Consider the following 72,089-nt stretch of genomic DNA (forward strand, 5'->3'; position numbering starts at 1 on the left):
AATTATATAAATATTGTCTTATGTGATTATTTTTTTTACCGCATATTTTTTTTCTACTTTTTTATCTCACAAATCTGGAAATTTCGTGTATATTCCCCTTAAGTACGTCCATTAGACACTTGTAGTTAGTGTCTATTTACATATTGGCTGCTTTACTCCCTTCCCTTTCTCTTTTTGCTAGTCTGTTTGCTACTGGCCATTGTTATTGATTCCGTTCCGTTCTGGCCGGAACGGCCAGAATTTTTCGTACCGGTATGCAAACCGGTACCGGAATACCCCACGTTCCACCTCGGGTCAAATTCCGGGTCATTCTGGTCATTCCGGTCAATTCCAGCCAATTTCGGCCGAGATGCAAATTTCGGCCGGTACCGGATTTGGCCTATTATTAACCAAAAAAAAAAAAAAAAGAGTAAAGGTCCAATGGGTGCTGATAGTTCTTGGGAGTTCTTTTGATGATGAATTTGATCCTTCTCTCATGGATGATGATGAGAAGGAGGAGTAAATCTTGTATTTTTTTATATTTAGTTATTGTCTTGTAAATCTTCTTATTGTGTGATGTTAAATTGATGTTTAGGACTTAAGAGTTAAGACTAAATGATTTGTATTATTTGATATTTAGTTATTTATTTATTAGAATTGACAATTTTATGTTCAACAAGAATATATATAAATTATTTTTTAAGAACCCTGAAACACCCTGAAACGGTACGCCGAAATCGGGCGGTACAGAAATATTCTATTCTACTAGACAAACCGAAACGGGGTCCGAAACGGTATTAATAACAATGCTACTGACTGCCTCGCGGTAGGTATGATGTTGACGGACAGGTCGTCTTTGTCATGCCATAACTACTATGCCTTCTTCCTTGCGATTCCTCGCTATCACATGCTGCCATGCTGGTCCGCTGGTGATGTCATATGTCACATGAATCACTCCATTTTCCAACCCTAATAATACGCTAACACTAGAACAACACATCTTTTGTGTGTGGTGTGAAAGAACTATATTCCACGGTCTAATAGTGCCCCACTTAAAAAAAAAAAAAAAAAAAAAAAAAAAAAAGCTACAAGCTCCCCGCTTGCTTTTCTTTTAATCTCCAATGGTAGCAACCTTGTTGATCATCAAGATGTTGAAATAATCTCTACCTTAAAAACCCTAAGTTTATGTGAAGGAAAACTCCTCAAGGATCTCATAAGAGATTCACATAAACAGCAAATATGAGCAACAAAGACTTAGAGAGGTTTGGGTACAAAACCCTAAAAATAAAAAGAGGCACAAGAGGCACTCTAATCTCTCTCTCAGAAGTCCCAAAAACGTTCTAGGGTTTTCCTTATATATAGAAGTGTTTTACTTGAACCCCAAGACGTTTAAATAGAGTTTGGGCTGAACTGGAACTATGCAGAAAAATAAATCTGTACGTGGTTCGATCGATCGAGTCTTATTTTCGATCAATCGAGCCTTACAGATTTAGTCCAATAAATCTGCACTCACTCGATTCCAGTTTTACAAATAGACATACTTTGAGCAAGCCTAAACAAGACTAAACAACCTGTTTTGATCATGGTTTGCCAACAATACAAATTAGAGTTCTAAATACATAAATTCCTAAATCTTTAGAACCTAACAGTAGTTATTAATTTTGGATAGTTGATGTCATATTATCACATTGTTTAGCATTTGGAATGATTTACTAGTTTATGTGGTCTTTTTTTTTTTTTTTTTTTAAATTTATAAAAAAGGATCAATTCACAGTTAGACAATTTGACCCTTACTTCATGTCGGGTCTAGATCAACTCGCTTTGCTCCTAGTAAAATATTCTAAGGTATTTTTCTTTGGGTTAATGTATTGGGTCCAATTTTTGCCAAGTCTAGTGATATTTCACAAAAATTAGGGAAACAATCTCCTCCAATTGAATCATCAAATTCTTTCCAATTTTTAGCTAGATGTGTAACAAATGACATTTATTTATTTATTTCAAATACCACATGTCTTACATCTACATAAAAATAAGAGAATTAATTGGAGGATTCAATTGGAGGGGATTTAATCCTTATTAGTCCAACTTATCCCGAGTAGCATATCACTTACTCAAGCAAATTTTGTCATGTGGACCGCTATCTTTAGAGCATAAGAAATACTCATTACTGAAAATATGGACTTAATTATTGAAGCCCATCCTTCAAGGCAAATTTTTTTAAGATGGGAGAACTAAGCATCAACACGAAGGGCTAACTGCAAGAAGCTAGAGGAAATAAGCAAAAGAGAAAATGCAGGGAAAATGAGTGTGAGTAGACCTGGCAAATTAGACCTAAACCTATTAATATCACGCACAAAAAAATAATGGTAAGGATAACAACCCATTTTCTTCTTATAAGTTTATGATGAGAGCATTGCATTGAAACAAGTATTTGTCATGTGGACCGCTATCTTTAGAGCATAAGAAATACTCATTACTGAAAATATGGACTTAATTATTGAAGCCCATCCTTCAAGGCAAATTTTTTTAAGATGGGAGAACTAAGCATCAACACGAAGGGCTAACTGCAAGAAGCTAGAGGAAATAAGCAAAAGAGAAAATGCAGGGAAAATGAGTGTGAGTAGACCTGGCAAATTAGACCTAAACCTATTAATATCACGCACAAAAAAATAATGGTAAGGATAACAACCCATTTTCTTCTTATAAGTTTATGATGAGAGCATTGCATTGAAACAAGTTAAGATAGTAGATCTACTTTAATTATGAATTCCTTATAGAAAATGACATCTTTTCATTTTAATAATCGAGAGAAATTTTTGTTGAAAACAAGCTGCCAAAACAACAACACATAATACAACAAGCAGATATGATAGCAAACACAAAACAAAACACTTGCTCACTAGGCTAAATAGAGGACCTACAAGACCTAAGAAAGTCTATAGATAGTCCCCATTAACAAATAAATTTCTTTGCAAGGGAATTGCATGACCCTTTCAATGCAAGGGAAGACCATTTGCACTCAGTTCTCATTTTCAACTTCTTAATGGAAGTAACAACACTATTCAAAACTAGGACAACCTTGAAGCAGCACAGCATTCCTGAATTCCAGATTTCAAAAACAGTAGCCCCGAAGCCAAGTTTACAAATTACAGCCTTTAAGCTCTGCCCTCTCCAACTGTTAACAGTAATAATCAAGTCTTCAGAAACGTGTTGTGCATCATTCATAATAAAAGTTCCAGCATGTGTTCTTAGTATTGCTTTGCATAAAATAATAAAAACAAGAGGATAAAAATATGTTTTAATTTTCCTTGTAATTTGAGTTATCTTTTGACATTCAATGTAATCTCCATTTTTTTTTAATAAAGTTATTTACAAGGTTTTATTATAATTAATTTAGTAATGACTCCATGTAAGACTTTAGATTAGGGGGAACAATATCGACAATTGAATCTTCACCTTAAAATTTTCTTGATTCTTTTTCTTTACCCACTAAAAAGGAGAATCTAACCAATCATCTCGGTATTTTCACGTTGGGTGATATGCCTCTTCCCATATGTGGCTGGATGTATAATGTATTTTTGTGATGGTGGCAATACAAATTTCCAATTAGAGATGGTGAAAGGAGGCACCTACAAATTGGTTATGAAATTATAGTTATTAAAACGTAAATCATATGAATTTATTTATTTTTATATCATGGATTACACAACAAAAAAGATTGTTATTTGTGACAAAACTTTTTCGATGACTACAAAAAGCCGTCGAAAAAAGTAGGCTTTTCGACGGCAAGTCTCTTTCGTCGACAATTACTTGTCGAATATTAAAACATTTGTGACGGCAAAATGAGTTCGTCGAAACTGCCTATTATTTTTGTCGAAAATATGATTTATTTTGGAGGGAAATGTTCCCGCCTTACTTTTTACGACGGCATAAAAATGTTCATCGCTAATAAAGTATTATTTATGACAACTAAATAAAAACCGTCAGAATTACTAACACTTGTGACGGCTTTTATGCATCGAAATACAATTTTTTTTTTTTTTTTTTATGGTGTTATTATTTGTGACAAACATTCTTCCATTGTAAATATGAAAGAGGGTATTATTTACGATGACGGAAGAAAAACTTTTGGAACTATTAACACTTGTGTCGGCTTTTGTGCGTCGAAAATATAGAAAAAATATATTTTTATGGTGTTCTTATTTGTAACAAACATTCTTCTGTCGTAAATATAAAAGAGGGTATTATTTACGGAGACTGAAAAAAAAACCGTCGGAACTATTAACACTTGTGTGACGGCTTTTGTGCGTCAAAAATACAAAATATATATTTTTTATGGTGCTATTATTTGTGACCAACATTCTTCCATTGTAAATATAAAAGAGGGTATTAGCGGTAGCCATGAAGCCATCAAAAATGGTAAAATATTTTGGAGGGAAAATTCCCTCCTTACTTTTCACATTTGTGACGACATTTATCCATCGCAATTTTTTTTTTTCCTAATTGGATTTGTATTTGCGACGAACATGCTAACCGTCGTAAATAGTTAATTTGCTTGAAAAGAAAGAATGTATTAGTGATGGAATTGGATCCCTCCACTGTTCACTCTTTCTTTCTCTTTCTGCCAATGGACCTAATCCAATCGACAATGGTCATTTTTTTTTTGGGGGGGGGGGGGGGGGGGGGGAAATCCTTATATTTTGATTTATTTTGTTCATGTAGTGGATTAGTATATGAATTTGTTGGTTTATTTCCTTCATCTAAATTTTGGGATTGGCTTAGATATATCCCTTTCATAATATATAATCTCATATTGTAGCCAAAGTTCTTGACAGTTTGGTACTAGTAAATAGTGACATAATACAACAAGCAGATATGATAGCAAACACAAAACAAAACACTTGCTCACTAGGCTAAATAGAGGACCTACAAGACCTAAGAAAGTCTATAGATAGTCCCCATTAACAAATAAATTTCTTTGCAAGGGAATTGCATGACCCTTTCAATGCAAGGGAAGACCATTTGCACTCAGTTCTCATTTTCAACTTCTTAATGGAAGTAACAACACTATTCAAAACTAGGACAACCTTGAAGCAGCACAGCATTCCTGAATTCCAGATTTCAAAAACAGTAGCCCCCAAGCCAAGTTTACAAATTACAGCCTTTAAGCTCTGCCCTCTCCAACTGTTAACAGTAATAATCAAGTCTTCAGAAACGTGTTGTGCATCATTCATAATAAAAGTTCCAGCATGTGTTCTTAGTATTGCTTTGCATAAAATAATAAAAACAAGAGGATAAAAATATGTTTTAATTTTCCTTGTAATTTGAGTTATCTTTTGACATTCAATGTAATCTCCATTTTTTTTTTAATAAAGTTATTTACAAGGTTTTATTATAATTAATTTAGTAATGACTCCATGTAAGACTTTAGATTAGGGGGAACAATATCGACAATTGAATCTTCACCTTAAAATTTTCTTGATTCTTTTTCTTTACCCACTAAAAAGGAGAATCTAACCAATCATCTCGGTATTTTCACGTTGGGTGATATGCCTCTTCCCATATGTGGCTGGATGTATAATGTATTTTTGTGATGGTGGCAATACAAATTTCCAATTAGAGATGGTGAAAGGAGGCACCTACAAATTGGTTATAAAATTATAGTTATTAAAACGTAAATCATATGAATTTATTTATTTTTATATCATGGATTACACAACAAAAAAGATTGTTATTTGTGACAAAACTTTTTCGATGACTACAAAAAGCCGTCGAAAAAAGTAGGCTTTTCGACAGCAAGTCTCTTTCGTCGACAATTACTCGTCGAATATTAAAACATTTGTGACGGCAAAATGAGTTCGTCGAAACTGCCTATTATTTTTGTCGAAAATATGATTTATTTTGGAGGGAAATGTTCCCGCCTTACTTTTTACGACGGCATAAAAATGTTCATCGCTAATAAAGTATTATTTACGACAACTAAATAAAAACCGTCAAAATTACTAACACTTGTGACGGCTTTTATGCATCGAAATACAATTTTTTTTTTTTTTTATGATGTTATTATTTGTGACAAACATTCTTCCATTGTAAATATGAAAGAGGGTATTATTTACGATGACGGAAGAAAAACCTTTGGAACTATTAACACTTGTGTCGGCTTTTGTGCGTCGAAAATATAGAAAAAATATATTTTTATAGTGTTCTTATTTGCAACAAACATTCTTCTGTCGTAAATATAAAAGAGGGTATTATTTACGGAGACTGAAAAAAAAACCGTCGGAACTATTAACACTTGTGACGGCTTTTGTGCGTCAAAAATACAAAATATATATTTTTTATGGTGCTATTATTTGTGACAAACATTCTTCCATCGTAAATATAAAAGAGGGTATTAGCGGTAGCCATGAAGCCATCAAAAATGGTAAAATATTTTGGAGGGAAAATTCCCTCACTTTTCACATTTGTGACGACATTTATCCATCGCAATTTTTTTTTTTCCTAATTGGATTTGTATTTGCGACAAACATGCTAACCGTCGTAAATAGTTAATTTGCTTGAAAAGAAAGAATGTATTAGTGATGGAATTGGATCCCTCCACTGTTCACTCTTTCTTTCTCTTTCTGCCAATCACAATCAAATCCAAAAGGTCAGTTTTCTTAAATCCTTATATTTTGATTTATTTTGTTCATGTAGTGGATTAGTATATGAATTTGTTGGTTTATTTCCTTCATCTAAATTTTGGGATTGGCTTAGATATATCCCTTTCATAATATATAATCTCATATTGTAGCCAAAGTTCTTGACAGTTTGGTACTAGTAAATAGTGAAATGTTTGTGTGTATTGGTGGCCCCAGCCAATCTATTGATTAGTCTCAATTATATGCAAGCACCTACTACACATGTTTTTTTTCCCCAGTATAATCAACATTATTTTTTTTTTTCTATTTTATTGAGGTTTTTAAATAAGTGACAAATTTGCTCATTATAGATTAATTGCTATTCTTGGTGCACATATAATTTTATGTGGCTTGTTGTGGTGATGGATATATTGTTAAGAGTGATGGGGATGTACTATTAATGTGGTTATTGGTGGCAGATGTATTCTTGGAAGTTCTTATTCACAAGAGAACTACAAGGTTCTTATCAGTAGTAAGGATTTATGATAAATGCGATGTTTGTGTTGGTAGTAAGGATTTATTTTTGATGTTTTGTCATTTATCATGGTGATTGTGTTAATAATTCTTTATTATTTACTGAAAATATTAAATTTTGTGTAGTTATAATTTATGTATATTTATTCAGTTTAATTTGAAATATTGCAGAACAATGTTAGGGAGGAGATCATAGTGTGAATAATAACAAAAGATGACTTTAAGGAGGAAGGTGACTCTCAGATTGAGGAAACTTACTCAAACGATGACTGGTCTTCCAATACTTATGCTTTCAAGTTTCGTGAAGGATATAATCTATATATATATATATATATAACCGAAGCTTTTAGAGCTTCCACAATTTTTCACGTCAGCATTTTTTTTTTTCTATTTTTTAAATTTCGATTTTTTTCGCAGTCTTTTATGCGACTGACTCTCTCTAGCCTATATGCATTCTTAAAACCCAAAACCCTAACCTTTGAGCTCTCTCTCTCTCTGCTTTGTCTTGGGTCCTGCCGTTTCCCCTTTCTCTCTGTATTCCTCAAACCTCTCCCTTACAAGTTCACTCATTCGCTCTTGCTTTGCTCGCTCTTCGCCGATTTCATTGTACTTTCAGGTAATCTGTAGATTTTGTACGAGTTCACATTGGATCTGAAATTTTCTGCTTTTTTTCATTAAAAAATATTCTACAGAATCTACAGGTAATCTGTAGATTCTGTACGATTTCACATTGGATCTGAAATTTTCTGCTTTTTTTCATTAAAAAATATACAGATTGCATCAGAAGTTGAAATTTCACATACAGTAGGTTTTGATAGATTAGTGGTTGATTAGAGTTTAAATTTCGTGTTTTTGATGACCAAGTTTATGGATACCCAGATTTGTTTTTGTTTTTTATGGATGACCAAGTTTGTGACTTTTTAGGGATATTTCTGGGTTTTGCATGTTGGTTTGTATTACTTGATGGATGCAATTAGGCTGAGATAGAGAGGTTTTACTGTTGACAGCTTAGGTGACATGGGGGAGGCATTGCTTACTTGAGTGGCAGTGCTTCTGCTCTATCCCTGTGTAGATACTATTTCATGTGATGGAGATCAATAATGATTATTCTAATGAAGCCACAAATGTCATTGCAGAAAATTTTATTAATTTTGAATAATACAGCTTTTCAAGTAGTCATGGGTTATGCACCTGGCTTCATTTTGATCCAGGGGTTTCGATTCAAGAGTACATGTGTTTGTAATTTGTTAAGTTAATAATTCTTTGGTAGAAAATGTTATCTTGAGTTATAACATGTGAAAAAGAAAAACCACTGTACTTCACTGCATTCAAAACTGAATCAATATATTTCAGAAAACTTGCAGATACAAAGGCATCATGTCTGTGTTCGAGTCAATTGGAAACAACACTCAGAAAAAGCTTATAAAAATAGATATCAGTTCAGACTGAGAGGATAGAAGCTCGAGTGTCAGAGGTTTTCCAAAAATTCTCTGAATCACTTATATACATATCATTGATTTGTTTGCATTAAGTTTGATTTGGCTGGTCATTGTATGCAATAAATAATTATGACTAAATTTTCAGGTTTTTAGGGGCCATGGATTGGAATATAACCTTTCAGGACTCTCGAAAGCATAAAAACAGTTGTAAACATATGGATAACTTTATATAGGTGAGGAAGCTATGAAGCGACCCTAATCTATTTGAGATTCCACTAACATTATCTTAAATGCACACAGGGGAAATACTCTAGACAGCCACAGGCTTATGCATTTCGCTGGGCAACAGGGTCTTAATAAGCAACATAATCTTATGGAGGTGATCTCTCTTGGCTACTTCACTCAGGCAAAATTTATTGGTGACAAGTAAGTTGGGCTGTAACGTTTGATCTTTATATTTTCTAAATGTTTAGGTTGTTTGCATAAATTTTATTTTCCTGTAAACAATTCTTAAAATTATTTTTCTTATAGATTGATGTTTTGTTTAACATGAATACCATGTAGACTACACCCCTCCTCCTAAAAAAAATAAAAATAAATTCTTTCAAAGATCATGAGTTATTAGAGACTAAACAACTGGATAGATCTCCATTTTGACTGTAGCTCCCCATGTTCAACTCACTTATCAAAATAAAATTGTAGGAAATTTATCGCTTTCTAGAACCAAAATTTTTGCAATTATTGACCATTCTACTTTAGTTTGACATGGCACTGGCAGTCAACTAAAACTGCTGGTCCCCAACAGTTTGTGCAAAGAGTCACTTCTTTGCATAAAATATAGATTAAAGCTTCTTAGATTGTGGAAGAATCTATTGCAGAGAGATAATTAGAGTCAAAGCAATTATGTTGCTGCTGCAATTCTTATAATTCTTTTGAATAAGAGTACGAAATTGAAACTTTCAAAGTTTTTTGCCTATTTGTTGTTGGTGCTTCTAACTGAGCCATGGGTTTGAATTTTTTATGATTCATATGTTAGAAATTGAGATTGGTATTGATGGTGAGATAGGTTTATATAGTAGAAAGGAGATTAATTGAATCATAATGGTCTCTAAGGTTATCAATTCGAAAGTTTAAGGGATATTGATAAGTGGGTTTGATTTTTTAATGATTTTGAACATAATGGTTTCTTCTATTAATGTTTCTTGAATGTTGGCTGAAAATTGGATTCCTATGGCTAGTATTGCTTGAAATATACAATTGTGATTGATTGCTGCTCATTCTCTCTCAATGCGCGCTATAGTCCGCCCCTCAATCTTTGCCTTTTCCTTTTATCAACGCCACCACCAAGGTTTGCTACTTTCCTCTATTTTTTTTTTTTTTAAATTTTTCTAGCCTACTTATGTATAAAATATATGATAGTTGGCCATCACGAAACCTTCTTGAAGGTTGTCCAAAAAGGGTTTCACTATTGGGTCTATGAATCTCTGTCAAAACTATTGAAACAAGATGGAATTTTTCAATCAAATATTATTGGCCTTCTCTTTAAATATTGTTGCAGCAAAGGACTTAGCACACATGCTATTGATACAGTCAACTTCCAAGGAATGATTTATAATTTATTGGTGAATCTGTCAAATATTTGCAAAATTTTCACAATCACTAAATCAGTTTTGCTTCCGACCATTATGTATAACATTTTATCCTTCAAAATAGTTAGCATTCATCATTAAGTTTACTTCCAATCAACAAAAAAGTTCGTACATACCTCATTATGAGACATCCACAGGAAACATGGATCAGTAGAACTCCCATTTATTGCTATGAACAAAATTTTTTTTTAGTAGAACATCTTTGTCCAAGTTTTACTTGAGTGTACAATTTGAAAAATATTACTTTTGTTAGGTGCCCAAAGAAGTCGTCTTTCCTGTGCAAATAGAAAATCTGAATGGAATAGAATTTGTTTTCCAAATACAACTAAATGACTATAATCTTAAGTATAGATGGGAATTTTACACTGTCAAGAAAGTTTTTGAATCTTTTGAAAATACTGACAAAGCAAATTTAGCTTGATAAAATGTCAGAAGTAAGTATTTTTTAATATAGCAAAATTACAAATTAGATATTTAATTTGTTTATGTTGTAATACATTTATCAACCTGTTTTACTATCAGGCTTACATCAATGATACTTCAAATGAATGTAGTAGCAACTTATCAAGTGAACAAGGTGGTGATTCTACAAAGTTTCTAAAAGTTGATGTTGAAAGCAATGTGCAACTCACACCAACATCTATACTCAAGGAAAACAAAAGTACATATTCAGTGACTATTACAAAGGAACGAAGGAAGAAGATACAAAAAACACTTTTAAATTTTCTTTTTCAATTTATTTGAAATATTGATTAAGTAGTTCTTTAAATTTGTGTTTCATACATTTTATGAATAATTGAGGATGTTAAAGATTTAATTCTTCATTTTATTTTAAACTTAAGTTTGATTTCTATTTTTCATTATATAATTTAATTTTTCATATCAAAGATAGGAAACTATAAGACTGGAATTCTAATGTACAATCAAAGAGGAAGATAAAAAGAATAGTTTATATCTTTATACACAATAGCCTTCTCATACATCGCATGAGTTAGCGACTAGTAGTTAAAATAATTGAAGCCTGGGCTCAGATGGGAATAATTGAAGCCTAGGCTCAGTATGTCAACTTTCAACGTTAGAATAATTGAAGCCTGAGCTCAGATGGGAAAGTTGTGGTGGGGGTTTTGAAAAATTGGTAAATATTAGTAGTATGGAGCACTAACTTTGGTCAAAGTCCATTATAGTTATTGATTTGGGTAAAGACTTTTTTGGGCAACAATTTTAAGTCAAGACTTACGACTTACGTTTATATTACTATAATGGATCTTATTAAGGGTATTTTTAAGGAATTTGTTAATGAACTATGTGATTTAGAAAATATTTTAGAAACTTTTTATGGGAAAGAAAAAAGTAATTAATTATTTTGATAGTTTTTTTTTTACATTTCTTATGAAAATGATATCAAAATTTTTCTAAAATTGACTATTAAAAAATTCACTAAATGCACCTCTTAACAAGACTCTAATAATAATTTTAAGAGGTCTAATGGCAAGAGTCTTAAAGTTTAATTAGTTAATGTTAAAAGGTTTATTTTGTTATGTACATTAAGGGTTCTAATTCTTTAACCCTCGACTAGCAAATTGTCATAAAAAATTTGCTGAAAAATAACAACCTTGTTTTATTTATGTTTTTTTTTTTTTTTTGGTTAAAATTATGCTTCTAACTGAGCCATGGGTTTGAATTTTTTATGATTCATATGTTAGAAATTGAGATTGGTATTGATGGTGAGATAGGTTTATATAGTAGAAAGGAGATTAATTGAATCATAATGGTCTCTAAGGTTATCAATTCGAAAGTTTAAGGGATATTGATAAGTGGGTTTGATTTTTTAATGATTAGAGTTTTGAACATAATGGTTTCTTCTATTAATGTTTCTTGAATGTTGGCTGAAAATTGGATTCCTATGGCTAGATTGCTTAATAAATATATTACGTGAAATTCATACAGATTGTCAGATTGATCGTTGCTCATTCTCTCTCAATCGCGCGCTATAGTCCGCCCCCTCAATCTTTGCCTTTTATCAACGCCACCACCAAGGTTTGCTACTTTCCTCTAATTTTTTTTTAAATTTTTCTAGCCTACTTATGCATAAAATATATGATAGTTGGCTATCACAAAACCTTCTTGAGGGTTGTCCAAAAAGGGTTTCACTATTGGGTCTATGAATCTCTATCAAAACTATTTTAAAAAGATGGAACTTTTCAATCAAATATTATTGGCCTTCTCTTTAAATATTGTTGCAGCAAAGGACTGAGCACACATGCTGCTTTCATGTATTATTTAAGAATATATTCATTATAAATTTTGAATATATTTAACAAATAACTAATTTATTCATCATTTACATAATCATGTTTAAAAAGCTAACTAAATAAATCAAACTAGCATGTGTTTATAATATACACATTCAAATTAATTAAACTCAAAAGTAATAACACATTACAAATGACCCAAAATAATAATTCATTTTTATTATATTCATCATTTTTCCTAATTAACTCTATCAAAGTCAATGTATCATCATGTTTATCATTTTGTAAACTTATTTCTTTATTGAAATTTTCTTCTTCATCATCAACATTAACTATCTCTTCTTCTTTTCTTTTCTTTTTTCTATTTTAATTTTTTAATTTTTTTAAATATTTCTTCTTGGCATTATAGTCTCTTAAACTTATAACAATAAGGACAAAAATAAAAAATAATTATATTTTCAGTTAATACCTGATTCACAGTATAGAAAAGAAATTTGTAAATATAAAAGTGCAGTGTAAGTGTGTAGTCCAATTGTTATAACAAATTGTTAGATTCAAATAATAGTACAAAATTTAACCACCAAAAAAAAAAAAAATCATTTTAAAGTATATCTTTATGTATCATATGACACGTACGATTTTATTATACGATATGCATATTGTAGTATCCCAGCCAATTTGCATGATTAATTATTATGGATTTACATACTTATCATTATTTTAATTTATTTTAAGTGCATAAGATTTTGATGTTATAGAAGATATAGGCTCTTTTGTTGTTGTAGGAAGAAGATTATAAAGGTTAGGGTGTATATGTAGATTTATTTCATTTGTTGGGCCTTTATAGAACATAGAACTTAATGGGGGTGGTAAGTATAAATTTTGAAAAATTGTAAGGGTGAGTCATCTACCCTTCTCCTTATAATGAGACATGCCCCAACCTTCTCTCTTATCTATGCTGCACCGTTTTCCTTTCTGTTTGTTTCTTTGTTCTCTTTCTTAGTTCTTGCACCAGCCATACTTCTCTCTCTCACCAACAACCTTCTCTCTATTTTACCTATATAGATATCTCTCTCAAAAGAACAAATCAGACACCTAATACTAAAGTTTTAGTTTCAAAATTTTTGGGTAAGTAAAAAAAATTATTTCTTTGTTATGGGTAACTTTAATGGTGTAATTGCTTGCTTTATGTTTCCCTTCTATATTCTCTAGTCTGATTATAGAAGCTGGATATTGTAGTATTATGTTAGCAATTTGAAAAGATTGAAAATATTAAATGACCTAGAAAACTGGATTGAAATAATTGCTTAGGGATTGTAAAGGTTGTTCTATATTTGAGTTTATTATGTAAAGGTTCTGTTTTAATATGAAATTTATTTATTAGTTGATTAAGTTTTCTTGTTGGCTTAAAAATATAAATTGAACAACATGTTGCTATAGAATTTTGTTCCTTGGTAAGGTAGAAGCTTCATAAATTCAAAACTTAGTCTATGGATTTTACTGCTTTAGCGAAATAATGATTTAATTAAATGCAAATTTTACAAGGGAAAATTGTTATTAATTAAGGAGTTAGCTAAGTGTGTCAAAGAAGGGGACTCACCTTTGGGACTTGTCTTTTGATACAGTATTGTTTGATATGAATAATGGATTCTCTTGATTATGTGATTTGTATATATATATATATATATATGTATGTATGTATGTATGTGTATTACTATGGGGAACCTCTTTGAAATGGGAATTAAGATTTTCTTATGTTTGAGAGTTAGATTGTCATTCATGTGTAAGTTTATATATTTAGGAAGAATTTTCAATAATAAGTTTTGGTCCTTTATTTATGTGACGAGAACGTGGATACTTGAGCTCCTCTTATTCAAATATCTCGCATCTTGTACTTTTAGATAAGGGATAAGGGATATGGGCGTTTGATAAACATAAGGTTTGTTTTAAAAAATTATTATGCATTAAAACCTTTTAATTAGAGATATTGCATATAATCATGGTTTAAGTAAAAATATATGTTCGTGAATTTTGAATCTTATATATACGATTTTTTTAGTATATTGATGCTATTATTTATACCACGAACATAATATTTAAGAATGAAGTGGATATATATGCTACTATTATGAATTTTTATGTAAAAGCATAATTGTTAAGAAAATATAGGTTTCGAGTTATGTCCATTATTATGATCTGAACTTAGCTATTAGGAGTTAAAATTACTGTCATTTCCATGAAAATATTGATTGATTAGCCATTAAAAGTGGTGAGAACTCTGCTATATCCAACTACCCGCCCTTGTTGGAAAATACCAACTTGTAAAGGATGTCAAACAATGCTCATGGTTGATAATTTGATCACACTGAAAAGGGTGTGATATTTTCTGAAATAATCTTGGGATTTCCTAGCACTGTCAAGAATGCTAGATACCTGGCACAGTATATTGGAAGCCTCCCAAAAGTTGTGACAAAGTTACAATTTGACTAACTAATATATTATTAATGAGCTATTAAGTGATTCAAAATTATAAGAAAAGTATGATGATAAGAAAAGTATGCTGAATGTAATATAGGTCTGTTAGAAAGTTTATGATAAAATGTTTCACAGCCTATTTAAAGATAAGGTTACGAAATTATATTAAAGTTCCTTATTATGTCCTTTTATTATTACATGAAAGGAAAAATGATATATTTTCATATGAAAGTTCATAAGTTATTTTAAGAATAGTATGAAGACTATTGAAAACTATTTATAAAAGCTGACATATCCATAAGATATTTAATTTACATGCATTTTTATTAAATGCTCGTGGAACTAAAAACCATATTGGGTTTCGCAACTCACCCTATTATTTTCAATGCACAAGTCCTTTCTTGGAAGTAGTGAGAGCATTAGAGTTGGCAAGGGATCTAAGGTTCATGTTTGTTAGAATGTATAGTTCTTTTGTTGTATAGAAGATATGGTTTTTTCTTTTTTGTTGTATAGGAGGAATCAAGATTTACTTGATCCTTTTGAGTGGAGATGTATTTTTGGAACCTTAGTTTGTTAAGTTTGTTTTGAATTTCAATTGTATGTCTTTGGGGTTAGGTTTGTAAATAAGAGTTTTTGCTAAACATTTAGTAATGTAATATTTACACAAATACCTTAAGTTTTAGCCAAGTTGTTAATCTTGCAAAGTTTGAAAGTAATGAAGTTTTAAAGTTTTATGAATTTTGTATATATATTATGGCTTTTATACAAGGGAAAAAAAATACGAGAAATGAATTTTAATAAGCACCTTCAGCTTTAGTTATTTAGTATTAGTATTGAGTTAAACTTGATATTAACATGCTGGTCATGCTCTAAAATCTGACGTATAGGTTTGGGTAGTGACAATTGTACTATTAGTGCATAGGTTATGATTTTATAGACTTTTAGATGGATATGAGTGTTCTTAGAAGTTAGAAAGGGTAGTCTGGGTAGATTAGTAAATGCATGTCTCTTAAAATACATTTAAATTTTTGTTATGTGAATTCTTTTGTGCTCTATGTTTGTATAATTGCAAGCCTAATTTATCACACATACATGTTAAGTTGTTATAATGTTCATAATTATGACTATAAAAAGATGGTATCTTAGTATATATGACATCATTTCTTAATAGGATGCAAGCTGCTGAGTATATATGATATCATTTCTTAATAGGATGCAAGCTAGCCTGAACTTGGCCCAAGCTAACGAAATAGCTGACCTAAAGGCAGCCCTTGAAGCCTGTGAAAAAAAGTGGTATGATGAGGGCTTCGTGGATGCCGAGAAATCTGCGGAGCCTGTCGTCCATCAGGCTAGGCTTCACGGGTACGGGGAGGGATGGCTGGCAACCCTTCAAGTGATGGGAGTGCCTGAAGATTTCCCACTAAGGAATCTAGAGCAAATCCCATACTCGGCTCCCCCTCCCTCTGTTCAAAGCCAAACTAATGCTGCCAATGATGAAGACACCACCAATATGAGGGAGTTGGTGCAGGCGATTGACTCTCATGTTGATCCTAAGGTCACCAGCAACCTTAATACCACCAAAGACGTACAATTTCAGCAGCCATCAATCGAGAACGTTCCAGAGCAGCAGGCCAATGACACAACTCAACTCCCGCCCACCAATCCCGCCATTTGATATTTGTGTTTTAGTTTGCTTTTATTTCTGATGAATATTTACTTTCCCTCTTACTTATTTGGTTTGCCCAAGTCACCGGGCTGTGGTGACGGAACAATGGTTTAATTCTTTACTCTCCTAGACTTTATTTCCCTATAGTCACCGGGTTGTGGTGACATAACACTGGCTTAATCTTTTGTTTGCTTGTTTTAATTATCACTGTTTGCTACTAGGTTATTCTCCATGTCATGCTTATTTGATTGTTTTTCTATTTTATATATATACACGTATTCCAAATAACCGAGTGGTTTAATCCCGGTTTGGTGATTGAAACTACTTTCTTATTTATCTCCAAAAAGGCAGGTAATTGCCGGTCATGCATGGTGGCTAGGACCAACTTGGTCGAGATCAGTTATATCTAGAAAGAATTGGCTCCTCGGTGAGAAGAACCAAATTTTGACATACGTTGATGCTTTAGAGAAATGTAGAGTAGTTACCTGTACCATGACTTAGGTTGTATCCAAGAAATCGATTCCATCACCTTGAATAACTTGACATGATCTCTGTGTGTTCGATGACTGGAACATGTTCTGCTCTTAGAGTAACCCGAAGTAAGGTTTCGTCCCGTTTGGTGATGGTGGTCTAAGCGGGAAGCAGGTTCCTTTCAGAATCTTGAGATTAGGTTTCCACCCACTCAGTGATGTAGATTGAACCGAGTACAGGTTTCTGTCTTTAGAATATCTTAATGTAGGGTTTCCATCTACTCGGTGATGAAGATCGAAGCGAGGACAGGTTTTTGTCCTTAGAATATTTTAGTGTAAGGTTTCCACTTGCTCGGCAATGAAGATGGAACTAAGAAGCAGGTTTCTGTCCTTAGAGTAGTTGGCCTTAGTCCTCTTTATGCGTGTTGACTAGGGCTAACGGGTCAGCAACATTGGAATTGTAAGTACAAATACATCTGCATGGATAAACATCACTTTTGCATTAATTAATAAAACATACACATTACATTCAATTCATATCCCCGCGTATGGATAGTCAGTGATAGAACTTCTTTAGATTATGGGCATTCCATGGTCGGGGAAGTGGCCTTTCATCCAAATCTTCTAAATAGTATGCCCATGTGCCCGTGATGGCGATGATTCTATATGGTCCGTCTCAAGTTGGCGCTAGCTTCCTCACATTGACGTCTCATGTATTCCCCACCACCTTCCAGAGTACCAGATCTCCATCTCCAAACTCCCTTTTCCTCACGTCTCTATTGTATCTTCGGGCAAGTTTTTAATGATATTCTGCCAGCCGTATAGTCGCTGATTCCCAATGTTCTTCCAACAAGTTCAACTACTTCAGCATTAACTTTGAATTCTCGACAGGTCTGAATCTTGAAACTTGGGCACTGGACAAGTTTACTTCTGCTAGTATGACTGCTTCCGCTCCATAGGTCAAAGAGAACGGGGTTTCTCCCGTAGATCTTCTTGTGGTTATTTAGTATGCCCATAGAACACTAGGCAACTCATCCGTCCACTTGCCCTTAGCACCTTTTAATCTCCTCTTTAACCCATTCATGATGGCCTTGTTGGTGGCCTCGTTGGTGGCCTCGGCTTGACCGTTGCTCAGCGGATATACTAGGGTAGAATATCGGTTTGTGATACTAAGGCTGCCGTAAAACTCGTGGAAAGCTTTGCTGTCAAACTACAACTCGTTATCTGACACTAAGGACTCTGGTATCTCGAATCTCGTCACTATATTCCTCCATACGAACTTCTTAACATCCACGTCCCGGATGTTTGCTAGCGCCTCCGCCTCTGTCCATTTGGTGAAGTAATCCACGGCCATAAGGACAAACCTTCAGTCCCTAATTGCCCGAAGGAATAGACCAACGATATCCAGCCCCCATTGCGTAAAGGGCTAAGGGCTACTAATGGGATTCAAGCTCCCTACCGGTTGGTGGATCATTGGGGCATGCTTCTGACATTGTTCACGTTTCCGAGCATACTCGCTAGCATCCTAAAGCATTTGTAGCCACCAAAATCTTTGAGTCATTGCCCGGTGTGCCAATGAACATCCCCCTACATGGCTGCCGCACACCTCTTCATGTAGCTCGGCTAAAAGCCCTTCAATCTTGCTAGGGTGTAAACACCGCAAGTAGGGCCCACCAAAAGATCTTCGATACAACTTACGATCAGCTAATAGCCAATACCGAGTTGTTGTCCGGTGAATTTTTTCTACTTCTTTCTCGTTAGAAGGCACACGATCTTCGGCCAAAAAGTTAATGATCAGATCTATCCAACATGGCTTAGCTGCGGTCACCTGTAAAACACTTATCATCGCATTGATACTTGGTTCTATTACTAACTCCACTTTTATTAATCGATATATCTCCTCGATTGAGGAAGACACCAACGTGGCCAAAGAATCAGCGTGCCAGTTCTACCCCCTAGCTACCTAAACCACTCTAACATTCGAAAAGCGGTCCATGGTTTATTTCACCAACCATAAGTACTCCACCATCTAAGGTTCCTTGGCCTCAAATCTTCCCTGCACTTGATTGACCACTAGCCGTGAGTTCGAGTAGACCACCACTTCCTTAGCACCAAGATCTAAAACCACTCTCAATTTGGCCAACAGGGTCTCATACTCGGCTTCGTTATTAGATGCTTTGAATCCCAACCTAAAGGAATACTCTAACTTTATTCCTTCTAGGGTGATAACTACAATCCCAGCCCCAACTCCGAATGCGCTGGAGGCACTGTTTACGAACACCTTCCACAGGAGTACCTCGACCGGACAAACCAACTCCTTTTCCACCCTCGAGGAAAACTCTACAATGAAATCAGCAAGGACTTGACCCTTCACCGAGCTTCTAGGCCTGTACATGATATCAAAAGATCCAAGCCGAGTTCCCCACTTAGCTATTCTTCCTATGAAATCAAATATTTTCAATAACAATTGTAGAGGATACTCGGTCAATACATAAATGGTATGAGCCTGAAAGTAGTGGGGCAACTTCCTAGTGGCATGCACTAGTGCTAATACTAACTTCTCTAAGGGTAAATACCTTGTCTCAGCATCAACTAGGGTCTTACTAATGTAGTATACTGGCTGTTGCATTCCCTAGTGACTAAGAAGCACAACACTCATGGCAGGTTTTGACACCGAAAGATACATGAATAAATCTTCTCCAGGTTCTAGGGTCGTCAACATGGGCACCCACACCAAATATTCTTTCAACTATCAGAAAGATTTTTCACATTCCTCACTCCACTAGAAATCTTTCCACTTCTTCAAAAGCTAGTAGAATGGATGGCAACGGTCTGCAAATTTGGAAATAAATCGGTTGAGGGTAGCTAACATACCTATCAGTACTTAGACTTCCTTTGGATTACTCGGTGGTTTAAGATGTTTTACTACTTGAATTTGATCAGGGTTGGTTTCTATTCCTCGGTTACTAATCAAATACCCTAGGAACTTGCCAACCACCAATCTGAAAGCACACTTCTTGGCATTAAGTCGCAGCTTGTTCTATCGAAGTACTTCGAACACTCTTTTGAGATAATCAATGTGTCGCACTTCCTGTCTGCTTTTCACTACCATGTCATCAATGTACACCTCAACTGTACGCCCTATCTTGTCCCTGAACATTCTCGTTATCATTCGTTGATACATAGACTTGGCATTCTTTAACCTAAACAACATCACGGTATAGTCATAGTTAGCATCAGGGATTATAAATGCTGTCTTCTCCTGGTCTTCAGCAGCTAGGACAATCTGGTGATAACCCTGAAAAGTGTCTAGAAAGCTCATTCACGCATGCCCATATGTGGCATCTACTAGCTAATCAATCTTCGGCATCAGGAATGGATCCTTTGGACATGCTCCGTTCAGGTTAGTAAAGTCAACACAGACCCTTCATTTACCGTTCTTCTTTTTTACCACCTCGGTATTTGCAAGCCACTCAGGGAAGAAAATCTCCTTTATAGCCCCGGCTACCTTCAACCTCTTAACCTCTTGTTTGATAGCATCAACGTGCTCCTTAGCCGATCTCTTCGACTTCTGCTTCTTGGGAGGGCATAGGGGATCCACGTTGAGCTTGTGAACTATGAACTCAGGGTCCACCTCGGGTACCTCATACGGGCTCCAAGTGAACACGTCTATGTTCTGTACAAGAAAGAGCAATATCTCTACCTTCTCTTTATCCTTCACGCTTCCTCCAAAAAAAGAACTCCTACCATTATCTGGTAATATCGTTACTCTCACCAAGTCCTCGGCAAAGCTAGCCCCTGCTCCCACTTGGGGTTTCTGTAATTGCTATGAGGAAGCCCTCTCAGTTGATTCCTTCTGTCTGATTCCTTAGCCAACTATGGCTACCATGCACTACGTGGCCACTTGTCGGCTCCCCCGCACCGTGGCAATGCCCCGCTCCATACAGAACTTGACTTTCACGTGCAGGGTGGATGGTACTGCCCCCATCGTGTGAATCCATGGCCTTCCTAGGATCATTGTGTAAGGGGAAAACAAGACAACCACTATAAACGTTACCATCACCTCTTTGCCTTCCATATTCATGAGAAGCGCGATTTGCCCTTCTAAGATCACCATCCAACCATCAAATCCCATCAGTGACATATCATACTTGAGGAGATCTTCCTTCTTCAAGCCAAGCCCCCTGTACAGGTCAGGATACATCACGTCAGCTCCACTCCCGTGATCTATCATTACCCTCTTCACTAAGAAACCATTTATTCGGGCTGTCACCACCAAAGCATCATCGTGTGGTTGAACCGTGCCCTCTAGATCATTGTCATTAAAGGCGATGGGCTCTCGGGTACACCTCAACTTCTTCTCAGGGGGTTGATCATCCATGCATCCTTCCATCAATACCATGGCTAGTACCTCCCTTCTGCTGGACACCTGAGTACCTCTTGGAGCTACGTGGATAACTTCTATCACTCCCAGTGGGGTTAGGAAAGGATTTCCACGAGGCCAGGTGCCCTACCCAGCTTCTTAATTCCTAGGATCCACCACGAACTCCTTCAGGTATCCCGCTTTTACCAACTGCTCTAGATGATATTTTATCACCCTACACTGTTTAGTGGTATGCCCCTTATCTTTATGGTAAGTACAATACAAGTTCTGATTCCTCCTAGATGGGTTTCCCCCCATCTTGTTTGGCCACCGAAAGTATGGCTCATTCTTAATCCAATCAATGATCCTATGCACCGGTTCCTTGAAGGCTATATTCACCTCTCCCATCTGTGGCCCTGGCTCTTGAATCCTCAAATCCTTCTGGGGCCTACACTATAAGCCCATATGCCGAGGATGATTTGTGATCGGGGCCTTGCCCTTGCTCCGTAGCCGATCATCTTCCAAACATTTATATTCTTCGATACGCCTCATCAACTACCTCATATCCTCGGGAGGCCTCCTCGTCAACAATTCCTGTAGGCCGAAAATCTTCGGGCAGCCCTATCCTGAAAGTACTCGCCGCGATTTTTTCATTACCTCCACCAATCTTGTTGTACAACTCCCAAGTCCAGTTAGCGTAGCTGTAGAGGGTTTCCCCTCCCCCATTTTCATTGACAGCAACGTATCCATGGGCTAAGGGACTCAACTGCAGGTTATGAACCATACACCGAACTCTTGAATCAATTCGGAGAAATTGTGAATTGAGCCCTTTCTTAATCCATTAAACCATCTCAAAGTAGTGGGGTTGAGGCTTGAGGGGAACACTTTACACATCAGTGCATCATTATAAGTGTGCAAAGATATCATTTAAATATAATGGCTTACATGTTCCACTAGGTCCGTCTTTCCATTGTAAGAATTGAACGAAGGTCTTGTAAATCTGCTCGGTATAGGTGCCCTTTCAATGTCCCTCGAGAATGGTGACTGGGCAGCTCGGCGTAATGCGCGGCTCATAGCGTCCATGGCCGCATTCTGAGGTTGTCTCTCCTTTAGGGAAATCGAATCTCGGTTTGCATATTTTCGTGAACAATCCCGGTGCCGATAAGACCCAGATTGATGGGACCCTACTCCACGGTGATCCCCGACACTAGCCGACCTTTCCCTTCGCTCATCGTGGTCCCTTCTCTGATACCTACCTCTTGTTTACAACTCTAAGTCCTTCACCAACCTATGAAGACGTTTAAGCACCTCATCCCTTTGATCGTGCTCTTCATCCCTTCTGTCTAAACGATTGCGCCCCGAAGTACCTGACATTGTTCGGTACGTTTGAAACGACCCTTCTTTGAGGCCATACTGCCTTTCCTCCTCGTGCTCCCTATCTTCGCGTCTTTTTTGCCTTCTTTCCTTCCAGGTGGATCCTTGTGAAGACCTCCCAGAACCACTTTCAGCATAACTCCCAAACAAACCTCTAGACATTTTCTCGTGCACACCTTGACAGAACCACAGCTTTGTAAGAGATCCCCACAGACGACGCCAATTGTGTGTACCCAAAATGTATGGTTGTGGGCAAGACCTCTGATGGTGTAAGAAAACGCCAAGCTGATTTCTCGTCCATATGGCCGTCCATAACAACGTACAAAGTGGAGAATGAGTGGCTGTTATGCTCGTCCCTCTCTTACTGTCCTCTTACACTCGTCCTTTATTCACTCGTCCAATGAAGGACGTATTAGCAACGAACCTCCTTAGTGATGGACGAGTGAGGTTCACCAAAAGTCATGACACTCTTCCAAAAGCCAAGAGTCATGTTGTTTGAATCAGAACACAAGTCCCGATGAGGTAACTCCCATGACAGTTATGGAAGTTACCATCTGAATCCTCCAAACTCTACGACGATAGGAGAAATAACTGTCAAGCTAACACTATATAAAGACCCTTCTACGCAGAGGTATGGACACTTTTTTGATTCTAGAGAAAAATTGGTGAAGTCTTTGAAGTGCTTTCTTTTCTACTTCAATCCACTAACTTTACCATCGGAGGATTCAAGACCGGCCTCCACCGGTCTTCTCTGATCTTCTTTGGTTTTTCAGGACTCACTCTTCAAGATCATCAACATTCGAAGACCTTTCAGCCCACTAATTTCTAAGCACTCATCAACCTCTACATGGGCTCACAATCTATTGTTTCGTGGGCTTTTGTGTTTCCTACTGTGGGTGGTCTTATGCTCGGCAGGCCCAAACACAACTCTATTTCCTCAAACCTTTCTCTCTCCCTCACAGGATCGCTCCTTTGCTCCCTTTGAGTGTTTGCTCTCTTTCCTTAGTCTTTTTTCCAGAATTGCCAACCCCCTTTCCTCATTCTCATCTCTTATTTATACCTCAAGATTAGTGGAAGAGTTATGATTGCTTTTGTGGTGAGTGGGAATGGAGGTCTAGTGTTATTATCCTTAAGTGGGTGTTTAGTTGGGAATGGGAGGCGGTAAGAGTGGCATTGGAACTAGTTGCCACATTAGATGATCTGTCCGGCAGCGATACTCCCCAGGCAATACCGAGCATCTGGCGACTCACCTTTCTGGGAAATTGTATTCCTCGACCAGGTAGGGTCTCACCTTTTCCATTCATGTCATAATGGCTTAATTACGGTTTTTGGGCTTTGGGTGGGCCTCAAGCCTTTCCTAGGGCCAAGTTCATAGGCCCAATAGTACATATAACCACGCACGTTGCACCAAGGCCTGAGGCCTAACAAGCCCAAGGCCTTGTACACGTGGTATCATTATGATGGGTTTTATGAACAATGGGCTTGAGGGGAAGCAGCACCTTGTACAATAAGCATAAGGTTTGTCTAGAAAAATTGTTATGCATTAAAACCTTTTAATTATGTACGTGAATTTTGAATCTTATATATATATATATATATATATATATATATATATATATATNTATGATTTTTTTTTTTTTTAGCATATTGATGTTATTACTCATACCATGAACATAGTATTTAAGAATGAAGTGGATATGCTACTATTATGAATATTTACGTAAAAGCATAATTATCAGGAAAATATAGTTTTCGGATTATGTCCGTTGTTATGATCTGAACTTAGCTAGTAGGGTTAAAGTACTAGCATTTCCATGGAAATATTGATTGATTGGCCAACTTTTGGAAAATATCAACTTGTGGAGGATGCCCACCAACACCTATAGTTGATGATTTGATCACCCTGAAAGGGGTGTGACATTTTTTGATATGACCTCGGAATTTCTTAGCATTGTGGGGAATACTGGATTGTGCTGGAAGCCTTCCAGAAGTTGTGATAGAGTTACAATTGGACTGAGTAATATATAATTAATAAGTTATTACGCAATTCAAAATTATAAGAAAATATTATGATAAGAAAAATATGCTGATTATATTATAAGTCTAATGGAAAGCTTGTGATAAAATATTTTATAGTCTATTTAAAGATAAGGTTATCGAATTATGTTAAAGTTTCTTATTATGTCCTTTTTATCATTACGTGAAAGGAAAAATGATGTATTTTTGTATGAAAGTTCATAAGTTATTTTAAGAATAGTATGAAGGCTATTTATTAAAGCTGGCATATCCATAACATATTTGATTTACATGCATTCTTATTAAATGCTCGTAGAACTTAAAACCTTACTGGGTTTTGCAGCTCACCATATTATTTTTCAGTGCACAGGCTCTTTCTTGGAAGCAGCAAGAGTATTCGAGGAGGTAAGGGATCTATGGTTCACGTTTGTTAGAATGTATGGTTCTTTTGTTGTATAGAAGTTGTAGTTTTTGGTTGTATAAGAATCAAGATGTACTTGATCCTTTTGAGCAAATTAAGACGTATTTTTGGAGCCTTAGTTTGTTAAGTTTGTTTTGAACCCTAGTTGTATGTCTTAGGGGTTAGGTTTGTAAATAAGAGTTTTTGCTAAACGTTTAGTTATGTAATATTTACATGAGTACCTCAAGTTTTAGCCAAGTTGTTAATCTTGCAAAGTTTGAAAGTAATGAAGTTTTAAATTTTTATGAATTTTGTATATTATGGCTTTTAAGCAAGGAAAAAAAAAATGACAATAAATGAATTTTGATAAGCACCTTCTGCTTTAGTTGGTTCATTTTAGTATTGAGTTAACCTTGATATTAATATGCTTGTCATGCTTTAAGAATCTGAAGTACAGGTTTGCATCGTGACACATACTATATCGTACAATTCATGTGCATTTCCATATGCTCTTATGGTATAAAACTTTTTACACATGATACACTATGATAGAATACGTATCGTATGATACTAGTAACAATGTTTGAAACAACATCTATGGATGGGTCTAGGATTTACAAAGTAGGCTTGGTTAAATTAAAACGTGTTAAATTGTGGAGGGTATGGTGGTTGGCGGTATTGTGCCACCTAAGCTGTTCAGATGACCATTTTATGCTAATTAAATATTTTCGTATTATAATTGAGTGACAAATAAATGACTCGTTAGACAAATTAGCATTTTCCTTGAGTTAGACGATTAAAATTAGTTTAAAAAAAAAAAAATGACACAATTAAATTTCCAAGAAGCAAAATAAAAGTTATCGTATAATTTGAGGACCAAAAAAGTGCCTTTTCTTTTGTCTTCTATAAAGTTGTTCTATAGTTATCAATTTTTCAGGCTTCGAATACTACTGATTAAAACTACCAAAATTTTCTTAAAGTTTTTAAAATAATTCCTGTTTATTTCAAATTATGTTAATAATATCTATTATAATTTTTTTTCCTTGGAGAAAAACTGTCTTACATAGTATTTACCACAAAACCTATAATAAATCCTGTTCTATTATATTATTAAAATACTTTCTCTAATTTATATATTGTTGTCAACTCATGCATTCATATGGACATTGTACTAATGCATTCGCGTAGTTTTTTTTTTAAATTCCTGTTTATTTCAAATTATTTTAATAATATATATTATAATATTTTTTTCTTGGAGAAAAACTCTGTCTTACATAGTATTTACCACAAAACCTATAATAAATCCTGTTCTATTATATTATTAAAATACTTTCTCTAATTTATATATTGTTGTCAGCTCATGCATTCGTATGGACATTGTACTAATGTATATTAGTAATCTCTACGCAAATCCTCTTGGGCAAATCCTCTTGTGGCGTAGTTCAAATCAAAAGTAAAGACACAAAAAACAAAAACAAAAAAATGAATATATTATGGTTCAAATCAGATGTATCCTTTTTTGGCTCCAAAAACTTTACTTGAAAAAAGAGATAATACAATTGAACAAAGTTTAAGTACAATACCTTAGATGCTGTTCCTTAGATTTTCCATTTAAGATTGAGCCATGTGGCTATTTAACTAAAAAATACACTTCAATCCCATTAGAAAAAATCCACATGGCAGAATTTTAAGAGGGAAACCTAAGGAACAACACCTAAGTACTGTACTTGAATCTTGTGCAATACAATTAATACAAGCTCGTTTGGTATGTATTAAACCATAGATCTCATTAATTTGCTGGGCAATCAGAAAGAAATAAATTAATATTACTATCTAAACTTGTAACAATGTTAAATAATAGATCTCATTAATAGATCTCATTAATTTGTAATAATGTTATAATAGGTTGGTAAAGAGAAATAAAACAGGAAAAATTAAAAGAGTTGTTGCACTAATTATTAATTTGTGACCAAGTAAGTAAAGAAATCCTGGATCTCCCCTGGTTTTTATCTCCCATCTTCTCCTTTCTTCTTCTAAAAGAATACTCCTTTGTTTTTTTTATGGGAAATATCGTAACTTTTATTTTATAAAGAAGAGAAATACAATGCATCTTAAATCAATACTAATTTAATAATGGGTAGATTTTCTTCTATTCATGTTACAAAATTATCAATTCCTTTGGTGTGTTCTGCCAAAAAAATGAGTTGGTTTATTTCCTTGCTGCTTCACGTGTTGTAGATGAGTATGTTTGAAGTCTTGGAGTCTGTGTTGAGTATCAGCAATGAGGTTGGCAATAGCAATCGGTGGGTGGTGGAGCCATTAAGCTCATCAGTGATAGTGCTAGAATTTGTTTCAAAGACAACATCCCCAATGCCGATATCGCAAGTAAAAGAGATAGCTTGGTCCATGGCCTTTACTTCAGCCTCTAAGGGTCCCAAGGGTAGCTAGAGATGCTTAATCAGGGTTGCAACCATTTCCCCCTCATTATTTCGAATCATTACTTCGAGGCCCACCGATTGGTCAAAGATGGCAGCATCAATGTTGGTCTTGTAGTACAGTGGGGTTGGGGGGACCTAGTGCATGTCTTAGGCTTGTCTGTGCTAAGGATTTCAAAGATAGGTTAGCTGGAATTCTTTTAAGGAAAAGGCAGGCTTTGAGGACAATCTCACAGCTAGGTTGTCTCAAGCTGCCACGTCGCGTCTTGCTTTGGTCATACCACATGCACCACGCAATAGTAACGACAAGTTCAAGCGATTCTTTCCCCACATGCTGGAAGAAGATTAGGTGCCAAAGTAAGTCCATGAAGTCTTTGTAGCACATGCCTTTATCGTCAAAAGGGATACTCGAAAGTGCCCAAGTTTCACAGGCTCTGGTATAGTCTTAGAAGAGGTGGCCACTAGTCTCCTTAGCCAAACTACGAGCTTCACACTTTGCATCCTCAAGAACTTAGCGATGGCAAAGGTTGAGCTTTATGGGAAGCATATCTTAGTAAGCTTTCCACATGAATGTTTTAATCTTTTTTGGGATATTGAGGCCCCATACGGTGTGCCAGAAGGAGCTCTTGTTTTGGCTGTTAAATGTGCTTCCTACGGTTGTAGCCAAGGTGAGGGATAAGGCTACTTTATAGGCACTGTTGACAGAGAAAGTGCCCTTAGGAGTGTATGCCCAAACCAAATGGTCCACGGGTCGGCGTCTACTCAGCTGGATACTGAGGATGGTGTCAGTGTCATTTGGGAGGAAAACACGGTGGATCAGCTTAGTCTTCCATTCCCTGATTTCCGTATTGATGAGTGCGTTGACTGTGGCATCTTTAGGTGAAATGCTTTGTGGGGATGTGACCCACAAAATGGAAAGCTTCGGCAGCCACTTATCATGCCAGATGCCTACCGTGGCTCCATTACCAATTTGCCATTGGTGGCCAGCTTGAACAACACCTTGGGCAACCATGATACACCCCCATGCAAAGGATGTTTTGTTCCTAGACCGGCATGAAAGAAGTCCCTGTGATGGAAATAGCGTGCTTTGAGGACCCGATAGACAAGTGATTGTGTGTTACATTGCAATCGCCAACCATGCTTAGCCAAGAGAGCCACATTAAAGGATTTCAAATCATGGAAACCCAACCCCCCATCCTTCTTTGGTACACAGACCTTGTCCCAAATTAGCCAAGTGATTTTGTTTCTACCATTTGTTTATACCCACTAAAAACTATAAACCATGCTAGTCATTTCATCACAAATGGTATCCGAAAATTTGAAACACTCATGGTGTAGGTGGGTATGGCTTCGGCAATCGATTTGATGAGACTCTCACTGCTTTCTTGTGAGAGAATATTTTCTTTTAGGCCAAAAATTTTGTTGTTGAATCATTATTTTAGGGCACAAAAGGTATTCTGGTTTGATTAACCCACTTGGGAAGGCAAGTCGAGATATGTTTCATGTTGTTGTATCACTTCCGCTCTAAAATAGTGCGTTATATCATCTTGAAGGTATTATGGTGTGTTGTGGCTGAAGAAGAGGGATGTATTTTCCCTATTAAGCTGTTGGTTAGAGGCTTGTTCATGAGTGTCCAGGATTTGTGCTAGCTAGCTACATTCCTCTCTAGTCGCCTGATAGAAAATGATATTGTCATCGGCAAAGAAGAGGTGTAAGATCTATGGGCCATGTAGGCAAGCAGCCACCCCTTAAAGTATTCTAGTTGATGTGGCTTGGCGAAGAAGAGCTGACAGTCCTTATGCAAAAAACAAAAACAAGAAGGGGGATATAGGGTCACCTTGCCGAAGGGCCTTTATGGGGTTGATGTAGCCCTAGGGCTTCCCATTATGTCTAATGGAATAAGTAATAGAACTGACACTTTGCATCATAAGGTTTACCCATTTTTTGCATAATGACCTATAAATAATCCCACTCAACCTAGTTTAAAGCCTTGCTCATGTCAAGCTTTAATGCCATCTCCCCTATCTTGCCCTTCTTCTTTTGGTTCAGGCAGTGCATGGTTTCAAAAGCCATAAGAACATTATTAGTAATGAGACAATTAGACATGGAAGCATTTTGGGTCTCACTAATAATGTTAGGAACAAAGCATTTCAACCTATTTGCCAAGACCTTGGATGCAAGCCTGGAAATGACATTACTAAGGCTAATGGGTCAATACTGTGTAATCTTGGTGGGGTTCTTTATTTTTAGGATAAGAATAATATGAGTTTCATTGAATTTAGGGGGAGTAATGCCCATGTTTAGATAGTTTAGCACTGCCTTAGTGACACACTCACCAGATAAAGACCAGAAATTAGGGCATACCGTTGAGGCTGAGAGATTTTTTTTGGGTGCATTTGCTTGAGTGTTCAGTGGACCTCATCAGCTTGAAAAATTTTTGTTAAGCATGCATTCATGGCCTCGGTAACCACTAGTTGAACAATAGCAATAAGGGTCGAAGTGAATCAAGAACAATCCCCTTCATAATGTCATCTTCCTGTGAGACTTCGTTTCCACATCAAGCTAGCAATTTATGTCTCTATGGGTCTTAAGGACTTTGGTTTCATGAAGCTGAAGGTCCCTTTCCAAATGTTGAAGTTTCCTTTCTAAGGTGCAAGTGGCTTTCAAACATGGCCAAATTTGATTTTGTTCTACGCCTTTATGGCTTGTTTGGAAGTTTAGAGAGGGAGGAGAGTAGAGGGGAGTAGAGGGAAGGGGAGTAGTGGGGAGGAGAGTAGAGGAGAATGATTCACCTCCACCTTATTTGGATGTTTTTAAAATTAGTAAGGGGGAAAGGAGTAACTAGCAATTCTCCTTGTGTAATTTTGTTAATATAATAAGGGTAAATTAGGTAATTTACTTGGTTAATAGTTTATGTACTCTACTCCCCCTCCAAATCTCTCCAATTTTGGGGAATTAAAATTGGGGGGTTAGAGGGAGTCCAAACCCCTCCAAACTCCTCCAAATCCTTCCCCCTCATTCTTTAAAAAACTTCCAAACAAGATAATTGCATTACTCTCCCTCCCTTTACTCTACTCCCCCTCCTTTTTTAAACATCCAAACATGCCATTAGTCTATCTCTACCACTGTTAAGGCAGTTTGTAATATGTGTACCATTGGGCTTATATAGTCCCCCAAGCCATGCATCTTGGACAAATTTTTCATAGCGTGGGTCCCAGGACCACGTGGCTTCAAAGTGAAAAGGTGGCAGGTATGTCGTCAATGAGGTCAAGAGGTGGGGAAGTGGATGGCTCGTAAAGTGGTCGGATGTGGACATGGCAACGTGGTGAACCTTAGTTCTAGGGAATTTTGGTCTCTATGTGGCAGTAGCAAGTGCATGGTCCAAACGAATGTGAGTACAGCCCTTGGTAGGATGGTTACAAGACCATGTAAAAGGATACCCGACATAACCAAGGTCAATTATGCCATAACTGTGAATAATTGCATGGAAACAGTCCATTTGTCAAGCTGGTCTTAAGCTCCCTCTAGCTTTCTCATGTTGGCTAATGATCTCATTGTAGTCTCCAATACAAAGCCATGGGAAAGTGTTTGTCCAGACGAAGGATATAAGCAAGGTCCATGTATCCTCTTGTCTGCTAGTGTTAGGGTGTTTGTAGAACCCGATGAGTCACCATTTTTTTTTTTGTGTTAGCACAAACCACAAGGGCATCAATAAACCGATGTAAAAAATTTATGACATGTACCTTGGTTGTATGTCCAATGCTGCTTTCAATTATTCAATTGCTCAGCGGTGAGCTTTGTCTCCATTAAAAAGACACAAATATGAGCTTCTTTATTCCATGCTCTCTTGAGAGCGTTAACTGTGCAAGGGTTCCCAAGCTCCTAACAGTTCTAGCTTAAGATACTCATTGTGTCCGGCAGCATTGCAAAGCAATTTTTGCAATGCCGCCAATCCTAAGTTTTCTGCCATAAGTTTGCTTAAAAGCTTCATCTCTGCATCCAGTCATAACTTTTATCGAGACTAGCTTTGTCTTCTGTCATAGTAGTCAAGCTCTTTTTTTTCTTTTCCTTTTTTATGCCTATGGATTTGTCACTAGCTTCATTGGTGTTCATTGCATGTTGGGTCAATTCAAGCCTTTTCCATGTATGTAGCTTTGGGCCTAAGGGTTTTTATGAGGTGATGTCTATGGAATGTTTAATGAGAATCTATGCCCCCGAAATGATTGGCTTTGTTGTGGAGAGAGATGGTAATGAGTTCTATGACCAATATTGTAGGATCTTCCTTTTTTGAGTTGGTTGACTTTAGTGGACATGGGATGGAGGAACTGTCAAATGTTTGTAGTATAGGAGGAAGGTTTTATGTACTTATGGGTGATGAGGATGTATTTGGAAAGTGGTTTAAGTCTGGTCGATTTCGATGATATGGATATGTAAAAGGACAGTCAATTCAAGCCTTTTCCATGTATGTAGCTTTGGGCCTAAGGGTTTTTATGAGGTGATGTCTATGGAATGTTTAATGAGAATCTATGCCCCCGAAATGATTGGCTTTGTTGTGGAGAGAGATGGTAATGAGTTCTATGACCAATATTGTAGGATCTTCCTTTTTTGAGTTGGTTGACTTTAGTGGACATGGGATGGAGGAACTGTCAAATGTTTGTAGTATAGGAGGAAGGTTTTATGTACTTATGGGTGATGAGGATGTATTTGGAAAGTGGTTTAAGTCTGGTCGATTTCGATGATATGGATATGTAAAAGGACAGGGTTAGACAAAATTTCCTTATGGGTAGGAGTAGAGTGTGAGGTGATAACTGAAGTCAAGGTTGTTTTCATTTCGAGGGTTGAGGTTGACTTTTCTGTTTGGTTGGCAGAGTTGGCCAGTGAGGGAGTTGGTCTCGGTGGAGGTGCAGGAGTCAATCTGGTGGTATGGGGAAGGGTTGAGGGAGGGATAGAAGAAGAATGCACTACCTAGGGTTGTTAGAGGTTTCCCATGGCGATCCGCAGCCAGGCTCCATATTGTTACTCATCCTTTGATAATGCGCCACCACTATCGATCCAGAGTTTCTTCTCATCGTGGTTTAATAAGCCGCACCGGTAACAAAAAATTGGCATGCATTCATACTAATAAGATATCCATAGTGGCTTGGATTCACCCAAGTTTACGAACCTACCTTGGTAGAGAGGTTGGTTGATGTCAATGTTAAATCGGACCCATATATAATGACCACAACATTCACCATTTGGAGACACATCAACTTGCTCCACCATGCTCAATATTTTTCCTATAATCTTGACATTGTTCTTGGTCATACATCAAAGAGGGAGACTATGGATTTGTATCCAAAAGAATGTCTAAAGAAACATTGCATTATTAGCGAATTCATTGTCCTTTGGTTTGAATAAACTAATCAAATACTTATCAAAAGACCAGGATCCTTGTGTAAGGATTTTCATGGTGCAATGTCATCGCCAAAAATTATCAAGACTATGTTAGAGCTAAGGTTGCGAACCTCAAAATTCTAAACAAAGCAGTGGCAACGTCACGTTCATGTCAGGGTGTTCCCAGGAACACCCTGACCTGAAAAAAAAAAATTATATATAATAATTAAATTTTTTTTATTTGTTTAGGAAAAAAAGCCCAATATACTTAAAACAGAAACCCACAGATTCTCAAAAAAAAAAAAAAAAACTGATCAGTGCAAGCCCAGCAAACCCACGGATTCTCAACAAATATAATAATAATAAAAAAAATTATAAACTTAATACGTATACTCATTACCCAATCATATTTTAAACTAAAACAATTCCTAAACTAAAAAGAACCTCACGTCCTCACTTCTTAGCAATAGCAGCAGTAGCAGCGACTCAGCAAGGCAACAACAGCAACACTGAACACGCAGAGTAGCTCTGTGACGGCGAGATCAGAGATTGACTTGGCCCAGATCGGAGATTGTGAGATCGGCGACGGCAAAAGCGAGATCGGGAAATAAGAACCTCAGCTTTTAACGTGTCGCGGCAGCGCCGCCCCTGACCTCAAGATATTTCAGTTCTCTCTCCTTTTCCCCGTCTCTCTCTCTCTCTCTCTCTCTCTCTCTCTCTCTCTCTCATACTCATAGTGGCGGAGCCACATTTTTTTTTTTTTAATTTTTAGGAATGCAGCTTACGAGCTTGACAATTTCTTGTCTTAAATCTGTGTTTTGGGAAAGTATTAGGAGTAGGAAACTTATTTCTTCTTTTCTCTGAGTTGTTTTCTAAAGCCTTCCAGTGCTTCACGGATTTCCAAGGCCAAAAATACTTTATTATTTGCTCTAATCCTAGAGGACCACACGTGTATGGTTTTAAAACTATACACTACAAAAGCAAAAGGTGATCTCAGTTACTTCAGCTAGGTACGTGGCTCATTGGCTTTCATTTACTTGTCTGACTTGTGTTGTGAGTCTTTTCACTTAGACTTTTTTTTTTTTTGAAAATATAAATTGCTTAGCTTTTGTCTTTTTGTGCAAATGTATGTAAATATAAAAATATGTAATTGTGTTGAAATTGATGATTGGCTCTTGTCTCTTAGTGTGGGGTGGATGGGGCTATGGCATTGAATTGGGGTAGTGGTTTGTGCTCCCTTAAAACTTAAAAGTAAGTGAATACACATTCTAATTTATAAAAGACACCAAAAAAAAAAAAAAAAAACTATGTTGAGCAGTTTTGCAGTGGGTTGAGCCGGGAGGAAGATGCATATTTTTTGTCTTTACATTGTGCAAAGCAAATTAAACTGTGGATGTGTGCTATATTGCGTAATTTATGCTCCTTTAAGGATCACTCTAAAAAATATTTCTAGAACTGTCATTATTTACCGAAACATTCGAAATAGACCAGAATGACCCAAAATTTTTTCCGAAGTAGAATAGGGTGGGTTACTGTTTCGGTTTGTTTACTGGCATAGTATCTTCCGGCCGTTACGATCGAAACGGAATGAAATTAATAACATTGAATCAAACCTAATTACTTAAAAACTAAAAAGAAATAAGATTATGTAATTTATGCTTCCTAAACAACACTCTGGACAAATTCCTTAGAGTCCCGCTGAAACAAAGCACCGCTCCTTTGTTAAAAGAAAACATAAGGAGGATAAAGTAAATCAACATAAAAAGTAAAAATAAGATATAAAAGTTAAAAGACCAAATAACCCCCCAACCAAAGACACTATTTAGTCCATATATAACTTTTTAAGGATAACAATGTAAATCTGCTCATATCCCGCAGCCACTTTACAATCATGTTGTTTGTCGTTTAACTCTTACGGGATCGTTTCTTGCACCACACACTTTTTCAATGGTTCCACAAAACTAAAGGACTCCACAAAACTGCCATACAAATGCAATACACAAACTCTTACTTTTTATATATAGATTAAGATTAAGATATAAGATAAGGGCTATCCCTTACAGAAATGATTTAGAAACATAAAGCACAGTTAATGCTTTGAAAGTAAAATAAAAAAACACAATAAGTTCATGGCATACTATCTGTAATAACATCATCAATTATTCGACCCAATGAAAAGTGGGAAGATCCACCATCCATCAAGGCCTTCCTACCTTTTTCAGTCATCTCCTTCACATTTTTCCTAATCTTGCTGTCATTCTTCTCCATTAGTTGCTTTATTCCTCTTTCAATCTCCTCAGAAGTCACAATAATTTGGTTATCAGTATATTCTGTTCGATAATCCAATATAATCTCCGCAGCTAATTCCATCTCCTTGACCATCTCAAAGGCATTAAACTGTTGTTCAGCATAGAGTGGCCATGTAGCAATTGGCACACCAAACCAAAGGCTTTCCAATATTGAATTCCACCCGCAATGCGATACAAAGCCTCCAATTGCAGGATGTGATAAGATTGCCACTTGTGGAGCCCATCCAATGATCTTTCCAATCCTAGCCGTCCGATCCAAAAATCCTTCTGGCAAGACTTCCTCCAAATTCTCATGCTCAGTGGGAAATGCAAAACCCCCTCCCTTTGGAGGGGGTCGGCGTAGGGACCACAAAAATGGAAACCCACCTCGTTCTAATGCTTTTGCAATCTCCTTCACTTGATTGTCACCAAAACCTCCCCTACTCCCAAAGCACAAGAACACCACAGATGATTGAGGCTGATCATCAAGCCATTTCATGATATCAGACCTTTGATCACCCGACCCCACATGACTATCTTCACCCTTCAAGTTCAAGATGGGTCCCACAGGGTAAACAGGTGGAGTATTTGTAGCATCAGAAAATGAGTGAATCGCATAGGATTCGAGCTCCAAAAACGTGTTCACAATGATACCTTTAGTTTCTCTCCACCTTCTAGCATAATCAAGGATCACAGTGCCCCCTTCTCTGTCGAGCACCACACCAGGCAAGACCCTAGCTGGAATTGGGTTCACAAAACTTGACAAGACCAACTCAGCATCTGAGTCTTTGAACTCAGTTATATCCTGCTTTTGCTCATCACGAAGGGCTTGGAGATGAAGCATGAGACTGAGAAAGCTTGCACTCGATGGGAAAAACAAATAAGTAGGTACCCCAAAGTCATTAGCCACGTCTACCATAGATGAACAGAACATGTCGACCACAAATCCGGCAAGTCGAGGAGAGTTAGAACCTGACCTTGACTCTTTGAGCTTAGTAACAGCTTCTTTAGCATGGGGTTTCTGACTTTCAATGAATGAAGAAACGAAAACCATGGGGTTGCTGTCTTGTTTGAAAGAAGTTTGAGGGAGATCAATAAACTGTATACATTCAGTATATGAGGAATCATTGAGAGATTCGATGTAGGCGGCCACCTGGGAATCTATTGAAAGCCTCATGATGAGGACTGTAATACAGAGCCTGTCATCTCGAGCAACGAGAAGCTTTGCAATCTCCAGCATTGAAGCGAAGTGACCCCTACCCGGTGCAGGAACGAAAACTAGCTCTGCTTTCTTCATTTGACACACTGGAGAGTGAAAATATCAGAGATGTATAGAATGTTCACCCACTTCTGACCTTTGGCTGTATATAATAAATATCTTAGATGCTGGGATTTTTTTTTTTTTTTTGATGTATAGAATGTTCACCCACTTCTGACCTTTGGCTGTATATAATAAATATCTTAGATGCTGGGATTTTTTTTCAAAAAAAAAAAATTCCCAGCAAAGCCATGATGTCATCCATGGCTGGGATTTGTATAAATAGACTTTACCTAAAGGATACATGAGTCAAGATTCTTTTGAAAACAGGCTAATTGGTGGGATATATTTATGACGGCCCATGTTTATCTAACGAAATGTCTTCTTGTCCACGAATACATAGTTGAAAAATGAAAAGACTTTTCTCCCATTAACCGCAGTGTTAAAAGATTTAACTTTTAGTATTTAAAAAATGTATTTTACGTATTTTACCACTTTATTTTATAATACATTTATTATCAAAAATTTTAATTTTATATTCATCCTATTAAAATAATATAAACAATAAAGTGAAGGAAAAGAGAGCATGTGAACAGTGAGAGACAGAAGAATAAAAATAATAAAGTGAGAAAAGAGAAAGTACGATAAAGAGAGCATTTTGCCTTATTTTCATAGTCGGAATTCGACAGTATTTTAGTATAGATGCGTCTTAGCACACAAAACACTATTCTCACTAAACTTTCACTACGAGAATATGGTAAAAAGGTGCCCCATTTTCGAGGCAAAAATCTGGTAGAGTTTCATGTTGGCAAGATTGTGTGCCTGTGTATATGACATACGTCAATATGTTCATACTAAGCCAAACTAGAGCTCACTAAAGTATTAAACACGTTGATGTGTGTCGCATACACAAGAAAACCAATGTCACTAGCTAACATGAATCAATGACAATCACACCGCAATAATCATGCACACAATGTAGCATGAAAATGCATTACAAGGGTAGTACCCTTCCAACCAAGTGAGTTTATCATACAAAGTGCATGACCATATTTAAACAAGCAGAGAGAGAGAGAGATTGTTAGGACATATGTGATACACTTGTAAGGAACACATGCCACTATTTTATGTAATTAGCTAATCCTTTGACAAAATACACTTTACTTGTATCTGGGTAGATCTAAGATGTCTTTGATACTTCAAGAAACTTTGTTTCAAATTCAAGTATTAAAGTCATGCAAATCTATCCAAGATTCAAGTGTAGAAAGTGTTGTTCATTAAAGCTTGACAACTAGCTCGACAGTTAGCTATATATCGAGACTTAAGAGCTGTTCTAGCTCGTAGCTTAACAACAGCTCGACAGATAGGCATTTGTCGAGATTTATGAAAAACAGAGTTTCAATTTTGTTTTGACTCCAACCCTTGATTGTATGTTTAGGTTTTCTTTTCTCACAACCCTAGATATATAAAAAGATTATTTTATGGGCAGTAAACAGAGACATAAGTTGCATAAGTGTTGAGCAAAGTTTGGCAAATTGTGATCGGAGACATAATTTTCCCTAGTTCATCTTTCTTGTGAAAAAGCTGCTGTGTTTGTACACCGTAGGGTTTTGTGACCAAGCATCTTCTTGATATTCATCGTTTGGATAAACTGAAGAACTTTGCAACCAACAACCTTATCTAGTTGGTGATTGAAGCTGCATACTGGGATTCGTGCAATTGGTTAGTCACGTACTAGGAGCTGTGCATTACAAGGAGAGATTGTCACTACAGAACAAGTCCAATACGACTTGTTCTTCCTTAATACAACTAATTTGTAGATATGGAGGCCCAATACAACTAATTTGTAGAGATGGATGGTCAAGATCAACCTTTTAAGCCTTGATAACCTTGGTATAGTAATTTAAAGAAAGGAAATTGGCAAGGACAACAGTTTTAATAAAGAATTGCAACAATGAAAGAGAGATTCTTATTTAAGTTCTTCCTCAGGGTGGCCAATGAGGGATGGTTCTTTTGACACACAGTCTTTAGATACATAGTGATCACTTTCTCTCTATTTCCTTATTTCTCTCTCTCTCTCTCTCTCTCTCTCTACTTTTTCTGATCCCCTTTCCAGGATGATTTTCCTTCCCATATATAGCTGCTTGGATTGCATCCTAGCCTTCCACTTGGAGGGCCATTAATCCCTCCTTAGATACTTGTCCTATCAGTGCCTTGTTAGTGGTGGTAAACTAGGCTAGAGGCTATGAGAGCACTGTTCAGGGGCCATTCTGCCATTAATGTGCAGACTGAGTTGGTATAGTGCATTAAATGTGGAGGTAATGGATGCTCTATCTGGAAACCTCCTCCTTCCCTTGCTTGCGTGTCACTATTTCCTTTCTTGGCCTTCACTCCTATGACCTTGGTGGTTTATCTCTGGTCTCTCAAGGAGTGTTTGCTTCTCAGGCTACTCGGGTGGTTCGCCTTCCTCGGTTTCACTGATTGGACTCTCCTAATTGAGTTGGACCTGGTGTGATGAACAGTTGGGCCCAGTTGCTCCTTGAGTTGAGCTCACTGGGCGATCTTCCCTCTTCAAGCTTTCCCCTCCCATAATAGCCCCTTGAAACATCACTCCCTTTATTGCTCGGGGGAGTGGGGTTTTGGTAGGAGATGGAGGAGTTGGCACGCTCTGGGCATGTTCCCGCATAGAAATGTTTTTTCAACTACCCTAGACACGCTCTTGACGCATCGGTTTCCTCAACGTTACAGTTAATGTTGCAGACGACTTCATGTCCCCCATGTTTTATGGTAAGATAAAGATCCTACGGTTGATGTTTTTCAGGGTATATGGGTGGGAAAATTACCGCTCTCTTGCGTGTCAATCTTCCACTTTCAAAAAAATTGACTTTAGGATGGGTAGATTTGCTAGCTTAGTAGACACTCCTGAAAACAAAGAGACTTTCAAGGCTAGGTATAATATTCTCGCCAGTGTAACCATACAACACGGCAAATTAAGGGATTGGTACACCAAAAGGCAAAATGAGGATGTAGTTATCCCCATGATAGACTTCATAGAAGGGGGGATGAGGATCCCTATGGATGGAGTTATAAGGGACTTCTTTCACCTCTTTAGGATCTGCCCTACCCAATGTTCCCTAAATCTTTTCCCAATAGTGTGTAGTGTAGCTCGGTTGAACGAAAAGATAAGTGTGGTCCTAACCCATCACCCATCATGATATTAACTGGGTATATAGTTGTCAGGATAGCAAGGACACGGGGTTTTACCTTAGGACTAGGGTTCCTGTGGTTACGTTGATCTCCTGTCTTTCCGAAACAAACAAGGGCTTGGATGAAGACATCTTGATCATTTTAGGAGACTGGCATGATGGATATCATTGCCCTGTCAAATATGGAACACCATGTGGGCCTAGGATTTCAACATCACAAATATCTTAAAGGCCTAAGAGCCACATTAGTTTCTAGTTACTTCTGTGGAATTTAAACAAATCAAAAGTTCTGAATGTTTAAAAAGTGTATAAAACACTATGAATGTATAGACCCCCAATTCACAAATTACCAATTCAAGCTTAATATCAAACAATGTATGTGCGAAAAATGAATATAAGCTTATACCAGAATTGATAAACAATTTAAACCAAATAAAATTACATCCACAGTAGAAATTAAATGGCAAAAATTAAGAGAAGAGAGAAGCAAACACAAGGACAACACAACGATGTGTTATCGAAGAGGAAATCAAAGCCCTCGGTATAAAACCTCTCCGCCGCTCTCCAAGCGGTCAATAATCCACTAAAAAATAAAGTTGGGATACATGAACAGCAGAAGACCCTCCAAGCCTAATCTACCTAGTGTACCTAAGCCCTCTGAGCTTCTTGCTCCAACGAGGTTGTGCCGAACCTTTGTCTTCTTTAGTTTACTAAATTCTGCTATAGCCCATAACATCAACCAATAACTATTGGTCCCTTCCTAACCACTTTCCAAAGCACCAAATAGCCTTCTCACAGATGTGGGTATTGTGAGAAAAGGATTTGGGTAAGAACCTCTCAAGGATGTAACAATGGAGAGGGTGAGAGTAGAGAAATTTGAAGAGTCTCTATGTAAAGATTGTGGATGAATCAATCTTGTTTTTCTCTAAGACTTTTCTCTTAAAATTCTATCTAGAAGCTCTCTACATTTCGTGGGTATAAGGGTCTATATATAGTGGTGGGTGTTTGGAATGCGAAGAGTCATTTTTCCAAAACAGGGCTGGCTGGTGACTTGACTGAGCCGTGAGTTCAAGTCGCGAGGTAACTGAACGGCTAGTCTAGATTTTTTGTCCTGTAGTGCTCCAGCTAGCATGATGCTTCAGCTTCTCCACATGCTTGGCACATGAGCATCTTCTAGCGGCTTGCAAGTCGCAAGCCACATGCGAGATCCAATTGCGAATCCCTGTTTCATTGTGCAATTTTGAACAATTCTTCACACTCTCTCACACACTATCCTTACATGATTCCCACCTAAATATAAGGTTACTAAATGCTAAAATACAAGCAAATTTGACACAGAATAAAGCCAACAGAATAGTTGATTAAATTCAACCTTTCAATCTCCCCCTTTGGCTATTCCGTGATAAAACCCTACAACAAACTCTAGACTTAACGCGTGAGTTGGGAACAGTTGATCAAAACTCACTCACACCTAACTCTAGAATCTGTGAAGCTCTTGAACCATAAGAACAAGTATCTCCTGAAGCACAACAACACAATATGATCATTGTATGCAAAAAACTTGTAATGCATATGGAGTAAACACAATGTGATCAAGCAAAATGGAAAAAAGTAATAAACCAAAACTTGAACAAAAATGAACAATCACTATAAATAGTGATCACAATGCTCATTCATACACGGAATGAACATCCGGACATGCAAGCTAATAAGCTTAATTGCAAAGTATCATTTGCATGTCTAACACTCAACCAAGGCAACAACACAAGATAATTGCATTAAGGATATAAAATCCAACAAACGGCATAAGAGTGATGTACTTAAAGAAAATGTATGACATTTAACATCAAGTACTTAAGCTAACCTTAAAAGCTTACAAAAGCAACAGGTACACATCAAAACTTAAACTGAAAAACATCTTATATATACATATATATATATATATATATACCACAGTACCAATATCTTAAACCAAAGAATTAAAACCATATCCACACAAGAGTTTATGAAAGCTAGCAATTAAATAGCTAAAATTTGTTAGACTATCCAGAAATATGTCTAAAATTTGTTAAACTATCTAGAAATATGTGTGAGTGTATATCAGCTTCCTCTTCTTGAGCACACAACTCCCCCTTTCAGTATACACACTCATCCTCATTCTTTTGTTGCTCTCGCCTTTACTATATGCTATCTCTCCCCCTTTTTGGCACGAATAGCTAAAGACCATCTTCTAGTTTTTGTTGAATAGCATCTAGTTATGTCTCAATGGTTGTGAGACACATTTGAGTCTGATTGTGGATGGAGTGAAGAAGCCGTTCTAAATCAGAAATCCAATGAAACATATTTTCAATCAAGTTGCTTTGCTTGTACGTTTGAGATCCAGGGGGAACAGATGGAGTGCCAACTATTTGCATCTTAGAAAGAATTGGAGAAACAGTCTTGATATGCACAGGTGTAGCTGAATCATGAGCAGGTGAGGTTGCATGTGTGGATGGCTCACTCTTAGGTGCTTTAGAGGAGTGACTTTTGCTTGCTTGAAGAGTTATCATAGATATTGGTCGAGAACGTGATATAATTTTTCCATCTGTTGGTGAACGAACACCTTCACAAAGCAAGATTTTCATGATGAGACTACAAAAAGGAAGACATGTTCGGGTTGCTGATCAAGATGCTGCTTTCCCAATGGTTTGAAAGATGTGGGCACAAATGTCAATCGTTACGCCGGTAATGAGATCACAAAGGAATTGAGCTCTTCCAAGATTGATGAAAGCAGTGTTAGACAATGGGTAGAGGTTGGAGAACATAATCAATTTTAGAGTTGTCAGTTCAGGCGAAAACTGTGCAGTGTCTATAGAGGTGCCCTTGCTTCTAACTTCATGATCAGGTCCAAGGGCTTGAAGAATGTCTTGTACCTAAAGTATTCTGTCATCATACGAAGTGATGTCCACATTTGTTGGTTTGGTGATGCGAAGAACCTTTGCAATGTAGTATGGATTGATGGAGAATTCTGTTCCTCTGACCTAACAATTCAACTCTACTCCGGTGTATCTAGCATTAGAGTAAAATTCCTTAACCAATTCATCAACTGGGTCTTCAAAATTTCTGAACAGATCAGCCCAATCTCTTGATTCAAAAATCCTAGGGATAAATGTTGTTCCCAAGGAATCAAATTGTATAACACGTTCCACAATTGTAGGAGCGTCTACAAATATGTCTGAGTAAGTCTGTGAATCAAGAGGAGTCCTGAATCTCTCCTTGTTTAGATCTTGAGTCAACTGAGTCGAGCGACGAGTTCGCATAGCAACAGGGGATGGAACATCACTCATAATGTCTTTTCCTTCAGAAGAACGGCATGACATCTGCTGAAAAGAAGACACATAACAGAAAACCAAGACACATACATCAACTTGATTGGCTTCAGGTTAGTCAAAAATGAATAAGCATTGGTATTCAAAGACAGATATCAATAGAAAGTGATCAATGAACATCACACAGTCACAAATAACTGTCATTGTGACACTTTACCATGAACATGATATGTGCAGAGCAACACAGTCATGAAACAGACTCAATCAATATGACTAGCACTCAAACAAACTCACTCAGCAAAATAAACCAAACACATGTTCGAACACAATATTTCTCAAATCACAATAACAACTCATAAATCCAAGAAAATAAATTTATAATCAAGAAGAACTTAAAGAAAATGAGAAAACCCATACCTTTTTCTTAAAGATTGGAGTAGAAATGATGCAAGAATGGAGGTTTTTCAAGAGAAACACGATGAGTTTGAGAGAGAGTTGAAATGGGGAAGATAATGAACAGTCACAAAAATTCTAGGGAAAGCCGAAAAAATTTTAAAAACTGCCCTTAAAACGTAAAACACATGATTTTCGTGACTGAGTAAAGCCGCGTGCAAGTTGCCATAACCAACTGCCAAAACACTTAAAAACAAAATTTTGAAGAAAAAAATTCTAAGTGTTTTTCGCGATTGGAAGGTCTACCCGCGAGACAGTCATGAGGTAAGCAGCGAAAATCTCTGTGTACCCCTCGCGATTGGACCTTTTACCTGCGAACAAGCCTCACAATGAGTCACGAGAAACATAAAAATCCAAATTTTGAAAAATATTCGAAGTATTTTTTGCGATTGATACATTGACCCACTAGTGAGCTGCGAAAAATCTCTATATGAGCTCGCAATTGGGGCATGTGACTGGACCAACCCGCGACTGATTCGCCAAAACAGGGCACCATTGTTTTTGAACTTTTGATAATTTTTGTAAAAGCAAAATACTTTCCAAAAGCAAACTAAAAGACTTAAAAATCTTTTTGTGTTTGATCAAGAAAGATTAAGTATGTGAAAACACATTTAATCAAGTACAATCACACAAATGAATATGACATTCATTGAACATAGACATGTGTGATGTATGTGGATATCAGAAATGAGATAGTCCTTAGTCTAATGTGAAGCTTCAATAATCAATTTAACCAAGACATACACAATTAGCACTAGATAATGTGACCCATCTCAATTATAGAAATATGTATATATGATCTCCCACATGAACTTGATTACATTTCTTTGAAACTTTTCATTTGGCTCCATGAACATCATATCATTTTATCTTTTTGAATCCATACATCTCATTGTGAGATCAATGCTTGAAATTTTTGATATTTCAATTTGAAGAGAAAGCCTTTGGCTTTTTGGGTATCATACAATTTATTTTTGGTCGCTTTCCCTTTTTCCTAGTCAAATACTAGTATGTGCAACAGGCTTTTGCAGTTTAATATCTCTTTTCATTTCGAGATTTACATTTGGTGTACTCTTTAAGTAAAAGCAATAAAATAAAATAGTGGGAAGATCAACAAAACCATTAACTAATCATTCATAACAAGGTTGAAGATCTATTTACAACAATCACATAGATTTTAAGAGTTCTCTCACAATGATATGAGTGCATAGGAAATAAGCTAAGCTTGTAGATGTACAAAGCCTTTAGTACAAAGGTACAAGGCAAAACATGTTTAGAGACAAAACTCAACAATGTCAATCAAACTTTTTGGATTTTCTACTTTTTATGTGTTTTTGGATTTTTGACACAAAAGCAAGAAAAGATTAATCAAAACAACAATGTAAAAACATTTAAAAAGAAGCAAATGAACAAACAAAAAATTTTTAACACAAACAAGCAAAAAGCACACAACCAAGCATAGTCACAAAGCATAGGAAGAATTGATGCATGGACATGTTGTAATGCTCATGCATGAGTATCCCTTTTCACCCACACGTCATGTGCATTTTGGGTGATATCCCTATAGGATTAGGTACGAGAGTTAGGACTTTCAAACCTTCTAGTGAAGATTTCTAAGCAGGTGGTGAATGCACCGATCATCTTTGAAAGTTCAAATAGCGTTGAAAACACTATGAACATTTAGACCCCCAAACAACAAAAACCAATTCAAGCTTTATATCAAATAATGTATGTGCGGAAAATGATAACAATCTTATATCAAAATTGATAAACAATTTAAACCAATTAAAATAACATCCACAACATATATTAAAAGGTAAAGATTAAGGGAAGAGAGATGCAAATACAAAGACAACACAATGATATGTTATCGAAGAGGAAACCGAAACCCTCGGCATAAAACCTCTCCGCCGCCCTCAAAGCGGTCAATAATCCACTAGAAAATAAAGTTAGGATACATGAATAGCAATAGACCCTCCAAGCCTAATTTACCTAAGTACCTAAGCCCTCCAAGCTTCTTGCTCCAACGAGGTTACACCGAAATTTTGTCTTTTCTAGCTTGTCAGATTCTACTATAAACCATAGCATCAACCAATAACCATTGGTCCCTTCTAAACTGCTTCCCTTAGCACCAAAAGACCTTCTCACAGACGTGGGTATGGTGAGAAAAGGATTTGGTCAAGAACCTCTCAAGGATGTATAAACGGAGAGGGTGAGAGTAAAGGAATTTGAAGAGTCTCTTAGGTAAAAATTGTGGATGAATCAATCTTGTTTTTCTCTAGGGCGTCTCTCTCAAAATTCTCTCTAGAAGCTCTCTACATTTCGTGGGTTTAGGGGGTATTTATAATAGGGTGAGATAGGAATGCGAAGAGTCAAGTTTTTCAAAACAAAGCTGGTTGGCGGCTTGGCCTTGCAACTTGGCTGAGTTACAAGTTTAAGCCGCGAGATAACAGAACAGTCAGGCTGGACATTTTGTCCTGTAGTGCTCCAGCTAGCGTGACTGTTCATCTTCTCACACGCTTCATTTGTGTGCTGATTTTGGTGACTTGCCAATCGCGAGTCACTCGCGAATCCCATTCGTGAAGCCCTGCATCCTTGCACAATCTTAAGCATTTCTTCACACTCTCTCACTCACTACCCTTACATGAATCCCACCTAAATACAAGGTTTCTAAGTGCTGAAATACAAGTAAATTGGCACGGAATAAAGCTAACAAGATGATTGATTAAATTCAACCTTACAATCTTCATCACGTCCATCACACCAGTATCATCATTTCGACCTCTTGATGACATAACAGCCCAAGTCCTCTTGTCATATCTTGGTCCTCTTGACCTTTGATCAGTTGCATTCTTCAATGCTCTAAGCTTATGACAATTCAGTTTGGTGTGTCCTTGAAGTCCACAATGATGACAAAAATGGTTCGTTCTCGGACCTCTTTGTGATCTTGGAAGAGATTTCCCCCTAGCTTTAGGTTTGATAACTAATTGGTTATGGGGTTTGTTCAACACCCTTTGGTCAGCCATGTTCTTCCTCTTTTCATCCCCTACTTTCTTAGGTGTAGAGGCAGCCACTACAGGTTCTTTGGCTTGCACAAACTTCACTTCTTTGGTGATTTCGACAGCTGAACTACTTTCTCCGGTATATCCTAACCCGGATTTGTCTGAGAATTGTTTTTGAGAGGAAATGACATCATCTATTTTCTTGGTAGAGACCCTCTCTACCTTGGCATTTGCTTGAACTACCTTAAGCTCAAGAAATTTTATCTTTGAATAGGCTTTGGTCAACTCTCCATTCAACATCTCTATCTCACACTTGGCCTCTTTATGTTGCACTAGAAGACTTCTATAGTCCTCAGCCTTCTTCATCTTTTTCATGGCTACCTTGGCCACACTTGCATATTCCCCTATACTCTCATCTTCTTCAACATCTGATTCTTCTACAATTCCCATTGATTCCTCATCACTATGCACCCCAAGCTCTTGTAGAAGCAAATTCAAGTCCTTCAAAGACTCCACATGAGCAATGGTCATAAAAGTGGAGTAATTCCCTTCTCCGTCATAACTTTCCTCAGAATCAGAATTGGATAAATCTGAGTCACTAAGAGTTGTGGCATATGTCTTGCCCTTCGATTTCAAATAGTTGGACACTCTTTCTTGAAATGTCGATGTCCGTTGCACTTGAAGCAAGTGATTCCTTGTGTGGATTAGGATTTCTTTCCATATTTCTTTTTGAATTCCTTTTTCTCCTTCCTAGAATTTTGGAATTTCCCTTTACCACCAAATTTTCGATTGTTCTTGAATTTTAAGAACTTTCAGAAATTCTTCACCAAATATGCCACATCTTTATTGACAACATCCTCATCCGATGAGTTGTGAGCTTCGACCCTTTCATCAACCGTCTTAAGAGCAAGAGATTTGCTCTTCCTTTATGTGGGTAATGATAATTCATAGGTCTAAAGTGAGCCAATCAATTCTTGGACTTTGATATCATCAAGGTCCTTACTCTCTTCAATCGCTGTCACCTTGGCACGGAAGCTCTCTGGTAACAAATGAAGGATTTTTGTCACAACTTTAGAGTCCTCCATTTTCTCCCCCAAGTTGAACTTGCCGATGACTACTTCATTCAGCTTGTTATAGAAAGAGTCAAAAGACTCATCCTCACTCATTTTCAGCTCCTTGAAACGAGTGGTCAGCATCTGCAGCTTGGTATCCTTCACTTTCTTTGTTCCTGCATACGTGGTCTTCAATATCTGCCATGCCTCCTTGGCAATAGAAATGTGAGATATCTTGTGGAATTCTTCTGGAGACATACCACAAAAAGTAGCGTTAAGTGCTTTGCTATTTGCATTAAACTCCGCGAGAGTTGCCTTATCCCACGTGGATTTGGCAGCCTCCGGCCTAGTCCATCCAATATCCACTGCATCCCAAATGGTTTCATCCATTAAACACAAAAATGCCCTCATCCTGACTTTCCAAAAAGCATAGTTGCTACCATAAAAATATGGTGGCACATTTAAAGATTGAAACCAGTCCATCTCAATACAGGGTCAAGGATCGCACTAAGGTGTTTAAACCACAAAAAGTGTACCCGTTCTTATACCAATTGAATGTTCAAAAAGTGTATAAAACACTATGAACGTTTAGACCCCCAATTCACAAATTACCAATTCCAGCTTAATATTAAACAATGTATGTGCAGAAAATGAATATAAGCTTATACCGAAATTGATAAACAATCTAAACTAAATAAAATCACATCCACAACAGAAATTAAATGGCAAAGATTAAGGGAAGAGAGATACAGATACAAGGATAACACAACGATGTGTTATCGAAGAGGAAACCAAAGCCCTCAGCGTAAAACCTCCCTGCCGCCCTCCAAGCGGTCAATAATCCACTAAAGAATGAAGTTGGGATACATAAACAGTAGAAAACCCTTCAAGCCTAATCTACCCAGTGTACCTAAGCCCTCCAAACTTCTTGCTCCAACAAGGTTGCGCCGAACTTTTGTCTTCTTTAGCTTACTGGATTCCGTTATAGCCCATAGCATCAACCAATAACCATGGGTCCCTTCTTAACTACTTCCTAAAGTACCAAAAAGCATTCTCATAGATGTGAATATGGCGAGAAAAGGATTTGGGTGAGAACCTTTCAAGGATGTAACAATGGAGAGGGTGAGAGTAGAGGAATTTGAAGAGTCTCTATATAAATATTATAGATCAATCAATCTTGTTTTTCTCTAGGGTTTCTCTCTCAAAATTCTCTCTAGAAGCTCTCTACATTTTGTGGGTATAAGGGTCTATATATAGTGGTGGGTGTTTTTGTCTTGTAGTGCTCCAACTGAACGGTCAGTCTGGACTTTTTGTCCTGTAGTGCTCTAGCTAGCATTAAGCTTCATCTTCTCTGCATGCTTGGCACGTGAGCATCTTCTGGCGGTTTGCAAGCCGCGAGCCACCCGTAACATCCAGTCACGAGTCCTTGCTTCACTACCCAATCTTGAGCAATTCTTTATACTTTCTGACACACTATCCTTACATAATTTCCACCTACATGGTTACTAAATGCTAAAATACAAGAAAATTTGGCACAGAATAAAGCCAATAGAATGGTTGATTAAATTCAATCTTACAAGTTCATTTAATATTTAAAGAATAAATTTTGAATAAGGTAAGTGTCCTAAGGGATCAGACTTTTTCGGGGTTGTGTTTTACTTGTTTAATTAAGAATAAACTGAGCATTAATTTACGCAAGGCAATCAAACCTAACCGAGGCTATGTTTAACCCTTAGATTATTTTAGGAGTTATTTAAGGTCCAAAAAGTCACAATATTGTACCAAGATTGGATTAAGACAAGTCAAGGAGGCATGCCAAGAAACACAAAGAATAAGAATAGATATGTCCTTATTAGCCACCCAAGGATGTAGAAAAGTGATTAGAAGGCTTGGAAACCAACAACTTATGAGCAAGGGCCTAGTATCTTGGGAAACCTAGAAGAACCATGAAGGAAGGTGGTTGAGGATCTTTCAGCCTGGCAGGAAGGAATCAGCCCACTTGAGAAAAATGACAAAGGGGAAAGCAGCCAAAAAATGGGTCTGAAAAGTGGAGTCTAGAAACCTTGGAAAAAGAAAGACTAAAGGTCAGCCTTTTAGGACCTCCTAGAACAAGAAAGTTAGCTGGGGTCTTTTGAAGAGAAAACCTCAAAAGAGGGAAATAATGAAGAATGAGGAAGGAACCAGTTACTAGTGTTGCTAACACAACATTAGTTTTGGTATCCAGAGGAACAAATAGAGTGAATCAATGATACCCTAAAAACCCTAGGATGGCACTATAAAAAGGGGAAGCAGCAAACAGTGAAGGGAATTCAGCCACAGTCAATTGAAGTAAAAATACTTGAGAAAACTCTACTAGAATTCAAAAGGAGAGAAAAGGGAGGGAAAACACTGTCTGGGATCCTCAGAACAGCCACTAGAGAACTTATACTTGGAATCAAAGGGATTCAAACATTGCAAGTCTTAGAGGCCTGAAGAGCCATCTAAGTCTGTGATTTTTGAACTTATTTGGACCTCGTAACATGTTCTAGTAAGCATAATGTATTGCATAATTAAGAAAATAATGAAGCATTTTACATTATTTTAAGGATCCTTAACATCCTATTGTATTTCCTTCTTCTCATTATTTTGTTCCTTGCTGTTTCCTGTTGTTCAAAACATATATTCTCGGTATGTTAGTATGTATGTGTTCTAGGATTCATGCACTGTGCACCACTTAGTTTGAAATCAGCCTCATTTAGTTGTTGTGAATCAAGCCCAGTTCTTTAAAATATAAAGCATTGGGCCCAAGATCCTCACTTCCTTACTTGGGCCTGTGTGCTACTTTTCTAAAAAAAAAGAACCCACACAGCTAGTAATCAGCTAACTTTATGGTGGCCACTTCCTTCCTTTCTTCAATCATATCTAAGCTGGTGAAGAGGAGTTGCTTGTTTAAGTTACTATCGAACTAGTCAGTCCTCATCGTTGGGAACCTTGTTTCTAGGGGAATAACCGCCTTGGAACCATACGTTATAGAAATGGGGTTTCACTTATTGACCTCCTCGGTGTGGTGCGATATGCCCATAGAATGTAAGGTAGTTCATCCACGCACTTACCTTTTGCCTCATCCAATCTATTCTTCAATTCATCCACTATAACCTTGTTGATGGCCTTGACTTGTCCATTGCTTTGCAGGTAGGCTGGTGTAGAATACCTATTCCTTATCCCCAATTCACAATAGTATCTTCGGAAGGCTTTGCTATTGAATTGGAGTCCATTGTTCAAGATAAGAGTGTAATGTACACCAAATCTTGTGACAATATTTTGCCAAACAAACCTCTTCAGATCTTGATCTTGAATGTTGGAAAGGGGTTTTGCTTCAACCCACTTTTTGAAATAATCAATCCCATGAGGATTCCCTAATTTCCTGTTCCTTTTGGGAATGACTCGACAATACCTAATCCCCATTGCACAAAGGGCCACAGATTGGAAAGAAGGTTAAGGATCATTCCTGGCTAATGGATGTTTGGGGCATACTTTAGCATTGGTCACACTTCTTAACAAACTCTTGAACGGACTTATGCATGCTGGGCCACCAATACCCTTGAGTAAGAGCTCTGTGTGACAAAGACCTTCCCTCTGTGTGACTACCACAGACTCCTTCATGAAGTTCTTATAATAAAATTTCTACTGCCTCGGGATGTATGCATAACAGATAGGGGTTTAAGTAAGAGTGTTTATACAATTTTTGCTCCTCAAACAACCAATATCGTGCTGCATTCCTTTGAATCTTCTCGGCCTCTAGTCTATCCTCGGGGAGCGTTCTCTTCTTTATGAATGATATCATTGGGTCCATCCAGCTTAGACCGACGTGCATCGCATTTACTAGTATGGGAGTTTTGCTATCATGACTTGGGGTTGGCAGGTTTTCTACTATTATGACCCTTGGCAAACTCTCTCCTATGGAAGTGGCTTGGGTTGCCAGTGAATTAACATGAGTGTTCTTTCTTCTAGACATTTTGGTCTATGGTGAAAGTTCCAAAGCTGGCTTGCAAATGCTTTACCCAAATACCATTGCATCCTTTGATCCTTGGCCTCAAACTCTCCCCAGACCTACCCCACTATCAACCTTGAGTCACAAAAAACTTTAATGGATTTTCCCCCGAACTTTTTGACAAAACTCAAGCCGGCTTTAAGGGCTTTGTATTCTACATCATTTTTGGTACCCGAAAAGTCCAATCTCAAGGATTTCTTGACAGTAATTCATTCTGGGGAGATCATATCTATTCCAACCCCCAAGCCTCTCTAATTTGCATCCTCATCCATGTACAACTCCCAATATGGCAGAGGAGATGCAAAAATGATCATCACCTCCCTGTCTACCCTTGGATGCTCCTCAGACACTTTTTTCTCTGCTCCTTTAGTGAATTCTGCCACTTGGTTGGCCAAAACTTACCCCTTTTACGGTTGTATGATGGAGATATTTGATATCAAATGCTCTTAAGATAGTCCCCCACTTCTCCACTCTCTTTGTAATGTCTGATTTCTTGAGCACAGCTTGCGAAGGTAGCTGGGTAGGGATGATAATCGTGTAAGCCTAGATGTTAGGACATATGTGTTTTCATTTATTAAGAACGTATGTCACTTATTTATGTAAATTGGCTAATCCTTTGACAAAACGCACTCTAGTTGTAATTGGGTACTTCTAGGTGGTTTTAATACTTCAAGAAACAAGGTTCCCAGGTCAAGTGTTGAAGTCATCAAGTCTGTCTAAGAAAAAGCAAGCTGAAGTGCAATTTCATTAAAGCTCGACACTTGCTCGATAGCTACCTCAACACCTGCTATCTGTCGAGATTTAAAATTTTAGATTTTCTGATCTGATTTTCTTGGGATTCATGAATATGTTTTTGGGTCTTCTTTTCTCCAAACCCTAAACATATAAAAGGATTGTTTTAAGAGCCATCTATTGTGACACAAGTTGCAAACTCATTAAGCAATCTCTGTTCAAGCAAATTGTGATCAAAAGACGAAGTTCTTGACCTAGTTTATCTTCTCTGAAAAAGTTGCTGTGTATTTGCACCATAGGGTTTTGTAACCAAGCATCTTCTTGATCTTCATCGTGTAGGATGAACTAAAGAACTTTGCAGCCAACCTTTCTTCCTTAAGTTGGTGTTTTGAAGTCGCGTATTAGGATCCGCGCATTGGTTAGTCACGTACTTGGGAGCCGTGCATCAAAGGTAGGAACTGTCGCTACAGATCAAGTTCAATTGGGTATTGAGGTAAGGGTTCAACTATAGGTTGGTAAGGTACTTGGGATTTCTTTACTTGTAACCGCTTGATTTTATAATTGTGGAGTTTCGGGAGTGGTGACCTGAAAATCACCCGGTGGGGTTTTTGCCGTTAGGGTTTTCTCCATTCGTAAACAAATCACCGTGTCATTTAATTTTCTCTGCATATTTAGTTGTTTGGTGATTTGTTTGTGCTTCCACATATTTGCATGCTAAATTGATTAATTAATTACTTGGCTAATTAATTAATTGGTTTAATCACAAGCGGTCATTCAGATTGTGGCCGATCAAGTGGTATCAGAGTAGGCACACTCTGATTAGGTTTAATCTTTGCTGTGTTGATCCATTGACCCCTGTTGTCATGGTTATAACCGGTTTGAAGAGATCCTTGTTTTCAAATACATCTTGTATTTCTAATCACTATTTGTTTGAGTGTCTCAGAAAATACAAGTCTAAAAGTTATTTGAATTCTTTTATAATGACTATTGGAAAGGATCTTAGTATAGCTAAGAAGAAACTAGACTACCTCAGAATAAAAATGTGCAAAGCAGTTCATCTGAGAAGAGTAAAAGTTAAAGGCTTAGCTCATCAAAAGCAGTTGAGTGAAAGAACCATTCCCTCTGATTTGTCATCCAAGCATGAAGTGTGTTTCATGATGAAGTCTTCTTTCAAAGTAATGGATACATGTCTATGGTATCTTGACAGCGGTTGCTCAAGACACATGACTGGAGATTGATCTCTCTTCAAGATCTTTGAGCCTAAAAAGGGTGGTAATGTGACTTTTGGTGATGGAAGCAAGTCACAAATTAAAGGGAAAGGAATCATATCTCTACCAGGACTGCCAGACTTTGCAAATGTTCTTTTTGTAGAAGGTCTAAGAGTGAACCTATTGAGCATAAGTCAAATATGTGATCAAGACTTCATGGTGTTATTCTCAAAGGAAAAGTGTCTTGTCATAGATGAGTCTGGAAAGAAGCTCATTAGTGGGGTTCGCACTCTGAACAACTGCTATGGATTGGTTCCTGATGCCGATATAGTGTGCAATAGCATTCGTTTGCCTAATGAAGATCTATGGCATCAACGAATGGGACACGCTAGTTACAAGCATCTATCCATTGTATCTAAGCATGAATCAGTCTTGGGGATACCAAAGCTTAGCAGAATAAGCAATGTGGTGTGTGGACCATGTCAACTTAGGAAACAGACAAAAGCTAAGCATCTGGGCACTCAGACTTTAGCTACCTGCAGACCATTGAAGCTTTTGCATTTAGATCTTATGGGTTCAACCAGAACCGAATCTCTTGGTGGTAAGAGATACATCATGGTGGTGGTAGACGACTTCACTAGATACACTTGGGTCATCTTACTCCGATCTAAGTCTGATGCTCCTGAGCACATTGAGGCTTTGTGCACAAGACTGCAAAATGAAAAGAGATTAAAGATTGATCAAATTTGAAGTGACCATGGTAAAGAATTCGAGAACTCATACATGGAGTCCTTTTGCACAAGATTAGGCATATCTCAAGAGTTCTCTACTCCTATTACGCCTCAGCAGAATGGTGTGGTAGAAAGAAAGAATAGGGTTATTCAAGAGATGGCCAGAGCCATGTTTCATAACAAAGATGTGGCTCGAAACTTATGGGGAGAAGCCGTAAACACTGCTTGTCATACGGTTAATAGGGTGTAATTCAGACCCAGTACCAAAAAGACTCCTTATGAGTTATGGAAAGGAAGAAAGCCAAATGTGAAGTATTTCAAGATATTTGGAAGCACTTGCTTCATCCTTAAGGATAGAGAGAATGTGGGAAAGTTTGACTCTCTAAGCGATGAAGGCATATTTCTAGGATACTCGTCCACAAGCAAGGCCTATCAGGAATACAACAAGAGAACTCTGAAGGTAATGGAAACAGTAAATGTGGTCATTGATGAGTCTTCTGATTCCAGTTTTGAGAAAGGCATTGAGGAACTCTCCAAGGAAATTCTTCCTCCTGAGCCTAGGGAAGTTCAAGATATTGCTAAACCAGAGCGTGTGTCCCCAAGTACTCCTAGTATTATGGAAGACTCTGCAGATGCTTCTACTTCACCAAATTCTGAGTCTCATGAAGAAAAAGGACCCTCCTATAAAATCAAATTAAATCATCCTCCTGAAGTTATTGTGGGAAACATGAATGAACTCACATTAAGGAAACGTACAGTCAATAAATGTGTTGCTAACTTTGTGTCTTATTCTTGTTACTTGTCACAGGTTGAACCCAAGAAAGTTGAGGAAGCACTACAAGATAAAAGTTGGGTCGAAGCAATGCATGATGAGCTACTTCAGTTTCTGAGGAATGATGTTTGGACTCTAGTACCTAGACCAGAAGGTGAGCACATCATCGGTACAAAGTGGATATTCCACAACAAGACTGATGAAGAAGGCAATGTGATTCGCAACAAGGCTCGACTTGTGGCTCAAGGATACTCACAAATTGAAGGAGTAGACTATGATGAAACATTTGCACCAGTTGCCCGAATGGAGTCAATCAAAATTTTGCTTGCCCTGGCATGTCAACTGAATTTCAAACTCTATCAGATGGATGTAAAGACAGCCTTCTTGAATGGGTTACTCAAAGAGGATGTCTATGTGGCTCAACCAAAAGGGTTCATTGATCCACACTTTCCGGATCATGTGTTGTACCTTAAAAAGGCACTTTATGGGTTGAAGCAAACTCCTAGAGCTTGGTATGATAGACTTACACAATATCTAGTGTCACATGGGTTCACAAGAGGAAAGGCTGATCAATTTCTCTTCGTCAAAAAGGAAGATGGTGAGTTGATAGTTGCTCAAGTCTATGTTGATGATATCATCTTTGGGTCGACTAAGGATGAACTTGCTCATGGCTTCTCAAAACTCATGCAAGCCGAGTTCGAGATGAGCATGATTGGAGAGCTGACTCACTTCCTAGGACTACAGATTCGCCAACAAGATTCAAGTATATTCCTTTTTCAATCTAAATATGCTAAGAATCTTGTAAAAAATTTTAGTTTGGAATCTGCTAGTTCTGTTAGAACCCCTATGAGCCCAAATGTTAAGCTCACTGTAGACTTGTTAGGCAAGAGTGTTGACCCCTCTCTTTATAGAAGCATGATAGGTAGTCTTCTTTACCTTACTGCTAGTAGACCTGACATTAGTTATAGTGTTGGAGTGTGTGCTAGATATCAGGCTAATCCCAAGGAATCCCACATGACTGCTTTAAAGAGAATTATTAAGTATGTTAAAACCACTACTGAGTTTAGTGTGTGGTACAGCAAAGACACTAATGGTGTTTTAGCTGGGTACTTTGATGCTGATTGGGCTGGTAATGCTGATGATAGAAAGAGTACTTCGGGGGGTTGTTTTATATGGGTGACAATCTTGTCTCTTGGATGAGCAAAAAATAGAACTCCATCTCATTATCCACTGCAGAAGCTGAATACATTACTGCCGGTAGCTGCTACACCCAACTCCTCTGGATGCAAAAACTCCTTCATGATTATGATATTTGTCAAGAGCATCTCACCATTTACTGTAACAATACCAGTGCCATAAATATCTCTAAAAACCCTGTTCAGCATTCTTGAACCAAACACATTGAGATTCGACATCACTTCATTAGGGAGCTTGTCGAAAATGGTACTCCCACTTTTGAGTTTATCCACACTGATGATCAGAAGGCTGACTTGTTCACCAAACCTCTTGACAACAAACGTTTTGAATTCCTTCATCAAAATATTGGTGTCATCTCCATGGATTGATCTCCTTCTCTTATTCTTCTTCCTCATGCATTTGCATCTAGTTTTATGCTTTGCTTTGTTTAACATGTTTTGTGTGTTTACTTTCAGTTTTGTTTATTTTTTTTTAATATAAAATATAAAAAAATTGAAAAAATTAGAAAAGTACAAAAACAGTGTGTGTTTTGTGTACTTTGGTACTTGTGTATCTTGGATGGCCATTGAAACAAAGTTTCTAAACTTTGTATCTCTTATAGCTTAGATAAGCATCTCTATGCACAACTAAGCAAGTGAGCTTTGTGGCTCTTGTTTGTGATGAGTAAGATTAAGTTATCTCTTAAAACTTAACACTCATATCACTCTTTTTAACGGGTAGGACTAGAAAATCCTAAGAGAAAGGCATAAATAACCATCTCACCATTGTTGCTTGCCAATCATAAATGACACCTGTATGCTTCGGTATAGCAAAAGTGCAGTGTCAAAGACATTTGTATGCTTCGGCATAGTAAAAGTGCGATGTCAAATGTTTAACATCTTGGGTATTTCTTTTCTCTCTTTTATATGCCCATGTATGGTATGCTAAAATAAAAGAAAATATGCAAAGAAAAAAAAAAGCAAAAAGATCAAAAATGCTTTAAATATGGTTGCAAGCATGTATTCTAGGAGATGTGGGAGTTATAGGATGTACCTCGAAGGTGATAGTCCCCATCAAACAGTTATGATTGTGTGTGAGTTAAAGTTATTTTCTCATATCTCAAATCGTCATAACATGTATACACAGTTGCAATCTTGCGATGTTTTTCACACATAACACGCAATATTCTTTGTTACTTTTGATACATGTGTAGGTACAATGTGATTTGGCCATTACAAAGGTTTTACATATGCTAATGTATGTTCGCTAAACTGTCTTAACTTGTTTTTGAAAAATAAAATTGGTTAGACTTGTTGTGTGTGTGTGTGTGTGTTTTTGAGGATCCATGTGCTTAAATTTTTGTTGAGAGATGATTTTGAGACCTTTATATGTTGAGTGGATCATTGGTTGAGGTGTATGTTAGATTGCATTCATGTCTGTGTTTTTCTCTTCTCGAAAAACTGCTTTTAACTGCTGGCTCGACACCTCCTCGACACCTACTCGATACCTGGGCATCTGTCGAGCTTCTCAAGCCTTTTCCTATCACAATCTCGACACCTGTCTCAACACCTGGTGGATCAATCGAGAAAGTTTCTGTCTCCTCGACACCTCCTCGTCATCTTGTTGATCGATCGAGCTTTTGTTCTTTGAAATTTGATCTTGCACCTCGATACCTCCAGCTGTTGATGACCATTTTTCTCGATACCTCCTCGACAACTTCCTCGATACCTCTAGACACCTCAGCTGTCGAGATTTACTGAAGTGTCTATATAAGGATTTTTCGCGATTCAGACTTCATTCCCTCGATCTCTCTCGATCTGTCTGTGGCTGTTCACCTCCCAAACACCCTTTTCTCACTCAAATCTTCAAACCCTCTTGATTTTCGGCCTTCCCTTGGTTTCAATCACTTGGTATGTTCATTTTTCACTTCCTTTCTCATGCATTTCATGTTTTGAAACCTAGTTTTTGGGATTTTTGAAATTTTTTGGGGTTTTTCTAAATTAATGAGTTTTTCTTGAAATTTTGGGTTGGGTTTCCATTTAAATGCTTTCAAAATGACATACATTGCATTTCATGTGCATTAGAATGATATTTACATGCATTTAGATATGTGCTATATGTTTGTGTGCTGGTAGGATTGGATTGGGCTGAGCCCATGATGCTTTTTTGATTTGCATGTCACATGCTAATGCATTCCCATACATACGTTCTTTTTGTTTATCATATTTGCTGTAATTGAATTGTGTTGGGACTTTTCTGATGTCTCCCTCTCTATCTCTTTCTCATTCTTTTACGTTAGTAGTGTCTATGACACCCAAACGTAAATCCACTCCTGCTCGGAACCCTCTGTGTTCTAGAGCTTCCTCTTCTTCTGACTTTGCTCCTCTTAACCTTTGGTTCCGTGATGGAGATGCCTACAAGGCATTTATGGAGAACTTTTCTCGACGAGGTGTTCATTCGGAACGCCGAGTCATCTTGGTGGACTTCGCCGACACTGACCTTCCCTCTGTCATTCACAATAGAGGATGGGAGTCACTGTGTGACGTCCCGGTCACTTGTCCTCTCGTGCTGATTTAGGAGTTTTACTCCAACATACATGGGATAGATCATTTAATACCTCTCTTTTTCACTTGCATTCGAGGTACGCGCATCCCTGTCACACCGCAGCTAGTTGCGAATGTGCTTAGGGTTCCTAGGATAGAGTTTCTTGACTATCCTTCTTGCGAGCGTCTGAGGACTGTGTCCAAAGATGAGCTCATCTCTGCCTTTTGTCAGCGCCCTGCTGATTGGGGTGAGCATTAGTACACATCATGTAGGCCTTTTGCTAAAGGTCCTAGATTCCTGAACATGGTGATGACATTTGTACTCCATCCTCTCTTTCACTACAACTCTATCATAGTGCCTCGTGCTCGATTTTTGTTATCTCTTTTTGAGCATCTCACTATAGATTTTTCTTCTCATTTTATTCTTTCTATCATAGATGTTCATCTTGATTCGGCGTCCCGTGATAAGCTCATCTTTTCTTCCGCTATCACGAGGATCTTACGCCATTTTTCCATTCCCTTTCCTGTGTCCGACCACTTCACACACATATCTGCCATAGATGCCGCTACCGTAAAACGTAGTGAGGCTCAGTTTAGGTCGCGACAGACGAATTCCAGTCCTCCCTCCCATTCGGCTCCGTCCAGATCTGCTCCATCTAGAGTAGCTTCACCTACATCCGCTCCTTCTTCCTCTACGGGCGATGTATCTCTAGGAGACATTATGGCGCAGCTGCAGCGTATGGACACTCGCCTTGATACATTCTCTGCTGAGTTGTATCAGGTGAATGTTCGTGTTGGTCATATTGCACGACGGCAAGCGACCATGAGTGGTTTTGCTCTAGAGGCTACTCCTTCACCACCTACTCCGGCAGCTTCAGATTCTGAGAATGATGATGATGATGATGATGATGGAGATGCTAACTCTACTGATGAGATGTCTACATGACACTCTACCCTTTGTCACTCGTGACAAAAAGGGGAAGTAGTTTTGGGTTATGAGAGTAGTCATCTTAAGGGGAGAGTTAGTATAGGACATTTTGATAGGGGGAGTGTTGATATTCTTGAGGGATGTAGTGAGGTTTTTATGTATCTTTTCTTTTCTATTCTTTTTAGATACATTGATCTTGTATATGAGGTTATTTGACCATTTTTACATACATTGTACTTATACTTCTTTATATGTGGATGTATGTTTCTTTCATCTCTCTCTTCATGTGTTGTTTCTTCTCTATCTTTATACACATGTTCATTATATTTGTATGCAATCTATTATTTCTGTTTCACACAAGATGCCTTGATGAGTTTTGTTTAAAATGTTTCAGAAATACAGGTTGTCAAAGTCTACTTGCCATAAACTCTCTTCTTGCAAAGTTTTTCAAGAGTTTGTGCTAGGATAGATTTTATTGTATTCAACAAGTGAATACGAGTTTAGTGATTTATGAATTCTCTCATATGTTCATTTGCTTGTTGTGGTTTTGTCATAGATTGCCAAAGGGGGAGATTATTAGGACATATGTGTTTTCACTTATTAAGAACGTATGTCACTTATTTATGTAAATTGGCTAATCCTTTGACAAGATGCACTTTACTTGTAATTGGATAGTTCTAGGTGGTTTTAATACTTCAAGAAACAAGGTTCCCAGGTCAAGTGTTGAAGTCATCAAATCTGTCCAAGAAAAAGCAAGCCGAAGTGCAATTTCATTAAAGCTCGACACCTGCTCGATAGCTAACTCGACACCTGCTATCTATCGAGATTTAAAATTTCAAATTTTCTAATCTGATTTTCTTGGGATCCGTGAATATGTTTTTGGGTCTTCTTTTCTCCAAACCCTAAACATATAAAAAGATTGTTTTAAGAGCCGTCTAGTGTGACATAAGTTGCAAACTCATTGAGCAATCTCTGTTCAAGCAAATTGTGATCAAAAGACGAAGTTTTTGACCTAGTTCATCTTCTCTGAAGAAGTTGTTGTGTATTTACACCATAGGGTTTTGTGACCAAGCATCTTCCTGATCTTCATCGTGTAGGATGAACTGAAGAACTTTGCAGCCAACCTTTCTTCCTTAAGTTGGTGTTTTGAAGTCGCGTACTGGGATCCGCACATTGGTTAGTCACGTACTTGGGAGCCGTGCATCAAAGGTGGGAACTGTCGCTACAGATCAAGTCTAATTGGGTATTGGGGTAAGGGTTCAACTGTAGGTTGGTAAGGTACTTGCGATTCCTTTACTTGTAACCGCTTGAGTTGATAATAGTGGAGTTTCGGGAATGGTGACCTAAAAATCACCCGGTGGGGTTTTTGCCGTTAGGGTTTTCCCTATTCGTAAACAAATCACCATGTCATTTAATTTCTGCTGCATATTTAGTTGTTTGGTGATTTGTTTGTGCTTCCACATATTTGCATGCTAAATTGATTAATTAATAACTTGACTAATTAATTAATTGGTTTAATCACAAGGAGTCATTCAAATTGTGGCCGATCACTAGAAATAATGGGGAAGCTTCTTGGTAGCATGTATGATGGCTAAGATGGCCTTTTCTAGAGGGAGATACTTTGCTTCTGCTTCTTGGAGGGATTTACTTACGTAGTAGATGTGTTTTTTCACCCCTTCCTCTATTTGAACTAAAACTAGGCTGATTGCATGGGCCGTGACTGCTACATAAGCATACAAGACTTCCTTTGTTTATAGTTTAGATAAGATTGGGGGTGAGCCAAATACTTCTTTAGTTCCTTAAAAGCCCTATCACATTCGTCAATCCATGTAAAATCCTTCCATTTATGAAGCAATTGGAAGAATGGCCTACATCGGTCAGTCGACTGAGATATAAATCTATTTAAAGCGGTTGCCATTCCTGTCAGGTGTTGTACCTCTTTTGAATTCCAAGGTGGGACCAAACTATGAATGGCTTTGATCGAATCAGGGTTAACCTCTATTCCTCAATGGGTAATCATATAACCCAAGAATTTTCGAGATCCCACCTTGAAGGAACACTTAGAAGCATTTAAACACAGCTTGTACTTCCTTAGGACTGAGAAGACTTCATTCAAATCTCCTAGGTGCTTGGATACCTCTTTGCTCTTCACAACCATATCATCTATGTAGGCCTCCATGTTTTTACCTAATTGAGCTTTAAACATCCTTATTACCATCCTTTGGTAAGTAGATACATCGTTCTTCAGACCAAATAGCATTACTCGGTAATGATAGTTTCCCGTTGGGGTGAGGAATGTAGTCTTTTCCTGGTCTAGTAGTGCTAATGGAATCTGATGGTAGGCCTACAAAGAATCTAGGAAGCTCATCCATGGATGGTAGAAGATTGGATTGACAAATTGGTCAACCTTAGGACCAAGAAGGGATCTTTAAGGTAGACTTTATTAAGATCGGTGAAGACCACACAAACTCTCCACTTGCCCGTCTTTTTCTTGACAATGATGGTGTTAGCCAGCCATTTGGGATAAAAGACCTTTTTGATAGCCCCTGCCTTTTTCAGCTTATTAACCTCTTCTTTCACCACATTAGCATGCTTCTTAAAGGACTACTAAGGTTGTTGCTTACTCGGTACAACTGCCGAGTTTACATTAAGGTGATGGCATATAAAATTTGGATCAACCCTTGGGCTTCATATGTACTCCATGCAAAAACATCCAGGTTAATTCTTAGAAAGGCTAGAAGTTGAGCTCTCTCAGGCAGTGCTCAGGTAGTGGTAGTTGTGTCCCAACATAGAAATACTTTTCATAGTTCATTTCGAGGATCACTTTCTCTAGTTCTGTGCATTGTACATTGGCTCCCGCTATCTTGTCTAGAGCCCTAGTCTCACCAGTCATTGATTGCTATGATGCGAGGCTTGGGTCTAGGTGATTTATCTGCAGCATTTAATACCTTACAACTGCGACCATGCATTGCCTAGCCACAATTTGGCATCCCAGCAATTTCTCGACACGACCTTCTATCGGGTACTTCACTTCCACATGTAGGGTGGAGGAAACAGCCTCTATAGCGTAAAGCCAAGGCCTTGACAAAATAGCTGTGTAAAGCGAAAAGACATCCATAACAATGAAATCCACTTCCACTACCTCGTTTCCCATTTGTACTAGCAACCTAATCATCCCTTTGAAGGTTATTGCCTTTCCATGAAACCTAACTAAGGAGACATCATACTTACTAAGATCCTTAGGCTTCAAACCTAGCCCTTTATATAGGTCAGGATACATAATTTCAGTCCCACTTCCTTCGTCTACCATCACTCTTTTGACAACAAATCCCCCAATTCAGAATGTGACCATAAGGGCATTGTCATGAGGTTGAAGGTCCCCACCTTATCAGCTTCGAAGAAGCCTAAGATTGGCTCATCTTAACTTTTCCCTCTCTTGGATTCCCTGTGATCTTCTCCAATTGCAGCTTATGGAATGATGGTCATTATCCTAGACGAGGGGCTAACCTCCCTTCTTGGAGCAACAAAAATAATGTTAATGGTCCCAACCAAAACCTGATTGCTCTCCCTGCCTGGATGGGCGATTCATAAACTGCTTCGACTTTCCTACTTTGATCAACTGATTTTAGAAATCATGCAAGGTCCTTCATTCCTCGGTCGTGTTGTCTCGATCCTGATGATACTAACAGTATAGGCTTGGATTTTGTCTGGTGCGATCCCTACCCATCTTGTTTGGCCATTTGAAGTATGACTCATTTTTTATTTTCTCCAACACTCAGTACTCAGGCTCCTTGAATATAGAGTTCACTATCAGGGTGTTTGGCTGAAAAACTCTCTCCATGGCTGACTAGGGCCAAAATGATCAGGCCGAGGGTCTATTCGCTCATTCATAAAGACCTTAGCCTTTCCTTTGTCCTAGACTTGGTCGTCCTCTACCCTTTTATACTCCTCTACCCTATCCATTAGCTAGTGCATATCTTGTGTGAGCTTCATAATAAGGGACTTTCTTAGGTCTGAATTCATAGGAAGCTCCACTTTGAAGGTGCGGACCACCATGTCCTCAAAATCCTCATCAATTTCATTATAGAGCTCCCAATATCTTTCTGAATATGTCTTCAAGGTCTCTCCCTCTTTCATGGCTATAGAGAGCAAGGAATCCAGGAGTTTGGAAACTCTGCTGCATGTGACAAATTTGGTGCCAAACGCCCTTCTTAATTCTTCGTACGACCTTATGGACCCTACTTCCAACCATCAAACTATCTCATGGGTGGGACCGAGACTTGATGGAAAACCTTTACACATGAGGGCCCTATTTCTGGAGTGAATGGTCATTCTCTTGTTGAAATGACTCACATGCTCTACTGGGCCTATTTTACTGTTGTAAATTGTAAAGACTGGTTGGATAAGGTGACGGGGGAGCTCCACGTCTTCAATATAACCAGAGAATGGTGACCGAGAGATTAGGCGCAAGGCCCTGCTCATGGCATCACCCCCCAAGCTGCCCTAGGGAGGCATCCCATTCCTTTTATGAGGGTGCCTTTCTCCCCTCACCAAGTGAGAAGGTGCCCCGTGAACACTGCTTCGTGGGCTTCTTGTTCTCCTTTTTTGGCTCTGCTCATCATCTAAGCTAGAGCTTGAGCCTGATGTAGGACTTCTGTGCTCCCTTATTTGCACCCTTTGGTGAAGCCGCTGCTGCAAATGATGGACTTCCGCTCTAAGATCATGCACCTCTTGGTCTCAGGGGGCGTGCGTTGAGTAAACGGAATGGCAAGCCAAAAGCAACAATTGCCACAAACCTACTGGCTAGAGCATGGCTACAACAACAAAAAAAATCCAAATGCTAGATCACAAATAGCACTAAAACATCCAGACTCAAACAAAACCAACAATCCATCCGCAAGACAACTCCCAAAAAAAAACCCACAAGGAAGAATTTGCATAATCCATGAGCTAAGAAGACCTTCTCTTAAGAGCAGGGTCTGCAAATCTCTGACGATAACAGAGTTCTTGATTTATGTTGAAACTAGCACAAAACTTTCCTCCCCGAATCCAAAACTTAACTTGCTTTCTGATGAAATCCACAATCTGATCCTCAATTCTAACCAAACCTTGGAAGATAGTTGAAGTACTCCTACGTACTGTTACACCAGGTTTCATATCCTTAAAAGACTAGATAATTTGTCAAAATAATAATAATAATAATAATAATAATAATATATGTTTGAATATAACTGCATACTGTTCATATATATACGCGCGCGCACACACACCTAAAGAGATCAAACCTGAAGCATATAATTGCAGACAGTCAAAACCTTGATGGGATAAAGTTGATCAAGGAGATGATATCTTGTAGTTTCACCGTGTTTCAACTCAATCCCAAAGTTTAGATCTGCTTGTTCCATCTGCAATCAAACTGGAAAAATGAAAATTTCGTTATTCATAATTTACAAATTGAACATTCCATTATTCATATACAAATTGAACCTTAAATTTGGTGCTTCAATGCCTTTTGCGTGATATTCTATATATGTGCAATCAGGACCGGCTCAATGGTATAAGCCATTGATGCGGCCGCCTAAGGCCCCAAGTGAAAAAAAGGCCCCTAAATTTTAACTAATAGTATTAATTAAGCCAAAATATTAACCATTAAATAAAACAATATTTTCTTATCAAATGAAAAACAAATAAAAAAAGATAAAGAAATGTTATGTCCACAACATTTTTCACAATACTTTTATAAAAATCTTAATAACAAATTGTTAAAAGTTGTTTTTGACAACAAAAAAAATAATTTTAGTGGTAGGTTCAACTAGAAAACAAGAAGCAACTTAGCACCTAAGATTTGTCATAAAAAATATTCTAAATGTTGCATTTCTGAAAGAAAAAAGAACAGGAAGAAAGCAATTTATAAAAAAATTCACAACATTTTTCACAATAGTCAAGTTAGCAAACTTTTACTAGTTTTCAACTAGATTCACCACTGACATCATGCTTTTAATGACTACTATCAATCTGCCACATCAATAAATGTAAAAGGTTTTGTCAAATTTTTTTGTGTTTATAAACTATTTAAAAAAAAAAATTCTATGCAGTTCATGTTGATTAATAGTAATTTTATATATAAAACAAGATAATCAATTTTCACCTTAGGCCCTCAAATACATCAAGCCGCCCTTGTGTGCAATTTTTTTTCCATCTCTTAAACATTTTTTTTCATATATTTTTCTAAAATTTGGAGTTGGACGTAATATATCAAAGTTGAAAAAGGCAATACAAGAATGCGTAGAACATATCCAAATTGCTTTATATTATTATATAGACCATGAACACAAGAATCATATACATTTTTATCAAATGGATGGATCCATCCCAATTCGGGACATGTACAACATAATTTTTCAAATTAAAGCACATTGAGAGAGATTTGTTTTACCAAAATTTTGGTTATTATATTGAGTCCAAATCTTCTGTCCCATTTTTCCTATACCACTCTATGCTCCACAAATTAAAACTTGACATGTGACCATTTATTTATTTAATTTTTACTCTTTTGCATTTTTTATTTCAGTCGCTCAAAATAAATATTAAAAAGATTAAAAAAAAGAAAAAATCCAAGACCCAACAACAGATCCCCATTGCTATCGCCACTGGTTCACTACCACCAATCCTCACCGGTGGAACTAACAAGAGGTCTTTGGCGTCATCAACGCAGTTATCCTCTGCCAGCAGACCACACAACCAGCTCATTGTCTTCTTCGAATCTATAAAACCCATATCCACTGCCTCTTTGTCTTCCTCAACGACGTTGTCTTCTTCAAATCCCATACAAGTTATAGCAAGTCAAAAGACCAAAAATCCACTAATGTTTACATAAGATCTCCACCAGAAAAATGGCCAACCAACATTTTAGCCCACCCAACAAACCATAAAGAGCCAAACTTCCAGAGAGACCCATTTCACTTTGTGGCCTGAATTTGCAAATCTAGATCAAAAAATAGGAGCTGAAATCTTAAGAGCCTTGGAGATCAGACAAAAGAATAGGAATCCAAATGAATGTTGGTTGTGGTGGTGGATGGCCGGCGTTGATGTCTCTGACGATCTTTTCTTAAAGCCGCCGGCGAACTTTGGTGGTGGAGGATCGGCAGTGAGATGTTTTGGGTTTTTTGTTTTTTTAATTTTATTTTGAGCGACTGAAATAAGAAATGCAAAAGAGTAAAAATTAATTAAATAAGTGGCCATGTGTCAAGTTTTAATTTGTGGAGCATAGAGTGGTATAGGAAAAATGAGACAGAAGATTTGGACTCTATTATATTAGGGTGAGGTGGCTTATATGGTATTTTTGGGGCGTTATTTTACTCACATGTAAATAGAAAATTAATTAGCACACCCCTACCCAAGAATTGGTAGGGCCTAACTATTTTCTTCTTAGGCAACCAAATCTCTTCCCCTCTACCCTCTCAAAAAAGAAATTGGAGAGAAAAATAGGAAAGTAAAGGGAGTTTGATAGGAAATTACCCATTTATCCAAGGGAGTCAATCTCGTACCGGTGGCTATACCGGTTTGACCAGTGGAAAGATATATTTCGGTACCGGTCAATACCGGTGTATCATTTCGGGTTTACCGTTATTTTTTATAGTTATATATATATATATAAGTATGTATGTATGTATGTGTGTGTACACACACATATATATTATAATAAATATAAAATTTTACCATAAAATATTACCTCAATTCAGAACAAATTATTCATGGTTTTAAAATTTAGCATCAATTAAAAAAAAAAAACACAGTATAAAAAATAGAAAGCTGAATTGTTCATTGTATACTAAGAAAACAAATAATACTAATAAGTTAATGCAAGTAAGTTACCATTCTGCCCTTACAAAAATTCAAAAATTACGAAACTATAAAAAAAATAAAAATAAATAAACAAAAAGCTTTTTTATGTACCAGTTGGTACGCTTGGTATTACTTGAAATTGGCTGATATGGCCGATACATGGCCGGTAGGCCAGTATTTAAACCGGTACAAAACATTAGCTTTTCGATACCAATATACATGCCAGTACGGTACATACTGACGGGTATGATGTCGACTACCTTGCATCTACCCCACTCTTCTCCCTTCTATGCTACTATGTGTTATTTCTTCTTCTTCTCTCTATTTATAAAAACTAGAGTATATTTATAAAAATTATATTTCCTATCCTCTCATTTTCTTTTCAACCAAATAAAAGAGTTTTTCATCCCCCACTTTTTGTCCTCCTAATCAAACAAAGCTCTAGTGTTAAGTCTCATCTTACTCGCAACTATTTCAGTGATTGCTAAACACATAAACTTCGTTGGACAAACACATAAATCTCCAATTCGGATGAATTAGAAATTTTGACTAAAAAAAAAAGCCTCTGAACATGTAAATAAATAACTTGAAATTGCCAATGAGCCTTGACTCAAATGGTAACTCTTCTTCTCATGTAGGTAGAGGCCCTAGAACTCAAATGGTAACTCTTCTTCTCATGTGGGTAGAGGCCCTAGAGGGTGAGATTGTAAAGCTAAAAATCCAATGGGCTGTGTGTGTTAACATCAAATAAATAAACAAAATAAAACGCACAACAAAATATACCCAAAAAAAAAAAAAAATGCTTGAAAAGTCTGGATATACCTCAACTTCAAGAATTCTGGTAATTCACTAATCCAATCATATAAACATCTATTGCCACCATCATTAATATTTTCTTCTTCTTGTTCTTTATCTCTTGAAGCTTTTACTCATTCCTCAAAAAAAAAAAAAAAAATCTTTTACTCCTAGCCCTCCTACACTTTGTTCTCTTCCTTTTCAAACTAGAACCATGTTTCTCTTCTCAAAAATCATTGAGACTGTAATCGTACAATTCAATGGCTTGGTAGTTGAAGCCTCTACAAATACATATAATCAAATAGATTTTGTAAAAAATATATATAGGATAATGGTATAGTTTTTAAGGAAATGAAATTTTATAAAGACACAAAATATAAATCCCGGAATATCCAGCATAGAATCTGAAATCTTTTAGAGGTAAATCTAATGGTAGTGATTACTTGCCATTACGCATTAGTTATATATAGGATGATGGGGTAGAGTCGTTAAGGAAACCAAATTTTATAAAGACAAAAAATATAAATCCCGAAAAATCCGCTATAGAATCTGAAGTCTTTTGGAAACAAATCAACTAATAGTGATTTCTTGCCTTTAAGCATGCATTATGTGTGTGTGTTTAAGATAACTTTTTTTAAAGACACAGCAACTGCAAATCCTGGAATATTCGGCATATAATCTGAAATATTTTCAAAGCAAATCTAATGCTAGTGATTACTTTTATTTTCATATGGTATAATCGGATGATGGTGTAGTTTTTAAGGAAACCAAATTTTATAAAGACGCAAAAAATATATAAATCATAGAATATCTGGCATTGAATCTGAAATATTTCTTTTAGAATGCGTTATGCATGTGTGTTTCAGGAATTCTTTTTTCTTAATACATTTTTTTGAGGTAGTTTTAATCTATGACGTTTGCTCCTAAAAATTTCTCTTTATCATTAGACCATGTCAATAAAAAAATATGAAATTTTAATGTTTTAAATGTTGTGAAAAAGAAATTATGTTCGCGGCATGTACTTTTGAAAACGGTGCTTGGGAGTTCTGTTTCACCATACTAGTCAATTACTTCTCAGATAATCTTTTGATATGTAAAGTAAAGAAATATAAATTAAAAATTGTACATGATATGTAAAGTACAGAAATATAAATTAAATATTGCATATTTTATGTACTATTTATTTTTATTAAATGATTGAATTATGCTAATGAACTATTTTATGTGAGTTTGGTTTTTGTTTATTTCTAATGTTATTTGCATTATGTTTATCAAAGATATGGTTTTTGGTAAGTTTTAAGTTTAATGTGTTAAAAAACTAAAAGTTAGTTTATATTAAAAAAAAAAAATTTTAAAAAAAACTGAAAGTTAGATTATTTGCCAAAAAATTGAGAAAAAAAAAAAAATTCGAACACACTTTTGGTTGGGAGGAAAAGACCTTTCTCCTTTGGGCCCTTTGGAAGTAAAAAGAAGTTGCATCCTTCATAAGGGGATATATGTTGGTAAATAGTGTATCCTTATAGAGGGTCTTTTAAAAATTTCAATTTGTTAGGGTCATATTTTATGTAATTGGCTAATCTTTTGACAAAATACACTTTACTTGTAATTGGGTTAATCTAAGTTGGGTTTAATACATCAAGAAATATTTTGTTTAAGTATATCAAGTGTTCGTATCAATGACATGAAGATTGATCCAAGAAACAAGTGAAGAAAATTTGCTTCATTAAGTCTCAATAGATAGCTCAACAGATATTGCTATAGAGACTAAATAAGAAGCTTGACAAATGACTCGATAGAAGCTCGATCTATCGAGAATTACGATTTTTAGATTTCCAAATCTAAAATTTGGCCCAACCTTATGTATTTGTTTAGAGTTTCTTTTCTCAAAACCCTTGACATATATAAGGCTTATTTTAAGAGCTGTCACACACGGATACAGAGACCAAGAGTTTATTTTTCTTTGTGAGAAGCTACTACGTTTGTATGTCATAGGGTTTTGTAACAATGGGCTTCTTGATCTTCATTGTTGATGAATTGAAGAACTTTGCAACCAATAACATCCATTCAAGTTGCTAGAGTTAGTTAAGTACTGGGATCTGTGAACATAGATTAGTCACAGATTGAAGATTTGTGCATCAAGAGAAATAAGGCAACTACATGATCAAGTCCAATTGGGTATTAGAGTAAAGGTTCAACTGTAAGTTGGTATTTCGAGATAGACCAAGGTAGTGGTAAGATTCCTTATACTTGTAATTGCTTGATTGTTGATTAGTGGATTCTTGGGAGTGGTGGCCTTAAAATCACCTGATGAGGTTTTTGCCTTACGAGAGATTTTCCCCATTTGTCAACAAATCACCATGTCAAATTTATTTTCCACTGCATTTAGTATTTTTAGTGATTTGTTGTTGCAAGCAATTTAACCTTATTAATCAACTTAGGTAATTGAATTAATTAATTCGTGTCAAGCTATCTTAACCCAACAAGTGGTATCAGAATGAGCACACTCCGATTAGATTTTAATCTTTGCTATGTGATCAATTAACTCCTGTTGTTATAGATTGTGGGAAATCTTTGATTATTCATTCTTTATTTGATGGTACTAACTATGCATATTGGAAAGTACACATAAAAGCCTTTTTGTAGTCTTTAGATGAGAAAGTCCAGCTAGCAATTGAAGTGCGTTGGACTAAACCTAATGATCCACCAGCATCGTGGGATGATACTATGCTTAAAGTTGCAAATTTTAACAATAAAGCACTAAATACTTTGTTTAACATTGTGACCAATGAGGAATTCAAAAATATCTCCTCCACTAATAGTGCAAAGGAAGCATGGACTATTCATAAGAATACCTACGAGGTCACAAAAGTTGTTACAAACTCCAAACTCGAGGTTCACTACTAGCTTTGAGGAAATAAGGATGGATGATGATGAGTCATTCAATGATTTCTATGCCAAGCTCAAGGACATAGTGAACTTAATATTTAATCTTAGAGAACAGATTCCAGAGCCCAAGATTGTCAGAATGATTCTCAGATCTCTACCAGAGAGATTTTATGCTAAGATCACTTTCATAGAAGAATCAAAGGACATTGATACTATTCCTTTGACAAAATTGATTGGAAATCTACATACCTATGAACTAGGTTTAGTAAGGGTTGACAAAGGGAGCAAAAGCAAGAATATGGCGTTGAAGGTTAAAAGTGATGAAAAAGATGAACATCTAAAGATGAGGATACTAAGCTTAAATCATACATCACTAGATAATTTAATAAGTTCATCAAGTATGCGAACGTCAAGACAAATGACAAGGATCGCAAACAATCTGGATTCTCTCAGTTCAAGTCCCAAGGCAAAGTCAAGAGAGAATTTAAAGATTCTGGACAAAACAGTAGTGTTCTTGTTGGGCCGAGGTGCTATGGATGTTAAGGGTATGGATATATGAAACAAGAATATCCTACATATCTCAAATCCATTGGTAAGAGCAAAGCCTTAGCTGCCACCTTGAGTGATACAAAACTAGAGGCAGGTTCTGATGATGGTGATCAAGAGTGAATAGTGAGTTCTTTCATAGCTACCATTGATTCTCCTGTGGAAGCAGTAGAATTGGTTGATGAGGAAGAAGAGCTGATGGAATCCAAGTTTGAGAAGATGGATGAACAAGATGACATCCACACTACCTACTCTAAGTTGTACAAGGTTTCCAAGAAACAT

General features: G+C 37.1%; 1 protein-coding gene and 1 long non-coding RNA gene across 7 annotated transcripts; one reads left to right on the top strand and one right to left on the bottom strand.

Moving 5' to 3' along the window:
- Positions 1–7,355: 7,355 nt before the first annotated feature.
- LOC111990136 (uncharacterized) lies at positions 7,356–16,276 on the top strand. Of its 6 annotated transcripts, XR_010627900.1 has the most exons (6): positions 7,498–7,749; positions 8,487–8,607; positions 8,718–8,805; positions 8,873–8,998; positions 12,169–12,258; positions 16,161–16,276. It is a non-coding gene; the product is annotated as an uncharacterized LOC111990136 (long non-coding RNA). The 6 variants fall into 6 exon arrangements; XR_010627901.1 differs by having other exon boundaries at positions 7,356–7,749; positions 8,718–8,998; positions 12,133–12,258; XR_010627904.1 differs by having other exon boundaries at positions 7,360–7,749; positions 8,718–8,998; positions 12,177–12,258.
- Positions 16,277–35,048: 18,772 nt separating this feature from the next.
- LOC112028345 (anthocyanidin 3-O-glucosyltransferase 2) lies at positions 35,049–36,728 on the bottom strand. Its single transcript, XM_024061029.2, has one exon. The coding sequence runs from the start codon at positions 36,631–36,633 to the stop codon at positions 35,176–35,178; it is 1,458 nt and encodes a 485-aa protein (XP_023916797.2). The 5' UTR covers positions 36,634–36,728; the 3' UTR covers positions 35,049–35,175.
- Positions 36,729–72,089: the final 35,361 nt, after the last annotated feature.

Source organism: Quercus suber, unplaced genomic scaffold (genome assembly GCF_002906115.3).
Source record: "Quercus suber isolate HL8 unplaced genomic scaffold, Cork oak 2.0 scaffold_34, whole genome shotgun sequence".
Classification (NCBI taxonomy): Eukaryota; Viridiplantae; Streptophyta; class Magnoliopsida; order Fagales; family Fagaceae; genus Quercus; species Quercus suber.

Excerpts from the sequence above, each read along its gene's own strand:
- LOC112028345 (XM_024061029.2), bottom strand. The coding sequence starts at position 36,633 with ATGAAGAAAGCAGAGCTAGTTTTCGTTCCTGCACCGGGTAGGGGTCAC.